We start from the raw sequence: 72,089 nt of genomic DNA on the forward strand, positions 1-72,089 counted from the left end.
ACAAACTTCATGAATTATGAAAAAAACACCAACCATCTCTCACCAGCATTTCTTCTCAAAGGAAACGGAAGACGTTGCTAGCAAGATTTAGCCTGGAGCCACTCAAAGCACAGCTTTGCTCCCAGCCCTCCTCTGCTACCAAGATAGGAAAGCAATTTGCTGCAGATGAATGTAACAGCCCTTCTGCTCTCTCCAAATACCCTGCCAGTGAAACTCCCTTCTCTCAGACCCAATCTCTGCAAGTAGGGGATAGTTACTCCTTCTCACAAGTTAAGGTCATAACCTCACGTGCTAATTTAAGAAGTAATAAGGGAATAAAAACTTTACCAGAGAGCAATTCAAAGCCTTAAAGAAACTCTGAAATACCACTCCTTCACTCAAATTCTCTTTGCATTCATGACAGAGGAAGGTGAAGGGAAGAAAGGACCTGCACCTGCTAGGTGTGAATGGTTCCTCTTACTACAACAGAGCTGAAACCCTGTGAAGGAAAGGAGTCATAGTCCCACAATGGTCTGCTGTAGATAACTAACTCAAGTCAGGGTCTTAACATTAAGGAGCAATTCTCCCTCCAATTTTGACTGTCTCAAAACTTTTGGGAAGAGCTACAAGCAAGAATTAAAAATAACCATGAAATATACCAGAGCAAAAGGTTCACGTCTTAGCTTAGGCAACGTTTAAAAGTTTTGGCTACGCGACTAAACCAGTAATACTGTCCTAGCAGAGATACAGTTTACACAGGCTTTTCTGAAGTTCAACATCAGACTTCGACTCCATGAGCACTTTGATGTTTAGTGCACGTGTACCAAGCCACTAGCCTTATTGAACTCATTGAGGCTACTTAACACATTTAAAATTCAGCACATGCATTGCTAGGATTACTGACTAATACTATGTTTAAGACAGAGCTTCCCTAGAGAGACACATGTGCTCTGAGGAAATCCAAGTGACACGTGAAGCTGAAAAGCACTTGCTTTCTTGATTTTACGCACTGTTTTTACTTTGCAATGTATTTTGAACATTTTCTGGTTTACATTAAAATAAGACCAAACTAAGGAGGGTTTACAAAACTGACAATAGGACAAGATTTGAAATAAAAAACCTGGAACCTACTGCCAGGATCCTGAGGGCACCACCAGCCCTGACCGCTCCTGCCCAGCACCCCGGAGGCTCCTCCACCCTGCCCATGGCGCAGGACCTCATGTCAGCCCACCAGGACCATCAGACCCTGCCCCAGAGATGCTGCAACAAGGCCAGCCTCCAGCTCCCCACAGCCCTGCCCTGCCTGGCCATGGGCTTCTCTGAGCCAGGCCCATCCACAGGCCCACATCCTGGCCCAGCCTCAGCCTGTCCCCATCCCAAGGGAAGTGCCCAAAGCTCAGGGATAGGCTGCCCCAGCTGCTCCCTGGCTGCCCTGCTCCTGGCTGCGGTGGTGTCAGGGTTTAACCCCAGGCAGCAGCTAGAACCACACAGCCACTCGCTCGCTCCTCCCACTTGGGATGGGGGAGAGAATTGGAAAAGTAAAAGTGAAAAAAAAACTTGTGGACTGAGACAAAGATGGTTTAATGCACAGAGCAAAAGCTACACACGCAAGCAAAGCAAAAACAAGGAATTCACTCACTGCTTCCCATCAGCAGGCAGGTGTCCAGGCCTCTCCAGGAAAGCAGGGCTCCATCATGTGTAGTGATTACTTGGGAAGACAAATCCTATAACTTTCTTCTTCTTCCCCCAGATTTAAATGCTGAGCATGTTGTCATGTGGTGTGGAATATCGCTTTGGTCAGTTGGGGTCAGCTGTCGCAGCTGTGTCCACTCCCAGCTTCTTTCACAGAATTTCATGGAATTTTTCAGAGTTGGAAGGGACCTCTAGAGATCATCTAGTCCAACTCCCCTGCTAAAGCAGGACTGCCTGGAGCACATTACTCAGGACTGCATCCAGGCAGGTCTTGAAAGTCTCCAGAGAAGGGCTCTGGAGAGAGCCAGGGAGAGAGCCAGGGAAGACCCCAGACAAGGACTCTGCCCACAACCTCCCTGGGCAGCCTGTTCCAGTGCTCTGTCACCCTCGCCGTAAAGAAGATTTTTCTCATATTTGTTCAGAACTTCCTATGTTCCAGCTTGTGCCCATTAACCCTCGTCCTGTTACTGGGAACCACTGAAAAGAGCCTGGCTCCGTCCTCCTTAAACCCACCCTTTAGATACTTGTAAACGTTAATAAGGTCTCCCCTCAGCCTTCTCTTCTCCAGGCTAAAGAGTCTCAGCTCTCTCAGCCTTTCCTCATAAGGGAGATGCTCCAGTCCCTCAATCATCTTTGTTGCCCTACGCTGGACTCTCTCCAGTAGTTCCCTGTCTCTCTTGAACTGGGGAGCCCAGAACTGGACACAGTATTCCAGTTGTGGCCTCACCAGTGCAGAGTAGAGGGGGAGAATGACCTCCCTTGACCTGCTGGCCACTTGTGCACCCCCAGCCTACTCACCGGTAGGGCGGTGTGAAGAACAGAAAAGGCCTTGAGTGCTTAGCAGCAATTGAAAATACCAGTGCTTTATCACACTATTCCCATCCCAAATCCAAAACACAGCATTACACCAGCTGCTAGCAAAAAAAGTTAACTCCATCCCAGCTGAAACCATGACAGGTGGTAGGATGGGACAGGCTACCAGCCCTTTCCCTGTCACTCCTACAGCTGGGCCCCAGTGCTCCAGACCCCCTGGCAGTCACAAGCCCACATGTTGCCCTGACACCACCATATCAATCAAAATGTTGGTAGTTTAATAATATCAAAATTAAAACCTTCCAAGAAGTCTTTGCAACCTCTACTTCTGCCTCCTCAGATCAGCTATGGTCAATGCATTTGCACATGGTTCAGGCACCTGGAAAAGTGGGGCAATCATCAAATAATGTATTTTATTTACAAAGGAGCCACTTCATGTATTAACTAAATTGGTAGTTACACAGACAAAACTACACATCTCTCCTGCTGGTTATGGAGCTATCTTCGGTTTCCGTAGGTGTTTGTGCTAAAATCAAGAAATTTCCAAGGAAGAAAGCCTTTGACTTATCACTAAAAGCAAACAAGGCACTTACACAGGAATTTTAGACAGTCCAGGACAGAGGCATTTAAAGCAGAAGATCACGTTTCAACATTGGCATCAAGTCTGTCTCTGGAAGGTTTAATTCTGCTTATTTAAATCGAGATGCAAGTACATGTATTAAAACCAAATAAGGAAATCCATCTGCTTTCCAACATACTACCAGGAGGCACCCTGGAGTGCCAAGACATTCCCAGAGCCCCGAGGCTCCAGCCTTCCCCTCTCCCACCCACCCTGCAGCTGCTCAAGTGAGCTATGGCCCTTATCTGAGGTTTGCAGATGGCCCCTTTAGGTGTCAGTCTGGCCCTGTGAAGAGTAATTGCAAGAGCTGGAGGAGTACAGCAGAATAATTACAGTAAGATATGAAGGAGCGAGATTTTAATAATTCATGAGATATACTTAAATTGCCAGATTTTAATTATATCTTTATCAGCTCTTTATTTAAACTTCCAGTGTAGCAGAGCAAGAGAGTAAGCTAGCATTTCCTGCTATGGTGTGCTATGGGCCAACTTTTGCAAAATGCAATTCCTGTGTTGACTGTCAAAATGACTTTAAATTTCTGATTAGGACTTTAGAAATATTATATAGGTGTGTATTTACTTAAAGAGTTCAAAAGCAAATCTCTGAGATTTTCAGAAAAAAAATATTATTGTTATAATGGTACTGATTACATTTTTATCTAACATTATACTGAATATAATTAAAAAAAGGAACAATGTATTTAAGGGTGAACTGCAAGCTTATACTTCTAAACAGATCAGTAGGCTTTGTATAAATTCCTGAACTGTTAATTCAACACTAATACTGTCTGCAAAATCAACCATTTCTTTATATTTTGAAGCAAGTTCCTTGTACATTAGTTTTTCAATTACTATTAGTAACTACAGTGACTAACTAGATCCTACAGTCAGGATTCACTTCCTGCACCAATCCAGACTTGACCTCACAGATGGTATGCAGAATTTCTCCCACACCCTCTATTTACATTTTCCAACCAACACAAACCATTGTAATGATGTATGACTTACGGAAATTAATGATGAATTATTATAAAACTTTTTAATGAGGAATTATAATTTAATTTATGCAAAGAATTGGTCCCATTGTTCAAAGGTCCAGTATCACATTCTTTTCCAAATCATCTGTATTAACATAGCTTCAAGTGTATTGCTATGATCATGCTATCTAAGTAACTCAAAGTCTTAATGTAAGGTGCTAAAGAAAGCAATATGTTATAGGTAGGACTAAAACCTTGTAACAAGAAGGATGGTGGAGTTTTGGGATAGATTTCCCGAGGAGGCACTGAGCTTCACCGGAGAGCTTTTTCAGGATGTTATCCAAACTTCTGTCAGGAATGACATATGTATTCTTGGTCCTGCCTTAAGGCAGGAGATTGAACCAGAAAATGTCCTGAAGTCCCTTCTAGCCATATTTTTTTCTATGATTCTATGTTATTATGCTTGTGACTGGTAATTTATTGTTTGAGATTCCTTTGTTCCAGTTTTGCCAGTTTAAACTTATTCAGATCTGAAACAAGGGGATGAAATTTTCTCCTCCAACCCAGTCCAACTTGCTCAAGGCTTGTTCAATAATTTGAGTTTTTATTCATTTCCCTGCCAACAGCCTCAGCAGAAACAGATTTTTTATAGGGGACACACAAATCTTTGGGAATTAAGAAATTTAGTAAGAAATTTTTGCATGCCTATTTAAATCAACCCTTTTTGGTCCTTTCGCCTGACTCTTATTTCCTCTTTCCCCTCTTCTCAGTTCTAGAAAACACATAACGAGCCACCTCCAGGGATTACACTTGTCTTTTGTATAGGTAAAACTTATTTCATTGCTTCTGAGACTAGCTTGCATTCTTAGTTCCTCTGTGCTTAGTGCTGCCAGCTCTAGATCCTTAGTGGGTTCTTTAAGGATATAGCATGACTTGAACAGTGAGGAATCACAATCCAAGAGGTGTTTTGGGTTAATTTCAAACACAGAATTCATAATTTCAACATGGAACAAAATAACCAATTGTACAGCACCAAACACTGAAAGCCGATAAATTGAGATAGACTATTGAAAAGGTCAAAACAGGTAGAGCTGGAATATAACATAAAAGCCAGAATTCCTTGATGGGAATCTGACAGGTTTCTCACTTGACAAGATGGATTCATCGGAGGGTTCAAGGCCTACCTGTTTGCTATCTGCCACAGCAATAGGAGCCGGCATTCAATCCCTCTAGTCAGGAGATAATGCAGACAGCATTAACCAAAGCAGCAAAATTTTCCTACCCACATGGCCCTGTTTTGTAACCCCAAATTCCCTAAATATTCCCTAATTACAGAGCTCCTGTCTAGTCTTTATTAAAGTGTTTTGATGGTATTATGCTTACTGTTGCATGCCTAGCTGATTTTTTTGACATTTATCCTCATGGTCTAGCTTCCAAACCCTGTCCAAACACCATTTCCAGTCTTCATTTCTAAAGGCACAGCAGGACTGTACATATGTCCAGATATATTTAGAGGAGCTTTCATGTGGTTAAAAGTGTGCTCCTGACTAAAGGTCTAAGTTTCTTTTACAGATCTACTTATTTGAATAAAACAGTCATTTCAGTACGTTTTTTTCTAAAAAACAGTGTTTTCTGAGCCAGTTGCAACTGGACAGCTAGATACACAAAGAAACTAAGAAGATGATGAGTAGCGACTTATGAAAAAGAATAATAACTTTCATACGCATGAAATTTTGAAAAGAGATATTCCAACAAAGTGTTTGATCACTTTTTATGGACCGTTTTTTAATTTTTAAACAGAGGTCATTCTGCTCTTGAATATAACTCACACTTTGAAAACAGAACAGTTAAGGTCTCCTGAATATTATTTGTGTCATGTGGCAGAGTCATAGATGTGCTGACTGCTCCTCACCCCCATGTGGCTAGAGGCTATGCCCACCCCGGCATTTAAGATGTGGACATGTAGCATTCTTCCCAGGCTGTATACTCGCTGACAGCCTAACTGGCTATTGTTCCTGACTCTTTAAAAAAGAAAATAAGAGAGGTTTTGGGTTGGTCCCCTGCCTTTTCGTCCTCTTGCAGTTGTCTGCTCCCTGTTTCTGTCAGCTAAGCAGTCCAGCTGTAAGCTTTTGCAATACTAATCACTACCCACACATTACCCAAAGAACAACATCCCTGTTCCCACCCCTTCCCTGAAATAACAGGCTAAGGAAAAACATTGCAGACAACCAGGCAATTTTTTTTTTCTGTTTTTGCAAGAATAGGCTTTCTTGTGAGGTTTCCATCATTATGTGGTTTTGGCTGGCTCAGAGAGACCATTCAAAGAGAAGTGCCTCTCTCGCAATTTTAGGTCCAATGCAAGAAACAGCTAAAATACGAGAAGAAAACAAAAAAAAAGTGTAACTGTTTTTTTCCAAGACTCAAATACAAGTTTAAAAGGTTGAACAGTACTTTAACTTTTAATTCATCGAATCATAAACTGCAGACAGGACAATTAAAAGAAGATGACAGGGGATTGCTAATACATACAATTAAAGGAAAGTGACAGAGAATCACTAATACATAGTTTGAAATAATTAACAATATTTGTGTCTGAACACTTTATTCCAATTGAACAGGGCATTTATTTTTATATACATATACACATATATTACATGTATTATTATAATTTATTATTATTATTTTTTGTTTACCATGAGAAACAGCAAGACTTGTTCAGTCAACCCAGTGTTAACCCTTCATCTCCATCCCTTGCAGATCTATGCCCCAGCATCCCTCCTAATGGGTGATATCTAGTAACCATGATCAAAGGACCTTTGTTCAAAATCTTCCCCACAGACAGTCCTAAATCCAGGCCCTCGCACATGATGAGAGTGGACCTATACCCACCATGTCTGCTCACGGGGAATACCAGAAGCTGACAGGTCCCTTTAACGATTTACAGGCAGATCATACCTTTTATGAAGGAAATTAGTTTTGACTACTTTGTTATCTAGATAACTTGCTGACATAACAAAATCTTCAGAAATTGTATGATTAAGGTCAATTGTTAGAGTTAGTTGCTGAGGTATGTAACACAGGAAACTTTTGTTTCATCTGTTATAATGAAGTTGCACAATAGTGATAAGCTCCAACTTTGAGTTCTCATTTATTATAATTGAAGAACATTATAATTGCTCTGACCTTGCACTGGGACCCAGCGTTCTCAGTATTTTTGGTAGCATTTAAGCAAGAGACAGGAAAAATTCTTCCCACTCAAACCTTACAAAAAATGGGTGTTTTATAACATTAAGAGGGCAGTAAACAACAAAACCCAGGAAAAGCATAGCCTCATGTTTCAAAGGCAACTATTTTACTTTTTGAATAATTACTTGGAAAACAAGTTCTTGCATACATGTTCCTGTGAAAATTTTCCACAAGTAGTAAGCAGGTAAATAAATATATAATGGCTTTGTTCTATACATTACTGTTTAAAGAATTAAAAAAAAATCTTTTCAAAGTGACTTCTAAACTCAGTGGTCAAGAAAACATTACTTTAGTTGTAATGATGAAAACCAGCTTCTAATTAATAATGTTCACCACTGTTTATTCAGTAATAAATTTTTAGAGACTTAATTAAAGACACTTTAATTAATAAAAAAAATTCATTTGTATATACACTGTATGGGGAATTGTTTGCATAGTATTTAAAGATTAGAACTTTAAAAAAAAAGTAAATTAATGTTCTGACTACAACACTTACAGTTACCATATCATAAAAATATGCTTGCTTCTAAATGAAATATTGCCCCCAGACTGTATGAAAAAATGGAGTTCAGATGAGGTCATGTACCACACTATTTCAATCAAAATAGAATGAAATTTTAGTTTATAACCTAAAGTTTTCTTTTCTTAACATTTGAAATAGTGCTGCCAATTTTTAAACTTTAATTTTAGTCTTTTAAGAGACATTAACTTTTTTAGGGCTCAGGCAACAAAACTTATTTCTAAATATTATTTTACATTTCTGGTTCTCACAGATATGGAGAAAAGCGTGAAAATGTAACACAGGTATGGTAAGGACTGAAGGCAGGAGGCAAAGAAAGACAATCTGAACAAATTTATTTTAAAAAAGATAAAAGCAGTAAAAAGTACATTTGTAATGTCCATGATGATGCCATATTTCTATAAAATGGCATCATTTCACTCTTTTCAAGATCATAGGAGTTTAACTTGGTGACTATGTTCAGGTGTTACTAAACAATTCAAACCCTTTCTGATAAAAGATCTTATTTAAAACATAGGTGAAAAGCTTTTGGCAATAAAATAATAATCTAGTAAATCTCTTCCTAATTTATAGTTCAGTTTTCTAATGTTTGTTTAATATTGATATATTCATACTTTCCACTTTAGTCTTCCTTTATAGAACTACATGTGCTATTTCCCATTAAAGTGGTTCAGTCTTGACCAAAACACTGCAGATGGCGCTGCAGAGCATTTTTTTTTTCCAAACCGGTCACTCCTTTATTCTCATTACTGCACAGTAGGTATAGGCATAAATTGAAAACCCTTCCTGAAATTTCAGGATCTTTTAAGAGATCATTTCAGAATGTGGCTTATTAGATTGAATCATGTAAAATATACTATGAAACACAACTTATTAAAAGATTTTTAAAATCAAAGATGCTCTTCTCTCTTTTATCTGAGCTGTTGGCCACTGTGCCTGTCCCAGCTATATGGCCCTACCTATTCAACCTTTTCACATTTCTTATAATTATTCATCATTAACAGTGCTTAAGATGATTGTTTTTTTTTTTTATAAAATGATACTAGCTTTTGGTCGTCAGACCAAAAGGGATTACTGTGAGTCTGTGAGCAGCTATGTCCAGATTAAAGGGAAAAAGGCAGTCATTTCACAATAACTGCCCAGGTCATTCCATTGTGAATTGGATACTTTCTAAACACTAGCTTCTGAATGAATAAAGTAGAGGAAAATGCAACTCCAGAATATTTATGGAAGCTTTTGCTCCTTTGAAATGTTAGACATGCATAGTATATCAGGTCTACTTGAAAAGTGGGCTCATGTCCAAAGAGAGGTACCAGACTCGTCTAGGCAATGAAAGTCAGGCCCAGGATTTTATCAGTGGTTGTTTAAACTAATACATTTTTACTTCACATTGAAGTGGTCAAGGACCACATGCATATACTCCTTGCATAAGTACAAGGCTGTAACTTGTCCCTTTTTTAAAATCTTCACTGTACTGTTGGACATCTTACCAATTGCAGCTGTGTAAGTGTTAGCTAGACTCGGGGGTACTTTCCTGGAATTATTTGCCTTTCTCTCTGTAAATTTCTAGTGCTAATAACATGGTCAAAGGAAATAAGAGTCTTGGGCCTGAGATGACATACTAACATATCCATTTTATAATGTGATATGCAAAAAAGATAGTGTCAGTATTTTAGACCTTTAGAAGACTACAGCAAAGTAATGAATAAGGTGTCACATCTTCTACGGGATACAGCACTGAGTCCAGTTTTGAAAAACACCGTCCAATTAATATTATGTTATAAGCATGGGCATCATTCAACACCCAGCGACACAGTGCTTCACAGTCCGGAGAGCCAGCTTTACATTAATGAAATAGGCTTAATTTATTTCATTTTTCAAAGAGAAATTACAAGGTAGAACTTGATCACATTTTGTAAATACAGAGGGAGATTTCTGATGGTAGGCTTTTCGATCTGGAAGACAAAAGGATAATGAACTACAACAGCAAATGAAGCAAGAACTAGGCAAATTAAAAACAGTTAGAAAATGGTAATTTTAAAAAGAAACCTGGCTAGGATGTAGCAGGTGTTTTGGAAATTTACCACTGAAACAGCCCACTAATGGGGCACTTGATAATCTAGAACCTTAGATCTTTAAGATTAGGTATTTTTTAAGAGATATGTTCTCAAACACAAAGTTCCAAATTCAATACACCAATTTTCAAATAAAATACCATACCTTGTCTTGCAAAGACAAGACAGATGATAGTAAATGTCCTCTATTGTCATAAAAAATATCTTTTCTAGTGCTGATAATAAACCTGTAAATATTGTTTTATTAAAAAAAGAACTTTGAGTTCAAGAGACTGTGAGAGTATAGATTCTATATGAAACTATGACAGAAGGCTAGCTGTAATTTATAGTTGAACAGTAATTTCTCTTTTACGCTTCCCACCGTCTCTTCAATGAAACATTTCACAGGTTTCACTGGAAAGAAGATTCCAGATGGAGTCAACAAGGAAAAAGAAAAACCCAAACAGCTTTGTGATAAAAAATCAGCTGGTTAAAGACATTTCTGCACAACTCTGTTATGCAGAGCCAAGAGGAAAAAATCCACCTCCAAAATATTAAGCTCCACCTGCTACTTATAATATCCTATTTGGTTAACTTTTTGCTGTTCGGCTGTATTTAGTGTATGGTACTAGTCCATCAGAGAACTAGTCAAGATTTTGGGCAGTTAAAGATTTCTAGTCAGTATTGTGCATCATGCCTTCTGCTATATCATCAAATAATTCTGACTGCTCAGCTGGCGTTTTGAGAAAGGCATACACAGATGACATGATCAGGGCATCCTCATTATACCAACCTTTCCTGCAACTACAGTACCCTGACCTCACCACTATGAACTAGAGAACCACTCTTATGTTTATGTCCCAGGATGAAAGCAGTGACAAAATTTTACATCATTTGCATATTCTCCCCCAAAGCATATGCAAAATCACAAGCTGTTTTGTCCCAGGAAGTTTTATTTTCATATGTCAGCTGCTTTCTGGTCTCATATACCCGCTTGACTTCACGTATTAAAAAAAAAAAAAAGTTACAAAATATTTTTTTAACAATTGGGAGAATATGAGAGAATTACTCTCCTCCAGCGCGGTCCAAAGCACAGTATTAAATGCTGTGCTGTATTTTACAGTGTTTTAGAATAATTCCTCATTTCATTCCTCTTAATCAAATTCTAAAGGTCTTTTCCAAAAAGATCAGGGTAAACAGATATCCATTTCCAAATCAGTAGAGAAATGCTCACAGGCAGTGATTCATCTTCAGTAAGCCTACATGTGAAAGTATTTATTAAAAAGGAAATGAGAATCAAGTGAAAGTATAGTATACACTTTACCGGGATACTTCTATGGAATTATCTTTCTCTGACAATTTAATGTCAAAAAGAACATCATCATGTAAAGCGTACTGTGATAGTGCGATACATGTGTTTCAACAGCATGATTAGAGGGAAAAAACAAAAGACCAATTTTTAACGAGTAATATTTTCTAAATTACTATGACAATCCATGAAAAATATAGTCTGAATGCAATTTTTTTTTTTCCCAGATTACACATGTTTATTACCTTTCCTTGGTCCAAAGTATTGATATGCTAGAGGGAAGGGATGCCATGCAGGTGGACCTTGGTAGGCTTGAGGAGTGGGCCCATATGAATCTCATGAAGTTCAACAAGGCCAAGTGCAAGGTCTTGCATGGGGGTTGGAGTTATCCCCAATATCAGTACACAGTGGGGGATGAATGGATTGAAATCAGCCCTGCAGAGAAAGCCTTGGGGATACTGGTGGATGAAAAATTGCGTATGAGCCAGCAATAGACACTTGTAGCCCAGAAAGCAAATCGTAACCTTGGCTGCATAAAAAGAAGCATAGCCAGCAGGTCAAGGGAGGTGATTTGCTTTGCTCCGCTTTTATGAGATTCCACCTGGAGTTCTGCATCCAGCTTTGGGGTCCCCAGTACAAGGAAGACACGGACTTGTTGGACCGAGTTCAGAAGGGGGCCACAAAAATGGTCAGAGGCATGGAACAGCTCTTGCATGAAGAAAAGCTGAGAGAGTTAGGGTTGTTCAGCCTGGAGAAGAGAAGGCTCTGGGGAGACCTCATTGTGGCCTTTCAATATATAAAGGGGGCTTATAAGAAAGGTGGAGAGAGACTTTTTACCAGGGCCCGTAGTGACAGGACAAGAGGCAACAGTTTTAAACTGAAAAAGGGAAGGTTTAGATTGGAGATAATGAAGAAAATTTTTTATGACGAGGGTAGTGAGACGCTGGAACAGGTTGGCCAGAGAAATTTAGGATGCCCCATCATTGGAAGTGCTCAAGGTCAAGTTGGATGGGGCTTTGAGCAACCTGATCTGGCGGAAGACATCCCTGCTCATTGCAGGGGAGTGGAACTAGATAATCTTTAAAGGATGTTTCCAACCCAAACTTATGATTCTATAGGTCTATCATTCTATTTTCGTAGTCTTAAAGCAAGTCAGTGAAGTTAATCTACTACCTTTTGCACCTTTTGCAATACATAAATGCTTAGATTTTGGGGAAAGTACTTTTTGGTTTTTTTCATACAAGCAGTTTGTTGATAATTTCTAAGCATAATGTTATGAAAGAAATTTTTTTTGTACAAACTCTACTTAGCATCAAGATCCTTCTAAGGTGGCAGGTCCAGTATTATCAGCTCTTCCAGGGCAAAGTCTTAGGATATGTGGATGCTGCATACAAGCATCTATCTAACAGCAGATCACTGAAAAAATACATTTCAAACCACTGCTATACAAGTGAGGCTATCCTCCCTCCTCTCTGTTCTGTATATCAGAATTTGCATTGATTGACCTTCATTTATTGTTATTGTAGTTCCTAGAGGCAAGATACCTATATCCTGCCGTGCTATTATACAGACAAAGCAAACCTTTTATTTTATTTTTTTACTTCAACTTCCATCTTCTATGTCAAAAAAAAAGAAGGAAGGGGAAAAGAAAAAGGCATGGGTTATAGGGATGAGGAAGAAGAAAGAAAAGCAGAACTTACTAAAGTAGTATTTAGTAAAATACTGAGAGGCCGTGCTGGTAAAGATAGTCATTTACTGCAGCAGAAGAAAGGAAGCTAACAGGTAAGAAGGGGGTGAAGAAAGAATCAAGATGATTCTAACAGAAACATTTTGAAAGGGAACCGTTTGTATGACGTTAAGAGCAGAAAAAGTAAGCTGCACTGTAAGAGGTATGAAATAAGAGAAGACCTGAAGATCGTTAGATTCTGGAAGAAGCTGCATGTTTGTGTGACTAGAAATGGTAAATGTAGACATAATCTGCATGTACAGATCATGAAGGAAAGTTGAAGCGAAAAACATCCAGATTCCATGTCTCTGATGGTGTAATCCAAGGTGACAGAGACAAGGGGAAAGACAGATTAGGAATTTAGCTTTAGCCCTGCTGATCTTAAACCAAACTGATAATTCCACCCATAACTTTTCAAAGTTACATACAAGCACTTTAGCAGAAATAAATAGTACTGGCTTAGAAAACCCAGGGTACATACCAACATACATTAGGTAGCTTAGAATGCCACAGAGAAGGCATTTTTGGCTCTTCACTAACCCTTTCAACCAGAAATGATATGTGTCGTGCTGATGTTTTAACCATCACAGCACTGGTTTGTCTAGAAATATGAGAACAACTTAGTTTTATTTTGTCTGGAGTACAAAATACTATTCTTAAATGCAAAAGCAACAGACAGCATGTGGTAGACATTATAGAAAACAATGGTGTAGCACATTTCCCAAAATAAAATCACATGTATTAGCCATGTGTGAGTTAAATCAGAATTACAGTTTTACATAAATGGAATTATTCTCCCCTCTTTTTTCCCATTGTTTTGTGTTATAATAATTTGCAAAACATTGCAATGAAATTTTACAGAGTAATTTTGGCATTACATTTACTCTAACCTTTATTAAACATTGCAAAATAAATGTCAAAAAAGATGTCATGATCAGTTCATATAAATATTGGTTTAGTAAGGAAATTGCACAGAATCAAAGGACAGGCAATGGGATACAGAAGCAAAGAGACAAAAGGCCCTGAAAGATTGACATGGGCATACATAAATTTAAAAAAAAAATCCCTGAAAAGACCTCCAACAGATTTATACATAATTCCACAAAATCAGTTATAAAATAAAGGTATTTCAATTCTTTTTGATCATTCATCTAGAAAATAGGTACTATGTCAAGGCAAAATAGCCCTTGCTGTTCTACTACCAGTTCAATACATCCATCTCCCAGTGGAAATGAGGGTCTTTTTACAAAACAGAGACTTTTTACAAAATGAGGGTCTTTTTACAAAAGAGAAATATTGCAAAGACGGATGGATTCCTCTATTTTATTTAGATAAAATAGGTGCTACGCGTTGTTCCAGGAAATTTTGAATAGTTGTATTTCTTCATACATGAAAAGACAACAGGTGTTTTATAGGTGACTTCTTTTAGAGTAAAAGGGGAGAAAACAGAAACTAAATCAGAAAACCTGTAATTCATTGAACCTCCTCTTTCTGTAGTTGCTTCCATCTTCAGTAACCTCACAGCAAGACCACTTGCCACTGCTAGACCGGAAGATTCCTTGCACTTAAAAGGGTGGTGGGTTTTTTTCCAAAGTCAAGAAATGCAGACAGGCACTGAACATCTCCACGTAGTTACATGCACCACATAAACACATATATTTAGTGGAAACAGAAAATTAAGTCATTTCCACTCTTGCTGCTTACATGGAAAATAGCACAGTGTTGGAAAAGTGTAAGCAATAGGGACAGATACAGACGAACAATAGGAGTAACAGAGTGGATTTCAGCCCAGAGCAGTTTAGTACGGTTACCAAAACCTCATCCAAAGAACACAATGGTTCATGTGGTGGGATCACTGCCTACAAACCACAAGTATTTTGGTTCAAACTTTAGTCGTGGTCATGCACAGAGTGCCCCAACAGAGTTCAAGGAAGCATTTATAAACTGAAAGTTAAGCATATGTTCATCTGCCTTCCTGGAGTCGACCAGTGTTTGGTGCCTTGCATGCTTGAGCCCAGGATGAAGCCAGGCACAGAACAGAAGCCTGCGTCGAGGGTGCCCTCACTCCAGGGACAGTTCTCCCTGTGTAAGGAATGAAATAAAGAATGGTCCTCAAAGTGAATGCCGCTAATATATAGCCAAAATGTCATGGCAAAGTCCTTATAGAACACATTTTCTAAAACACCAGCATTATGTCAAATGGTTACTTGCTAAATTTACACAAGTTTTTCAGTCATTAGTCTAAAAATGTTCAACTTAAAATCTGCTTACTCAGTTTCAGGAGCCCTGCTTAGAAGACCTCTGCACACCACACAATTAAGGCTGCAAAGGTAATCAAGAACATTTTGAAAAATGAGCACTATGAAAACCAGCTTACCGTTTAGACAGCAATTTTTTTGTCCACGTTTACCTCTTGCACTTTAACAGATAATTTTGCAGTATTTAAATTTTCATCCCTGAACTCATCATCTCCCTCTTTATAAAGTCTTATGCTGGTGACATAATCTCACGCATGTGAGAGTTCTTTTTAGGCTGATCATTCCTGTCTCATTACAAAACTTTCTCCATTCAAAACAAGTGATTAGCATTTTGTTACAAAAGTGTTTTAAGTGATTTAATATAGCTTTTTCAAAGCTAGGTAGCTGAAATATCAGGTAATGATTTGAAACCTACGTAATACTTCCACCGTGTGTCTTCAACCGACATTTTTAGCTTCACTGAAAGGAGACAACATAGCAATGTTATGCAAAGGCCTGACTCTTCAGCTAGTAAGGTAGCCCTTATTGAATTTTCAATATTTATGGAGGGGACAAAAATATAATGGAGGAAACATACTAGAGAGACAGTACGTCACTGTCAGTATTGGACTGATACTGGATACATACATATGATTTGGCTGTTATGGATTTTTTCTTCCCTGTTACACTCTCCTTATGCCCTATAACTTGGTCTATGGAAAGACAGACAAAATGTCTGTCCATAGCTTTGCTGTTAATTTGTGTGACTTCAGGCTGATTTCTTTCTATTCCTGTTTCTGTGTTAAGGCCCTCTTAATTTTGATCTTTCCTGACCATCTACATCTAAACAGGAGTTGCTACTCATAATGGATTTAGGCTTTCTCATCACAGTAGAACCATCTTCCCACAGCATTATTCTGGGGAAACTGGCTGTCCATGGCTTGGATGGGAGTACTCTTCGCTGGGTAAAAAAATGGCTGTAGGGCCAGGCCCAGAGAGTGGTGGTAAATGGAGTTAAATCCAGTTGGTGGCAGGTCACAAGTGCTGTTCCCCAGGGCTTGGTATTGAGGCCAGTTCTCTAATATCGTTATCAATGACCTGGACGAGGAGATTGAGCGCACCCTCAACAGGTTTGCAGACAACACCAAGTTGGGCGGGAGTGTTGATCCACTTGAGGGTAGAAAGGCTTTGCAGAGGGACCTGGACAGGCTGGATTGATGGGCTGAGGCCAATGGTATAAGGTATGAGATAAGGATGTTGTGGGGGACCACGTCAAAGGCCCTACAAGTCTTCTCTTGTCCACTGATGTAGTCACTCTATCATAGAAGGCCATGAGGTTGGTCAAGCAGGGCTTACCCTCGCTGAAGCCATGCTGGCTGTCTTGAATCATGTCCCGGTCCTGCATGGGCCTTAACATAGACTCTAGGAGGATCTGTTCTATGATCTTCCAGGGCACAGAGGTGAGGCTCACAGGTCAGTAGGTCCCAGGGTCCTCCTTTCTAACCTTTTTTAAAAATGGGAAAAATGGGAGGAATTCTTCCCTTTTTCCAGTTACCAGGGACTTCACTTGACTTTTCAAATATCATGGAGAGTGTCTTCGCAACTACATCAGCCAATTGCCTCAAGACTCAGGGATGCAGCTCATCAGGTCCCACAGACTTCAGTATGTTTCGGTTATTCAGGTGGTCACAAACCTGACCTTCTCTTACAATGGGAGGGACTTTACTCCTCCAGTCCCTGTCTTGCAGCTGATCCGCTCAAGAGGCGTGGGGAGAGAGGTTGCCAGTGAAGACCGAGGCAAGAATTTGTTGAGTACTTCAACCTTCTCCTCGTCTGTTGTTACCAGTTTGCCAGTCTTGCTCATCAGGGTGGGTATGCTTTCTTTGACCTTCCTTTTCTGGCATACATACCTGTAGAAGCCCTTCTTATTATTCTTTGTGTCCCTTGGCAAGTTCAGCTGCAACCGTGCCTTGGCCTTCCTCACCCCATCCCTGCACAACAGGGCAGCGTCCCTATACTCTTCCCAGGAGACCTGTCCCTACCTCCACTGCCTGTGCATTTCCTTCTTGCCCTTTAGTTTGACCAGGAGGTCTTGACTCCGCCATGCCAGTCTCTTGCCTTCTTTTCCTCATTTCTTACTCCTGGAGATCAACGGCTCTTGCGCTCTATAGAAAGTGTCCTTAAAGATCTGCCAGCTCTGCTCTGCTCCCTTGTCCCTGAGGACCGTTTCCCAGGGGGCCCTGTTGACTAACTCCTTGAAGAGCTGGCATTTTGCGTTCCTAAGATTCAGGGTCCTGACTTTACTCATTGCCTGACCCATATCCCTTAGGACAGCAAACTCCACCAGTGCACGATCACTGCAGCCCAGCCTGTCTCAAATCTTGACATCACCAATTTGCTCACTTGCATTGGTGACTAACAGGTCCAGTATCGTATCCCCTCTGGCAGGGCTGTATATTATGTGGCTTAAGAAGTAATTCTCAATGCATTCCAGGGGTCTACAGGATTGCCTACAGCTTGCTGCGCTACATTTCAAGCAGATGTCAGGGTGGTTGAAGTCTCCCAGCAAGACAAGAGTCCGTGTGCGCTATGCCTCCTGTAGCTGGAGTAAGAAGGCTTCGTCAATAGACTCCCCTTGATCGGATCCCTTAATATCTCTTAGAGTTTCTTGAAGAAAGAGAATATGCATATGATCATTGTCTAGCTCTTCAGCAGAATAGCTAAAGCTTTTAAGTTTATATCCAATAGTTGATTTTAAAAAACCCTGACCTACATGATCTCATAGTTTTCTTTTCTAAATCAACAAAATCAATATTACTATTGTAAACAAAAGGTTATTATTGTTGCAGTGAAAGTATTCTACAGTGCATGAAGATCGTTGGCCTACATAGAAAAAGATCTGGCAAAACTGTTGTACAGTATATGCTGTAATATTAAAAAAGATTTACTTTTTTTTAATTCAGATGATGAAGACATGAAACTAGGCTTCTTTTCTTTACACTGACTTTTCAAAGGAGATACTTTGCTTCTTTTAATCTAAGTGTACCAGGTTACCATGATTTTGCAAAGCCTATATAGCTCACAAAAGTCTGCTGCCTTCCTTAGTAAGTATAGAACAAAGACATGTTTTTAAATAATGTTGTGGTTTAACCCCAGCCAGCAGCTAAGACACACGGCTGCTCACAAATTTCTCCCCCTTTCCCCCAGAGGGGTAGGGAGAAGAGAGAGAAAACAAGGGGAATGGGTTGAGATAAAGACAGTGTAATGAACAATAACAAAAAAAGGGAATAATAATAATAATAATAATAATAATAATAATAATAATAATAATAATAATAATAATAATAGGTAAAAGAATATACAAGACAAAGTAATATAACACAAATCATCTCACCACCTGGTGAATTGGTTGCCCAGCCTGTCCTAAGCAGTGATCTCAGATTTTCCCCCCGGCAACCACCATTTATATACTAAGCATGTCATCTATGGTATGGAATATTCCACTGGCCTTTCCGCTGTTCTGTCTATGCTCCTTCTCAGCTTCTATGGGAAGCTGAAAAAAGTCCTTGAAAAGTATAAACATCGCCTAGCAAGAATTAAAACAATATGCATTATTGACATTCCTTTCATACCAAATCTGAAACACAGCAACCACTAGAAAGAAAATTTACTCTATTCCAGCTGAAACCAGGACAAAAAATAATTATTTGTTGGCAAGCAGCTAAATACTTGCAGTGTAGTATGTTATTGTTAAGGAGTTTTGCTGAATGTTTTTAGGTATATACAATATTTACTTAAAGGAAGTTTAAACAGTAAGTTTTGTGGGGAAAATTTTTGATGTATATTTCCTATCCAGTCCAAAATGTCACATCATCCAACTTTTAAACATTGCCTGGGAACACTTCTGAGGTGGAATTAACAGCCACAGTTAAGTCTCAGGCCATTGTTGTCATAGAGTTAGTACTCTCCTTTACAAAAAGGATATTCAAATCTAGGACCAAATTTCTGACCTAATATGAACCTCTTTCATTGATCCAAATTCTGTGGTCAAATATCAAGATCAATGCAGGGTGAAGAGGGCAGTCAATGAGAAATACAAAGACTGAAGGTTCTTCATCTGTTAAAAAAGGTCAGTGCAGCAGGCTTGCAGCTAATGAGCCACAAGCAATTCAGCTGTGATGCCAGTGACAGGCTGTGCAGCATGTCTGTCAGAGGGGATCTGCTGTTTTGGTACACGGTCCAAATCCTCAGCTACAGCAGAAATGAGGTATCAAAAGGTGCTGAGGATATTATGAGCAGATCTCTCTGGAGACCAGCTGCATACCCGCACCATTCCAGCACCCCTGAGAAACTTTTGTTATCGCTTGCAATTAGAAAAATTATTAAGGATCCCTGTTTTTCAACTCTCCAAGGTGTTTCATAGATGCTTTCTATGTGTTTCCATGTGTGGCTTGTATGGTCAGGAAAGTTGACTACTTCTGAGGTAAAAGAGTATATCTTTTGTACAGGAGAAATTCAGAATTGTCCCTAAGAATTGATACCAGAAGCAGTAAAGAACTGTCATTGCAACAGAAGAGGGTGTTGAAAAATATTTAAAAAACCCCAAAACTGATATGAGCAATTCCTAAGGTGCCAAGGAAGAAATACCTGAAACAGATCTATGAACAGATTAATTCCTTCAATGGGTGTGTAGGTAAGGGAGGTGTGTAGGTGTAGTCTCCCCTACTATTAGAAACTTTATAACTTACATTTTTCCTATGAGATATTTAGCAAAGAAAGGTTATAGGCAGCTTTATACTTTTTTAAAAAAAGTGTGTTTGTACACTAGAGAAGAATGATTTTGCAATAAATGTATTACTTTTTCTTCAGGCGGGCCACAGTCATTATATATTAAGACATGCCTATTAGACTTAAAAAGCATATTTAAATACTTGAATTCAATTCTGCTAGAAAAAGAATTCCCAAGGTAAATGCTTTTCTTCTGATAAAGGCTACACATTGTTGAGCTGATGTGTAAGTAAATCTAGAGCTGGCATACTTTAAAATGTTTAACTATAGTTCTGTTCAGAATATGTCACAGAGTTTTGGGCTGAACACCACTATGAAGACAGGCTGAGAGAGTTGGGGTTGTTCAGTCCGGAGAAGAGAAGGCTCCGGGAAGACCTTATAGCGGCCTTCCAGTACCTAAAGGGGGCCTACAGGAGAGATAGGAGGGGACTCTTTATCAGGGAGTGTAGTGATAGGACACAGGGTAATGGTTTTAAACTGAAAGAGGGGACATTTAGATTAGATATTAGGAAGAAATTCTTTACTGTGAGGGTGGTGAGGCACTGGAACAGGTTGCCCAGAGAAGTTGTGGATGCCCCATCCCTAGAAGTGTTCAAGGCCAGGCTGGATGGGGCTTTGAGCAGCCTGGTCTAGTGGGAGGTGTCCCTGCCCATGGCAGGGGGGTTGGAACTAGATGGTCTTTAAGGTCCCTTCCAACCCAAACCATTCTGTGATTCTGTGATTATTCTGGGTTTAATAAGTGTCCTGTTAATTTGATAAATTAAGTATCTCTGAAAACAAAAGTCTAGTGTCGTAAACCCAGATGACTCTAAATGATCCACTTGGCATTCAAGCTTCTGCCTAACAAGAAACATAAAAGTTTGAAATCAGCAAATGAACGAGTAGATTATAGGATGCAATGAATTATCAGAGAGGATTTTTTTACAATTGCTGTTATGTTGTATAACAGAGGGAACTATGTAAACCTGACCGACCACAAGCTGTCTTAATTTTTCTGTGAAAGTGCTGGCAACCCACAATGCACTGTTGATCAACCCCAAAGGCTTTGCACCAGATGGTTATGCAAAGGCTACTAGTTTTACTAATCTACATTGCAGTGTGCATTTTGTATGTACAGCTTGTCACTAGATGGCTGCAAGGATCTTGTGAAGGTTTCTAAGCATACATGTGCTTTAGGAAAACAGAAATGTGGCAGCTGAGTGCTAATACAAATGGTAGAAGTAGTGATTTCAGTATAAATGTAGACTTCATGCTACAGTGAAAATGTACTTTCCATTGCCAAATGTAGAATCAAAAACTGATTGTAAATACTTACAAAATTTTTGCAACATCTAAGCACGAATAAAGATGAGAACATTTCCATGCAAATGAGCCAGGGTATGCTTACAAAGCAGTCAATATAAAAATATAGTAAATCAGAATTAAAGTACAGTCACACCTGGATGCACTTGGGTTAGCAGAGGTATTGGGTTTGTGTGGCAAGGTTTTGGTAGTGGAGGGGGGTGCTACAAGGGTGGCTTCTGTGAGAATCTGCTAGAAGCTTCCCCAGTGTTCGATAGAGCCAATGCCAGCCATCTCCAAGACAGACTCACCACTGGCCAAGGCCGAGTCAATCAGCAATGGTGGTAGACCCTCTCTGATAACATATTTAAGAAGGGGAAAAAGTTGCTGCACAACAGAAAATGCAGCTGGAGAGAGCATTGAGAATATGCAAGAGAAACAACTCTGCAGACACCAAGGTCAGTGAAGAAGGAGGAGGAGGAGGTGCTCCAGGCACTGGAGCAGAAAGGTCCCTGCAGCCCATGGTGAAGACCGTGGCGAGACACGCTTTCCCCCTGCAGCCCATGGAGGTTAATGACGGAGCAGTTATTCACTCGCAGCCCACGGAGGATCCCACATCAGAGCAGGTGGATGCCCAAAAGATGCTGTGCTCCGGTGGGAAGCCTATGCTGGAGCAGGCTCCTGGCAGGACCTGTGGACCTGTAGAGAGAGGAGCCCACGCTGGAGCAGGTTTGCTGGCAGGGCTTGTGACCCCATGGGGGACCCATACTGGAGCAGTCTGCTCCTGAGAGACTACACCCTGCAGAAAGGACCCACACTGGAGCATTTTGTGAAAAACTGCAGCCTGTGGGAAGGACTCATGCTGAAGAAGTTCATGGAAAACTGTCTCCTATAGGAGGGACCCCACGCTGGATCAGGGGAAGAGTGCGAGTAGTCCTCTCCGTGAGGAGGAAGGAGCGGCAGAGACAACGTGTGATGAACTGACCACAACCCCCATTCCCTGTCTCCTGTACCACTCGGGGGGAAGAGGTAGAGAATTAGAGAGTAAAGTTCAGCCTGGGAAGCAGGAAGGGGTGGGGGTAAGATGCTTTAAGATTTAGGTTTTATTTTCTCATTATCCTACTCTGATTTTGATTGCTAATAAATTAAACTAATTTCCCCAGGTCTGTTTTGCCTGTGACAGTAAATGCTGAGTGATTTCCCTGTCTTTATCTCAACTCACAAGCCTTTTGTTATATTTTCTCTCCCCCATCCAGCTGAGGAGGGGAGTGATAGAGTGGCTTTCGTGGGCACTTTGCATCCAGCCAGGGTCAACCCACCACAGTAGAACAGAATTTTGACAAGCTCTGTTTTTGAAATTAGGGAAGTTTTTATTGTGTTGTGTTAATACTGACTCAGCGTTCCCCACCTGATGTAACTCTGTCTCGTGTGCAGCAAAACACCCAACACTTATCTCCGTTATAAAGTCAAAAAAAGAGTAAGCTTAAAGATTCAAATATAGGCAGACTAGGGAAAAAGAGGTGTTTGCATGGTCTGGTTTTGGGCCTCAGCGGATTCCTGTAAGAGTTTTGACTGTCTTCCTCTGTTCACCACTTTCCTATCCTCTGGTAGAGCTGCAACTTGCCCTCTCTCTTTCCATCCAGTGTAAAAAGTGCTGTGGTAGAAGAGCCACCCTTCCACCCTCTGACAATAACAACAGTGGACGTTATGCTTGTGCATTCCTTAAAATTCCTCTTTGCTAAAGCAATATATATATACATACATATATACAGATAATTTTGCAATCCTTTGACAATTATTGCTTTTCAAAATAATGTTTAATCGGAGAAGTCAAGGAAATTGACTCCTCAACATCCTCTTCTGCAGTAACCGTTTTTCTGTATTCAGCGCTTCAAGTCAGTGGGGACATCAGCTTCACCGTGAGAATATTATTAATGAGTTGTTTAACAATTGTAAAGGGAAGCAGTCGCCCTGCAGCCAGTCTAGTAGATGTTGGTATGAAAAGGACATTTTATATATATATATATATATATTTTCTATATTACTTCATATATATATATCATATATTTTCTATATTACTTTATATATATATATATTAAGTGTATACCAAATACTGGTAGAAATAGTGAGCAACTTTCGTCCAAAATTTAGTATATAATTCATGGTCATCCCATCTTCATTTGTCTACATTAAATGTCCCTTGTGTATAACAGAAGGACGGTAGGGACAGTTTAGAAAAATTAACTTTAGTTTAGTGGGGCCTTCCGCTATAATATGCGGAGAGGGAGAAAGGAGTCTTACTTGTTGGCTTTGAATGGAGGCATAGTAATCTCACAAGGCAAAAGATACCCTTTAGGGGTTACTTTTAAAACTTCTTCAGTGGGAAAAAACCCAATCAAACATTAAACAATAAAAAGGCAAAGGCCTTCAAATTGATACAGATTCCTCTCTTAGAAAGGTACTAATAGTCAGCTGCATGTTTAGGTGAGAAGTATTTATAGATGATGTATGTATTCTCACCAGAGTTTTCCAGATTTTTGGACTTGCTTGAAAAACCCAATAGTCTAAATGATGGTGAGTTGGAAAGTCTGTATTACTTTTTTGATGACACCAATTAATAATTCAACTGAATGAGTTTCTTCCTAAAAGGACAGCCGCCCTAAATTACAACTCATACTCACTGATGTCTCCTGGTGACACAACCTAGCATTTGCTGTCAAGTTAAAAAAATAAAAACTGCCAACAAACCAACCTCAAACTATCAGAGATACCGTGCCCACACCTGTGGAGCATGTTCTATCCAGGCTGGAGCTATTCCTATTTTCTAAGCAATTTATCAATCTCTTTCTCCCTGACAAAACATTTAACCTGTGGTTTTTCACAATAGGTTTTAAAATAGGCAATTAGACGACACAATGTTTTCCTCAGGTTGATGCGTTATGTACTAAGACACAATTGACCTTCAAGGCATGAGAAATACCAGAAAACAGCAACTGTTCTTAAGCTGTTAAAATGCTGGAATGAACTCAGGTGCCAGAAAGGATGCTTTCAACCTGCTATCTTGTCTCCATAAGTAGACGACTGTGTTCCTTCCCTCCTACACTCTGTGAACTGAAAGTAGATATTTTATATTATAACTGTAGCTAAACTGGGCTTCAGGGACAACATAAGATTTATTTTTGCTGCTGTCAGTCTTTGAGGTGAGAACTGGACTTCTGTCTTTGTATTGAAAGGGTGTTAGATTGTGTGCATAATGAAAGTTATGAGGCTGAGTGAATGGTTTGTTATTTCACCATTGCTGTTACCTATTTTTAACTGTTATGTGGACACTTGCAAGACAGAGATACCAGTCTCTGTATGGAATAACAACTGGAGGAAGGAGTCTGGTTAGACACGTGCATTACAGTAGTCCTGTTAATAGAATATGAGTTTGGGGGAATATAATTTAAGGTCATGTTCTAGGCAACATGTGTTATGTACCATTGAATGGTATACAAAGCTGCTGGCTTTAGTCTCTAGTCACTCCCTATCTCTTTCCTCCCCCTATGAGTGGAGTACAGACAGAAGCTTGTTTCACACCTCTGACCCTTTGCTTGAGGGGTGCAGGGGTAGAAGTAAAGTCACTTCAAGCGTGCATCTGTCTATGGGGTGTTTCTCAGCACATCTCTCCTTCTGACGATGATGTATTACATGTTGCAAAGAAATCATTAAAATCTGTGTTTGTCAAGTAATGGTGGGCTCTTTTTCCCCCCTTTCCCTTAGATTATTCAGTCTCTCTTTATACTTTAGTGTGTGAGGAGGGGAATGTAGGCTTGTCATGAACATAATGCCCGTATCAATGGATTGTTTTCCTCTTCAAATTGTTTTCTTTTCCTTGCATTTCATATAGACAAATTAATTGAACTCATTTGGAAAACAGCTTCCTTTTAGGTCCTTTAGAATACTATCTGGATTTCAATGTATTTGAGAACTTTGATTTTATAGTATTTATATAAATGTCCTCTTGTATCTTCATACCTCTGTGTATATGTAATTTACAGAAGTCTCTTGGAAGCCCTTTGTAGAAATTAGGTTTGAGGTCTAAGTATTGACATAATCATTATAAAATGGCAGTCCTACTGCATTTCATGGCTATGGACCTACCTTGAATGCTATATTGTGCTCATCCAAAGGAAATAAAATAAAATCTGTACCAGAGAATCTATTCGATGTAATTTCAGTCATTTATAATGAAGTTTAAACCAGGTTGTGTAGTATTGTATCGGGAAGGAATTAAGTTATCAAATCAAACAAACTTTCTGATCTGACATTATAAATTAGACTGTATTTCATTTGTGTGCATTGTCATATCCCTGAGAAAATACGTCTTATCCTCACAGAGGTTAAACGAAAAGCTGAAAACTTCTGTGATTCCAATTAATCGTTCTCAACATACCTCATATATCTATATATTGAACAAGCAGATATATTTTGAGAAACAGGGAATGACCTACAAAGAACAGCTAAGAACAAGCTTCTTCACAAGTCTGTTTCTATAGCCTGTTGTTCTGGTCAGATGACACTATTCAAAACTATACTGCAAGCCAAGAATCACACTGAGATCCTACACTTGTTTTCTGTGCTTGTTTTTATTATCTGACAAAGAAAGAAACATCCTGTTTCTTACTCATATACCCAGAGAATACAGCAAAGAAGTGACAGCATCAAAATGAAGTGCACAGACACTTAGTCAGACCAAGTAAACTGCTTTAAAGCAGATAAATTCCTGGATTTGGGTTTTGATGTCAGTATAAACAATTTTCAATCATAAAATTAAGGGGACAGTAAAGCTTATGACTTTAGAAAGCTGTATTTTGAATGGTTAATTTTCTTCAAAATCAGAGACGTGCCAGAGAAAAAAAGTGTGAATCTTTTTGTAGAGAAAACTATGTAATATCAGTGATTATATCAGTGAATATACATATGATTAGAATCTTCGTCAAATCCCTAAAAAATGACCTACCTTTTTATTTTGGAATAGAAAAACAAGGGAGTTTCCATCTGCATAGGTACTAGATGTTATTTATTATCATATCACTGTTTATTAACATAGAGATATTCTGAGATTCGATGACTTCTTTCACTGCACTGTGAGTCTAACACCATCAGTTCAGGTATTATATCCTGTTACATTTTGCAAGGAATAAGACTGTTAGAATGTATTAGATAACATTTTAGTTAATATTTTACTCTTTTGGGTGTAATGAAATATCTCTTATGGTTTTGTTCTATGTTCTTTTTTATCAGTTCTCTGTTTGAAGGCAAAGTAAGGAAAAGTGTTTCTATTTTCACACAAGGAGCTGCAGAGTGAAAACTTCAGCCCTTTGGGCGGGCCGGGGGCAAGGGAAGGGCAGGATGTGAACAAGATGTTATGAATTGGCGTTTGTCGTTGAAAAACAGAAAGGTTCAACAATGTGCAAACAACAATGTACAAAATGTGGCCACATTAATAAGTGGCCTGAAGAAAAGACTGGATGTGCACAGAACCATCTATTTTGGGACAAAAAGGAAAAATTTTGTACCAAATGGAGTCTGTATTTATGCAGAAGTTCCATCAGCTGCAAAGGAATAAATTTGGACATAAGGCCTGATTTTGAAGTAGTTATTTCCAGTTGTACCTATTGCTTTGCAGCTGCATTTCATTAGAAAATCAGTTTGGAGAATTCAGAAGTCTAACAGATCTCCAGAAGAAAACTGATAGACATCTGCACAATACAAAATGGAAGTGTAACTTGTGGGCTGGGCTTTGGATCGTAAGATAGGTGGAGGGGCTTTTCATAAGCACATGAAGTGAAAGCTTCTCCTAGGAACAAGTACCATATGCCCTAAGCCTTCACTGAAAATCTATGATGACCCCAAGTTGATGTCAAGATCATGCTGAATTCAATGTGAATTAGACAGAGCATTGTGCAAAATACAGAGAAAGGAACTGTATATCCAGGAGGATTTTGTTTGTTTTGGTTTGTGGGTTTGTTTTTTGTTGTTTTTTTTTTCTTCAATAAAAACTTGTTTTAAAGCTGGCTTAAGCACTTTTATTGTCATAACTCTCATGTTGAACAATTAATCTGTGGAAAACTTATTCAAATGCTAGTCTAATTTCTTTTGGGCCAACCGTTGTCAGAGCTGCAAAGGGCAGTGGTAGTACATTCGCTCAAGAACACACTGTTTCATTAAGCAGGCACCATTCTATTGTGATAATACTGCCTTCTGAAATGCCTCCTCACAGAAAATGTTGAATTCATGACACTGGGAGGAATCCTGGAGTTGGTCCAAATACAATTCCCTTCTCGACACTCCTCTCCTTTACTCCTCTTGAAGCTGTGGCACTACTCTATCATGTATGTGCTTACTACAAAGCTGGTTGATTTAGAGGCCAGCAGAGCAGGCACCATGCTAGTTAGTAACTCAGTAATTCCAACACACAGATCTGTTCCTGTGGCAGAAATGCCAATTTCAAACTGCTCATAGAGACAGCAGGACGTCATAGTCTAATCAAAGTCGATTCGCTGATAACAAGAATGATGCAACAACCAAGGAAATCTTGCTCATACTGTGAGACCTGTCACATTCCCAATCCTCTGAAAAGCAACCACAATCCTTTTTTTGGCTTAAGAGTCATAAGACCATTACACAAACCTGCATTCTTTGTGCAGTCATGAAACAATAACGTGGAACAACTTCTTTATGAGGTTTCTTATACTGTTGTAGAGGACAAAGTTAGGTCTCTTCCTTCTTCTCTACTGAGGTTTCCTGTAATTTCCCAACTCAGGGAGACTTTGAAAGGAAGGCATCATCTCCCTTTGGAAAAGCCAGAGGTAGGCAGGTTTTCTGTCCTCTGCACTATCAGACATACACATAGAATAATTCTGTACATTAAGGATGGTGGAGTATTGACCTTGCGCAGTAGCCAAGCATAGCCACTTGCTTACTCCCCCTACCTGGGGGAATAAGGGGAGAAAACAAGAAAAAAGCAAGAAAACTCATGGCTCAAGATAAAGACAGTTTAATAGGTGAAGGGAATAGGAAAAACCAGAGAAATGAAGGAAATCACTCAACATCTCCCACAGGCAGACAGATGCCTGGCCATTCTCTGAATACTGCCCACCATGGAAGCCAACCCACCACGGAAGCCAACCCACCACCCTACCTGCCTTCTTTCTCTATCTGTTTATTGCTATTCATGACATTATATGCCATAGAATATCCCATTGACCAGTTTAACTGTCCCAGATGCGTCCCCTCCCTGTGTCTTTCCCACCCCCAGTCTACTTACTGGGGATACAGAGCGGGAAAAAGAGAAAACCCTGATGCTGTGTGAACAAGGTTAAGCGATAGCCCAAACATTGGTGGTTTTAAGTGTGTTAAGAGTGTTTTAGCCACAAATGCAGACCACAGTACCATATGGGCTACTATGAAGAAAGTTAACATCATCCCAGCCGTACTCAAGACAAGGGTGCACAAGTTTCACATTATGTTCACATCATCTAATCTATCTCACTACTCCAAAGGACCATATTTTATGCTTCCCTCTTTTGCTTTCTCAGGCCAAATGACATTTATTTCTAACCTCTTCTTTGCATTGGATCTTCTGTCTGTATAAATCTGATCAGAGTGTGAGTGTGTGTGTGAGTAAATATATATTTGCCTTCTTTTCCTTTAGATTGATTAGATGACCTGCATGCGAGACACAGGAAAAAGTAAGATCACTCCTTTCATTAACAATTGACAGCTGTATTGGATAGAGTGTAATGTGAAACCACATCTTTTGTTGCCCTTTTTGAGTTGGCTGTCAGACTATATGGCTGAAAAGAGGTGGGGTCTGGTTAGGAGGGCTGTGGGGAGTAAGGGAATAAGCTGAGAAAAAAACATGAAATAGTCAGAACCAGAAGGCAATTAAAAACTAAAAGATAAAACTGAATGATCAAAACTATTTTATTCTTAAGAAATTGCTGACAAGGCAGTGATTGGCAGGTTTTAAAGAAACTGTCTTCAGTGGTGCGCAGAACTGTGCTTCAGCTGAAAGGGTACCAAACCTGTTTTCCTTACCATTGTATTTAATAAAAGAATGACTTGGCTAATTCAAGTGCTTTGTTAGGAATTCAGAAAATCATTATCCCTGCTGTTTTTAATAATGTATTAAAATTGTTCTCAGGGTAACTAATGTTCAGAAAAAATATACAGATTGACGTTTTCCTTTCTTCCACAGGGGGAAAAAAAAAGAAATCTAAATAGGTCATAGTGCAGGAAGTAGAAGGAGTAGGAAGAAAAAGAAGATTGCCAAGTAGAAATAATTAACAGCTGCGCATTGGTCTACAGAAAAAACAGAGTGGGTGAGATCGTTAATGTGGGAGGGTTGCTGAGAGAATAAAGAGAACAGCGCAATGAGATGACTGTTGGCTTTCACTGCAGTCCCAAACTCCTTATGGAACGATTTAACTTAAATAGCAGTGGTGTGATGTCTGTTCTGTTGACATTTGCCTTCTCGCACTGATTGAGTCCATTCATATCTCCATTTCACCAAACCAGAGGTAATTTCTATGTAAAACAATACCTCTTGCACTACCCTGTCCTTTAAGAAGTGTCAAAAAAAATGAGAAGATAATTATACAAAATTTAACGTTTAGCTTTGTCTAAACACAAAGCAAAATTTGTGCTGTGTTACGCTCTTTTTAATTTGATAAGCTCCAGTCAGCAGCATGGAAACTTAACTCTTCTTCCACTGCTAACACTGAAGTATACTGGGATTAAGTCTATTGCAAATGGCGATGATACTCTGGTTTATAACCGGCATACTCGGGTGGAAAAGCAGACCTCAGAATTAATGACTTCATTAAGGATGTATACTGTAAGGAGCTCCCAATTTTTAAAAAAATACTTGGAGCAACATTACTTTTATTCAGAAATTATTAATGTTTCACATCCTGTACGTTGAGAGACCCACTGGCTGACTGCTCTTCACAGAAAACTTCAACAAAATGGCTTGAATACATGACAGAAGATCTGGTGGGTTTCTTTTTACCTTTTTTTTTTTTCATAAATTAATGCCTGAGAAATCCAGTTCACCTTTTCTGACAGTCTCTGGCCTTAATCTGCTTTAATAATATGATTTAGTGACTTAAATGGTCTGATGAAACTGCTGTCATTTAGGTTAGAACTGAGGTTACGTGAAGGCCTTTTTCCCCAGTCCTCTTCAGTATCCTCAGTTTTACAGTAGAAAGAGTTGCTTTGGGCTGAGGACTGACTACATCTCAGCGTGCCCAGCTGAGAGCCTTCAGACTTTACCATTTTGTAGTGAATGTACCAGTAAGGACCAGGAGCTACCTCAGCTTTTGGTATATCACCGTGGAGCTTTTAAACAGATGATGATTCCCGAGTGCAGCAAACCCGCCACTGTTTCGGTTTCTGACCTTGCAAATTGGGAATACCTTTGTATTCATGCCAGTTTTTGTTTCACCACAAAACACACCATTTGACAGAAGCAATAATGAATTCTGTTAGGCAAGTTGAAATTAATTGTCTGTTGTAGCTACTTGCATATGACCAAACCAGTTAATTTTTTTTTTTTTTTTTGGTGTTAGGCACTGCAAGCTAATTCTTACCAGAACTGGAACTTTGATGTTTGGGTCTTGCAGCCTTTGTGTTTTTTTATTTTTTTTGGGACCACTTTTTTTCTAACCTATTTATTTTCCTATCCACCTATTTTCATCTCTAGGGCATGCTGTCTCACTTTGTTCTTTTTTATTATTAAATGAATTTTCCTTCTACAATGCCTTTGATCCTCCCATTATGCACCAAGAAGTCTTTGTAGGATTGATTGATAACGTGAAGGTAAGAGCTAATACGAGTTTGTTTTGAGGTAGTGCTTTTCTTGTTCCTGTGTCTGTTATTTGTTTGGCTCCTCTTTAAGAGAATTAATAAATGACAAATCTAAGAATAGTCCTTTCAATACCAGCAGGACGTTTGGTAAAATCTAACACTCTTCATCACATTGGGGGCATCTGGTCACTTTTAAACTGTGAATTGACAACACTTGCCATCAGATTAAACACAGTGTGTGGTGAGTTTTCACTGGAATTTTGCATTATATATGATACAGTTACAGCTTTTATAAATAAAACAGAATTTTGAGGATAATTCCAGGGAAAGGCAAAAACATTCTAGTGATGGAAACACTAATGAGATTTGAGTTTTACATTCAAGGGGGGGATGACAGTAGGATACTACTGACATTATGTCTGTAAGACTATAATGTGGCAACTACACTTTATAGGATAATAGAAGTATCTATGCAAATTTCAGTGACTGAGCTAATTACTGCATAAACAAAATGACGCTTTCTTTATTTCTATTATAAAGGCTGCCTAAGCCACATCCACATATTGATTTTTAACTACCTGAATGTTAATAATCTTGGTGTAGACCACTATGGATTGTCCTGATTGCTGGGCTTGTTCATTGCTATAATTAAATTTATCACTGGTAAACAAACTGAAAACTTATTAGGATTTTTTTTCCTTCAGAAACAAAGGATATACAGATAATCCTTAGCCTCAGACAAAAATTTACTTGATATAACTGAAGACCTATATTTACAAAACTTCATAATATTTCTTTTAAAGATATTTCAGAACAATGGTAAGATGCTATAAAACAATGTCCTAAAAATAAAACATTTTACAGTATCTTGATACTCTGCCATTCCCTTTGCCTTTCTCCTTGTAAAATTAATGGTTGACCTCTTCCTGAATATATACAGAATAATTCTGATTACTCAACCTTTTCTTTCATTATTTAGTCTTTTATGGTCTAATTTCAGTTACTACATTATTTCATAATCTCTACAAGACTGCCTGATTTAATTTATGTACTCCTACACAAAATATATCACCACAAACCATGGGTAATAAAATTTTATCAGATAATGAAACTGTGTTAAATAACTATTCTCTACAAATAATTCAATTGATTACCTGGAAAGGCCACAATCAAAATCAGAAATATTTTCCTCCAAGAGCTTGAGACTTCATTTTTCTGTTTTGTTCTGTGTCTTTTTTAACTGCTAGTAACGGTAAAGAATCACTTTAAAATGCTTCAGCCGTATTTCTAAAAAGAGTGCAGACAGAATTTAAAAGTCCCAGTATACATATTAAATGAGCCCATTAATTTAGTATTATCCCAAACATTCATCTTGCTAACTCTCTTCTTATCTTGGTGTTCTGTAATTGTTTCAGGCTTTTGTTCAATTTCACTATATAAAGGATGAAATTTATGTCCAAAAGTACATATAAGAAAAAAAATTGAAATAATCAATCAGATATCATTGTAAGAGTATCAAAAAAACCTGTTCCATTTGGAACTGGGATTACTGCAGTACCTAAAATTTCAGTCCAAGCAACCCTTGTTTCCTACATGTGCAGGACAAGGACAGCCAGGTTGGTAATGTGGGAAACCTGATCCCCATAAAGTTCACATCAAGTGACAGTAATTTCATTGGATCTGATAGCTGCTATTGTTTTCAGGCAGCCCTGTGGGATTGGGCAGGGGAAGGGAGAGGCAAGGCCTCTCTGGAGCTCAAAAACTGTCTTTTTTATCATACTGATAACCACAGTGGGCAGTAGTTAGAGCTAAGAGATAAGGAAATATGTGGGTGGGAAGCAGAAGAATAAGGAGAGTGGTTTCAACACAGGTGAAGTCTGACAAGAGTCCTAGGAATTACCTTTTCATCTCCACTGCAGGGAAAATCAGAGCGTATGTTCAAAAATTTTGTTTTGTGAACTTATCAAAGGCAACGGGGAAGTCAGAGAAAAATAGGAATCAAGAATGTGGAAGCCGTAGGCTTTGGGTCCAACCTACTGTCCCCATTCTCTTACTCTAAATGTCAGCTTCTTGCAGCGTATGACTATGCATGGAAGTAATTTCTACTGGCAATTCTGCTGAGATTTTACCCTTGAGAGGAACGACTGAACAGTTCAGAAAAGACAACAGAACCTTGGCACACAGCTTGGTAATTGTGTCCTGTCTGAGTCACCGAAGGTTTGATAAGAGCACACTGAACACACAGGGTGGCTTTGTGCCAGGCTATAAATATACTTTAGAATCACTTAAAACCATTCAGAACCCGTCACTAAGTTTTACAAGGATGGATAGCAGAACAGCCCTTGTTATAATATTATTTTCTCCTTGTCATAAAGTGCATAAAACAGAATATTCATATTCTTGCCTCTCAAAAGCATTAAAATGGTATACTCCAGGAGTCGGTAAAATTACTTTTCCCGCATATGTTGCTACCTAAACTAAAAAGCCTACGATTATTCACTACTACCTTTCTTCTGGCATTAATTAAAAAAATGATGAGAGGAAAGTGCAGAGAAAGGAATATTAATTTAAAGTAAAAAAATATTAATTTCAGGTAGAGATGCTGTTAGGGAGAAAAGTGGAAGAATTCTTGGATCCATTAAGTATCTGACATGTTAATGACTGAAATTCTAAAGGTAATTGCCAGATAAAATTAAAGTGCTACCAGCAGTCACTTTTGAACAATTTCTACACACACCAAAAAAAAAAAAAGGTGAAATGTCAGCAGCTAGGAAGAATACAAGTCTATCACCAGAAAGGATGAAAAAGATGAGGAATGTAATATAGATGGATTATATCCAAGATAGAATACTGAAATAAGTAAAGGCATTGATGTATAGTTGTTAAATTAAAAATAAAAAGAAATTTCCATATGCAAACGGGATAAAAGTACTAAGAATACCCTCAAAAGTGCTCCAGAAAAGATCAAATTTTTTTGAAAATGGTGACAGAAAGATCTAATGTATTCTTGCTTTTGTGACATAATGTTGACACTAACCACTAAAAAAAAAAACATTAAGACTTTTTTTAACTTATGTTGATCTCACACACCAGCTTCTTTTTGTTTCTTCGTTTATTTTTTTTAAATTGCTGCATCCCATTCCTATATTCACTGCCTGAACCTTTTTATTCCTTATCTCCTTAGCCTGTTCCCACCATATTGTAACTCCCTGTCGCTTCCAAAACCTCCTTGTCAACATTCGAAGCCCTTTCTTCTTGAGATGTCTTTGCCAGAGGACACTCTTGGTTGTCATAATACTTATTAATAAGCCACTGCTATGTCTTTCTTTCCTCTAAAAGACATGGAATGTGACAAGCTCTTCCAAGAAGGTTCTAGGTGTCACCATGACATGCCCAAGTGAAATGGGAAAAGTTGCCTGTAACTTTAATCTCCAGCGAGACCTATTTATTTTTTCTTAAAGAATAAGCATATTTTTTCAATCGTTTAGCCAAATGAAAGGAAGAAACCTACTTGTAGAGATTCAAAGCTATAAAACAAAGATAAATGGTTTGGAATTTAAAATTTAAATGAGACATCAGGAAGAGTTTTTTAACAGTGAATACCACTGAATAATAGAATATATTACCTAGAGAGGTGCTGCAGTCTAATGACTTCTCTGAGCAGGTGAGATTAAGCATGCTTGTGGGAATAGAGAACAGGAAAACTCTGTAAATGATTTACTGGATGAAATGTCCAGATTGTTTTCAGCCCAAAAGTTTAAGGCTGTGATTTAGTCAAGCTCACTGAAGATAACACAAGTTTTTCAGAAAATTTAAAAAGTAGTGAGACGAAGCTCATATTTTCTTCATGGATTTTTCATCTTCCTCTTATGTTTCTTGCATCTCTCACTAGCAGAATGAAATAATTAATGTTTTGTTGGAATGCCATGTATGAAAGAAAAACATAATGACATTAACTTAACAGAAAGGACAGAAAGAAGATTTCCGTAATCTAAATGTCATAAAACACTATTTCTCTAACTACCGTGGAAGATATTTTGCCAAGTCTATCCATGGCTCAGGGTTTACTACTAAGTTAAAACAAGAAGATCCAGAATTTTAGATTTTAAACTCTCTATATCAGAAAATCACTTCATTTTCTTGCTTTTTAAAATTTATTCTAACAGCAGTCACAAGGTAGTACATGGAATACCAACCAACCATATGAGAGTATTCTTGTAACATATCTATTCATAGGCACTCAAATGATTTAGTGTACAGGAAAAGTTATTCACTTGTTCACAATCTTCAACTAAAATGACTGTTCATATTTCAGTAGTCATTGACAGTTAATGGTACTTCTATTATTTGTTTTTTTTTTTTAATGGCTAACTAAACAAATCTGAATTCTATTGATTTCCCCCACACCTTATCATTGCACTCCATTTTTCTATGTATTATCCCTTTACTTAAATTAGATTAAAAGCTAATAGCTGACAGTAAATTTATGCCTTTCTGCATACTTATACAGCACACAATACAATCTTGCTGTAATCCTGATGTACTTTTACTTGCTACTGCATTAACATCAGGAGGGTGTTCAGAAAGTTTATTATGTAATTCTCAGGTTGGAAGATCATTTTCTGTCCGTTACTCTAACCGAAAACTGCAACTTTGCTTCTGAGGTCAGAATCAGGCAGGTTCTTTTTAGATATATCCAGGCTTTAAAACTAAGATGATCTACATTTTCCTAGAAAACTTCTCAGCCCAACACATGTTTCCAGGAAATTCTCTTATTTCCCTTAGCCTAATTGCGTCAGTTTGGAGCCCAAAATAAACATAACCCAGTCATAAACCATCCTACGACGTCCACTCACACAGCACTCCTGATAATCAACTTGCAAATCTCTAGAGTAAAATGCAGAAAAAATTTCAAATCATTTTACAGATCCATAGCCAGAGAGATCCCTGTTGGCTCCACATCTGAAAGAAATCAAACAGGCATGTTGTTTCTTCCAAAGTCAATGTTAACATATGCATGCAGAAGAGGAGCCAAGTTTGGGTTGTTTTTTTTTAAATGAGAGCAGTATACAAAGAATTCACTGTTTCTGGTGAATCCGTTCACCTCTGTAAAGAGATGCACAGTCATAACTGCAGAATACAAATCAATAAATCCTTGGATTCCATAGGAAGAATGAATTTCAAGACACATGAAAAATATGGGGAGGCTACTGCCAGCATTTTTACCCGTTTGCATGAAATTTGGAAATACTGTGTTGATCTCTGGGTAATTTAGTTATACAAATGTTAATAGTTGACATTTTTCTTCTCCACTTACGTGATACCAGGGAAAGGGTATCTCTGCTCTCAACAGTGTTGATAAAATATTCCTTCTGAAGAAATATATATATAGGTAAGTATCATTAGCAGCTAAATTTGGTATTCCAGTGCAAATATAATAGTCATTGCACTCCAGAGGGGACAAATGTGAAAGGTTATCCTTGTTTTCTTCTCTTATCTGAACATACCGCACATTTTCAGAGTGTTATCTACTGTCATCAGGGTAGGGCAACATCAGCTGAACCTTTTCCTCTTTCCACATGGAGCCTAATCAGTCCAGCCCACATGATACTATAGAAGACTGAAAGATAACGGCAGCAATACTGAAATATGATAGTCTAGACAAATGGTCTGTGCAGTGGGTGGGGATCTGGCTGACAGGCCACATCCAGACTGTGTTGGTAAACAGCTCCTTTTCAAACTGGCAACCTGTCACAAGGACCGGGAAGCCTTCCATATGAGGAAAGTCTGAGAGGACTGTGTTTATTCAGTCTTGAGAAAAGAAGTCTTAGGGGAGACCTTATCTCCATGTTCCAGTATTTAAAGTGTGGCTCCAAAGATGGAGACTCCCTTTTTACACGGAGTCACATGGAAAAGACGAGGGGTGATGGGTACAAGTTAATCCGGGGGAGATTCTGATTGGACACAGGAGGACAATTTTTCTGAATAAGAACAGCATTGGGAATAATCTCCCCAGGGAAGTGGTGGATTCCTAAACATTGGACACTTTTGAGATTCAGCTGGACAGGGTGCTGGGCCATCTTGACTAGATGGTGCTTTTACCAGGACAAGTCGGACCAGCTGATCCTTCAGGTCCCTTCCCACTTGGTATTCTATGATTCTATGGTGTTATGATTTTGCTTTCTCTAGTTTACTCTCAGTGGAACTAACTTCTCCACATTTAGTAGTTTGCCCTTGAGGAACACTTCAGTATTGTTAGCAGAAAACAACAATGCTCTATTAAGCCTTTATAGTGTTTACAAGCGGAAAAATAAAAAGTCTAAAAATGAATCGTGTAAAAGAGCAATATCTGGTATCCTGGTAAATGCAACACAAACATAATAAAGAAATTACAAGCCTATGGCACGTAAAAGTATTTTCAGTGTATGAAGATGGTCCTCTCTTCTCATAGTACCTTGGGAAAGAACAGTTATCCAAGGGACACTTTACTATGATGAAGAAACTTTCTTTTCTGTACTTAGCTAAGACCAATATTTTTCTTTTCTTCCCTCCTTCTTTCTGTTGGTTCTTAAACTGTATCTTCAAAGGCCATTCTTTTCTACCTTATTTTAGCAGGAATTGACTGGAATGGTGAGCACTTAGCATTATATCAGATTATGGTGTACTTTTTTTTTTTCCTGCTGATGTTCAGCTGTGTCCTGCATTTTCTCTTGTACCTTTCAAGAGAATACAAATGTTAGATCCGCATACCCTTCCTGTATTTTCTCTATGTAACTGAAACAACATGACAGTTTACTCAGAGGATCTGTAAGAAACTGTCTCACAAATGATTTCCAGGGTTTTTCTTCTAGACCAGCAGTTTGCAAACAATCTTTCAAATTCTATTAAAATGTTTTATTTCCCCAGGGGCCTGTGGATAATAAAAGGAAGAACATCTGTACTTAATATTCTTTTCCTTTCAGAAAATCCTTCAGAGTACATGTGAAAAAACAAGAACCTCTGCTAGTGACCAGGTACTCCAAATTCACCTTACTACTGAGTGTTTTGAATAGGAATCTCATTATTATATTGAAAATAACCTGAGAAGTTAGAGTTATTTGGGACATTTATAGGGTACTAAGTAAACATGAAAGTAGAGTGGATTATCCTGTTGTTGTTTTAAGTTGTTCTCCTAAAACACTACAGTTTTATGCTCTGAAGAATCAAAACTAAATTAGACATATAATTTTCAATTTTGATGAGCACATATTGCATGGGATAAAGCTGTACTGAATATACGGATCTTTTTCTCAATACAAAGTAAATAGCGTTTCAGAATACTTGATCTTTGGGTGAAATCTTCATATTCAACAGAGATCTTTAAGTCTCAATCTATCCCAGCTAAATCAATGATCAGGTTCTTGAACTATCTGAATAAATCTGAGCTTAAATTACTTAAATAAAGAATCGGGGAATTAGCCTATATATGACAACAGTTAGAGCAGACTTTCACCAACCCAACCGTGGTCACTTCAGAAGATTTCCTTTCTATTAACACATGAAATTAGAAAACAAATCGATCCTCCCACTACAGTGCAACCTTGAAGCAGCAAGTGACATTTCTGAGAACCATGGCAAGGCCGTCCCCCCATAAGGTGTCAGAAGCATCAATGCTAGACTGATTCTGTAGATGTTGGAAGCAAAGCTGGGGGCTGCCTGACTTCTATAACAGCTCCTACAACATGAGTGGCAGATACTTCAAAGTCTATTGAGATCACCACACTGGGGTAAAATACAGTATTGAGATATAAGTTCCAAAACCTCTGCTAAAGACCTAAATTGATGTTTTCTGAGAACAAGCATCCAGACACAGAAACTGTAGTCAAAGCCCACAAAAAATAGGAATCTAAATCTATATGAAGTTAGTATTTAAATGCATTAGTTTAATTTTCTTTGAGATTTGTGGTATCATTCTGTGTATTTCAACAACTGTCTGCATTGAACATCACTCTCTCAAGCATGGATATAGAAGCATAAAAACAAAGTATAGAAGCATGAATATAGAAAATATGCCTGAATAGAAAAGATACCTCTGCCTTACATATCCCATGATTGAGTAATTTGGGGGATTATAGCAATCTTTGTTTATTTTTCTCTGCAAACCAAAACCATAAGAAACATCTTTCTTCATTTCCAAAACAAGGAAAGCTGTGGTCAAGGAAAAAACATGGGTTTAAATGTGCGTTGTTTGGGTATTTTTTAAGGTACTTTAAAGCAGTAATGTAAGGTAGCTTCACTATGGGGCTCAACACAGTCAAGAGAAGATGTTGGGAAAACTCGCATGTTCTAAAAAAATTCCATGGTGCAATTCACAATCCATGGACTTTAGAAAAAGACTCAGCATATCCCCCAAATATAATGATACTGAAGATGAATAATTCCTTAGGGAATGTTATGGAAACTGAGGCACGAAAATATAGCTAAGCTTTGTTTTTATCTCTATCTATATTTTCAGATACGCAGATAAAAAAGGAGTTACCAAAACCTCTACAAAGTCTGGGTATTAAACAAGTATAAAATATATTGGATGTGCTTGAAATAAATTAAGTGATAAACCAGAAGAAGGAGATCCTTGAGGACATGAGAGAGCTGAAGTATGTGTAGGTGCTGAAGTAAAAGAAGTTCTAGTTCAGAACGCATTAGTTTTATGGTCAGACAATTGTATTGGTAGCCCCACAGATAAGAAAAGTCTAAGACACAAGGTCTTTACTTCTAGCGTGCTCTTACAGGTCCAGAGCTAGAAACAGTGCCCAGTTTTTCAGCTTAGAAATCCAAGGGCACGCAAGGGTTGAACAGCTGGATCTCATCACAGCAATCTGATTAGCATCTAACAGGGAACTCACCCACGTCTCCCATGTGGAGAAACATTCCCTCTCACCTAACTTGATATTTCAATGCAGATGATCATAATGGAAAAAAAAAATAATCCTATTATCCTACTGTAAATGTTTACAAGAAATACAATGATTTACATATTCTAATAAGAGAACAGGAAAAAAAGAACTGCTCCAAAACTGAGGTGGAACTTCTGTGATTTAGATCCTTAAAAATATATTATCAAAAGTTTTCTGTGTAATCAAGCAGTTGAGCACAAGAACTGCTTTTCATCTTCAGTGTAGAATTATAAGCTCTTCACTGGCAAACCTGGAAGTAAGTGAGTTTGATCAAAACAGACTTAAGGGAAATTGTTTCCTTGGTGTAGTGTACTGGGGCTTTGCTCCGTGGGTACAAATAACGACATGGCAAAACAGTTTATATTAACAAGCTGAGGTGAACTACAGTGACCTACATTCAAGACAATATTTCTGATTTCTGCAGAATACATGAATTCAAATGTTACCTGTTCCGTCATAATAGGCCTACCTGAATGAGACCTGCACTACTGAATACAGTAAGAACAGGACTGGACATACATTGTGGGATTTCCTAATAGTTTACTGTGTAGTCGTAGATCTAAACTAAAATAAATTGGAACATAGTCTTCCCTCTCCCCTTGATATCTTATGGTCAGTTCTGAAATATATGGATTTTAACAGCGGTAAAAAACTCCTGCCTTTGCTGACATTCTTGTCTTGTAATTGCACCGCTAATGAATTAAGCATTTGAGCACGCTCTCTACTCCCCAGAGCAATTATTTTAGCCTTTCACATACCCAGACTCAGTACAGTACACAGCAAGCACAGCTTTCTGTCAGGTTACTTCTGATATGGGATGCGATCGTTTATGGATGCATAACACGCTTGTGTTCTTGACAAACTGAGCCTGAATAATTAAACTGTATGTATCACTTTACCCTCACATAGTGTAGCGACATATTGGTTAGCAGATATCTGAGCACACTGGTAATGTAATACCATATGTACTTTGACCAAAAGTGGGTTTTTTTGAATAGCTGAAATCACAGTGGAATAGGTAGTTATTAAGGAGGAGATGTAACTAATAATGTCTTTAAATGGCATTAACAAAGTATAGTTTCTGTACACCCATGATATTGTTGAAAGTGTAGTTTTTAAGCCTAGCAAACCATGTCTGGAAAATTCATCATGTTCACCAGGTTATCACAGAAAAATGGTAGGAGCAGTAAGTGATATTGCACCAGCAATTTAACATCCAAGCCAGTAACCTGAAGATACACAGATACTGAAGGCTGATTCCTGCAATAAGCTGCGTGGGTCTTCCCACCTATGCTAATACTCAGCCTTGTGCAGAGGTAGACTTTGGCATTGGAGATGTTTTCAGGAATGAACTGATGGACAGTCACCTATCCAAGAGGTAAATAAGAAGATAGTGAAAAAAATATATCGGTAGCTAAGTACAAAACCTGTCTTGGCATCTGGCCAGTCATTTTACAGATTCAGATGCCTCCAGTTACAATCCCCAGGTGCTTGTCATTACTCGCTTCGTACAGTTCTGTGGGTTTTCAGATTTGTTCTTGTGGTCAAGTAATAAAGTAGGCTGAGCTCTCTACAGCTAGTTACTGACAAAATCAGCTTTATTAGCCTAATATTAGTTCTTTGTGAACACAGGTAATTTTGATTAGCTAGACTCAAAGATAGAAACACACAGCTGAGAAGATCCATGTGTCCAATCTAGCCAACCAGTTCTGTGAAGCTAGGAAAAGCAAGCAGGTAATGATCTATTTTTTGAGAGCAGTTTTTTTGCAGATGGTGCACTTAAGAATATATAGCTGTGCTTCAACAACAGCAGTATTGCTGAATTTGAGCTGATGTTACAGCAGCTAATGTCCCTCCTAACATGGATATTGTATTCAAATGACCAGGAAAAGATGCCTACGTCCAAGCTTGTTGTTCAAAATCCTTGTGTTAGTGGAGAAAAAGAGGTACTTCTGCAACACAGTTGTCCCTTGTCTTACTATAGATATCTAACATGGGTCTGATTAATCTAATTCTAAGTTTCTTTCCATTCTTGCAGAGAACACCTGGAGTCATCAGAACAGATGCAGGTATCTGCACTGGAGATATGTAAAGACAGGGAGAGTGATTCTAACCTGTGTGTAATTATGTAGAAGTCCCATGAAAAGCTGGACTTACAGTACTTTTTTTAAGACTGATCATATCTAACCAATTAATTCAGCCCCCTTGGATTTTTCTTTTCTTTTTTAGTCCAGTTCTTGTATAATGTAAAAGTCATAAGGAGGTCTGGAAATAGAGATCTGGACCTCAAAGGTACATCTATATTAATAATAAATCTAGCTGAGACCACACTCAGGCACCATTCAATTTACTTGTATATATGTAGTCTAGGATTCTTCTTCTTGCTAGCTGAACATGCTAAACCCCTAGATATGGTTTTAGGATTTCTCACTTGCCTCTGAATGAAACCTTGTATTCCTGTATGCCATGCAAACTGTATTCAGGAAGAGAGAAAGTAAACACTCTGATAAAGAATACCTTTTTTCTTGATGACTAGGGTATTTGCCCAGGAACTGAGCTACTACGCAGTTACCGTTATGTTGTACAAAGAAACATGAATACAGTTTCTCTGAAGCACTGAATCTCATTTTAACAGTGGCACCTAACTGAAATACTCCACAGGTCCAGAATAAAGCTAGAATTCAACTTTTTTCTTTCCCAGTTTTATCAGTTGATTTATGTTTCCCATTGCCCAGCATGCTAACACTCATTAATTCCCTCCACATGAGATTAAGGCACCAAGCTCCCTGTAGTGAAGCCTACTCAGAATAATTTGAGGACTTTGCAGTCTTGAACATCACAATAACCACGTTTCTTTTTGAACCTGATTTCAAGGCCTAAAATGAGGTTTATAGATTCCTCTCTGATGGATAAGAGACCAAGAAGCAAGACAAATGCCACAAGCTGTGTCAAAGTGTATTTTTATTGATTTCTCATGGAGAGCGAGGATGAATCTACCATTTCAATCCTAGGTTCACTGATTTTTCACAGGCAGGCTTTAAAAGGCCCCATTTCGGGCATTTTAGATGCTTAAAATATTATCAGGCACCTAACTATTTTCAAAACCAGCTGCCAAATTCTAAAAGAGAAAGGACATAAAAAGATGCTTCTGAATATCCTGCTAAATCTGGATTGAGGTGCCTTCATTTATCTACAGATCAGTTATTACTTCCTCTAAATCACTCTTGAAAGTTGGATTCACATGTTTTCACAATTTTATCCACAACATACCTATACCCTGTGTTACATGGTTTGATCATTATACAATTTTAAAAAGGCATAAGTACTACAACACTAGGATTTGAAAATTCCGTAGATCAGTCATATATCAGAATAGGTCAGAATCATAGAATCACAGATCAGAATTTTTCCAGTTCCATAGTGATCATATTCTGACACTACCAGTCACTTGAAAATATCTTAAATTTCAAATAGCCACATTGAGCTGTGCTATTCCAAGAGTTCATTCCTATTCAGTATAACAGTGATGACATTTAGATTTCTAAACACAATTTAGATTCCTAAACATAAAAACAGAGATGAAGAATCTATGCCTCATTTATTCCTGCAAAGCAGTACTTTAGCCTTACTTCAAAAATAGTTGTAATGATATCAATGAGGCCACTAATACAGGAATTTCTCCCAAAATAAAATGCTGTGCAAGTCCACCAATCTGAACAAAACACAGATGCTCATTTGTTGCCGTGATATTTTGAACATAAAGGGCACTGTGGATGGTTGCTATCGTGATACAAACCTGTACTCTAAATTTTAAATAGATTTTTAATTGATACTTAGTATTAAAACCATGCAAAATCATGAAAATAAAAATGACTGGAAAGCAAGTTCAAAAATCAGTCTTTGCTTTGGGTTTGTGACTGCCAACTGCAGTATGAATGACTTGGCTAGTTTTTCAATTTCTTCCCAGCTGTGCAACACTCTTAGACTTCTAAATTAGACCCTTTTTGGCAAATCAATAACCATTTACATTTGGAAAACAGTAGTCCTCATCAAAAGAGGCCAGGTTGTGGGAAAGTAATTACTCTTAATGTGGAAGAGAACAAGAAACCAAATCATTGAGAGAAAGACGCATTAATGAATCCATTTTCCACAGCTTTGCAGATGAGGGGAAAAATAACTTGGCTCAATATAACATTATAATAACCATTTGTATCATGAAACAGACAGGAACTTAGTTCTTATAACTTGAACCTAGCACAAGCTTTGACATTATTCTTTAAAAATAAGGATAAACAGTTCAGGCCTCTAGTCCCTGGAAACACTGAAAGCATTTGGCTTCATTACTCTCTCTAGAGTCTGGAAAGGTCCCTTTTGAATCACTGTCAAATGGGAACAGTAAATGTTTACTGATTTCCAGCTATGGTATAATATTTTGCTTCCAAGTTTTTTCCGCCCAAAACGCTGAATTCTCTAGCACTAACACAGTCTTTCAAAAAACGTATTTTTTTTGACTAACATTTCAAGACTATAAAATATGGCATCAACACCTAGGAAAGTCACCAAAATAACACTTAACCATTACAGAGGGTTCTTTTTACTTTAATAAGTGTACATGGCTATTCAGATTTCTATGTCAAACAATAAATCAATTGAAGCATATTCTAACAGGCTCCTTTTTTTTTGATTACCTACAGAAAGGAAGTTTTGAATCGTTAGCAGAAGTGATTTTAATCTCTAAAGTCTAATTCTAGATATAGTGACAGCTGTATATTTATATCTTGAAACTTCAGGTGAGTTTTGATGGATAAAATGGTCACAGTCACACTGATGAGTGGTAGTTACAGGGGTTTTCTATCCCTTTTTCCTAGCATGAAAATGAATGGAAAATTAAAATGGCTTTTTTGGGGGTGGAGTTTCATTTTCTTAGCTTCCTACTTTCTGCAGACATCATCTGGCAGACAACAAACAGTAATATTTGGTATGTTTCAGAATAACTAGTGCACAACAATGAAAAGAAAACCAGGTTGACCTAACTTAATTATTCTCATAAAATGTCCTCCAGCCATATTTTGAGTATGAAAAATCTTATTAAAAACTGTACAATAAGTATCTTCAAAAGAGAGACTGATTGGGAAATGAATTGAATAAAGCTTCCCAACGGTTTAGATTTATGTTTCTTCTCTTGGATGATTCACAAAACAAAATCCCTAAGGAAACAGCATTTACGTAAAGAAATTACTGAAGAATGTATGGGACTTTCGTGTTCCTTTCTACATGAGATCTGCATGGTAAACTTCCATATGCCATTTTACTAATACCTGGTAGGAAACAAAAACATCTAATAAAGTAGTCAAATTCCATGTCCATGACATTTTCATTTATCCATGTTTAATGATAATAACATACAAAGTAGTATGATTTTATTAATTCATTATTTAAAATAAAACTCCTTAGCTTTATAACAATTTTTGGAGTGAAGAAGCAGATCCAAAAATACAAGCCCTATGATTTCATAAGACATTCAGGGGAATTATAAAGAGCACAGAAGATGCTCTTTTCACATCCCTATGAGCCAACATATGTTGTCATTTCCAGCTGTAATTGTTTAATATGAAAAACAATAGCTTTCAGTTAACACAAACTTATACAGGATGGTAAAATTATTTCCACTCATCAACTCCATAATACATATGTAGGTGTGGGAATGGTTATGAGCAGCTTATCTTCTCTTTTTTAATTTACTTAATATACAAAGTAACTACTGATTGAGTTTTCAGTTCATAGAGGAACCGGATGCTCTCTGAATAAAAAACCCAAAACAACAGAGTATCCAAATCCTGGTATCCCATCCCACTACTCTGGACTGTGCAAACAAAACAAAAAAGTCAATCTGAGTTACAAAAAATTTTGTAAATCAAGCTTTTCAATGAGAAAAATGCAAGACACATGTAAAGTTCTTAACAAAAGCCTTACAAAGTTCTTTCCCTTTAAAATACCCAGAAGAATCCTCTCAAAAGTGCTTCTCTGGTAGACTGAAATATAATTCTCTAAAATTGAATTTATCTCTTACAATAGCTTCCTGTTATCCTGCTGATACACATATAGATATTGCATTGCCATGACTTACACAGTTTCTACATTGACATATTTAAATCAATAGTGACATTTACAACCACTACACTGGTCTGAGACTAGCAAATATAATGTCATTTTCTTTTTTATACAGTTAAACTATACCTACTTAATTTATCATTATCCCTGAGCTACTGAAGTTGCACCAGATTGCAGACTGTCTTGCCAGGCATTTCTATGCAGCATATTTCAGCCATAGCTTTTCCTGTCTGCTTTTCCTATCCACTTTTCTTATCCACTTTTCCCATATATAATTATTGTAGCGAGCAGGAACGGGCACTAGTGAAGAACCACCGTGCATAGACCACCATTTAAGACCTCGCTCACACCTTGCTTCATTGGCTTCATGACTTATTTTTACCTCCAGTGCAGTGTAGTAAAAAAGCAAAGTTTGGTTTTCCCCTAAATATACAGGTTAATCTTCACCAGAACTGCCGGCGTATCTCTGCTCTTCTGGGTTTTTTAACAGCATCATATAAGTGGAGTACAAAACCAGTACTGGTCAAGTGAATTCTCACAACTGTAGATTTTAATCTCTAAGGATGTCAATCAAGAATCTTTTATGAGCTCTGAATTCTCATGCATACAAAATTTTCTGCTGACAAAAAGTCTATGTCAACAATCTTTAGCAACTGCATAGCTATAGCTGTTAGTAACTTTCCTGTGTTGTACTACTTTTAGTGTTAAACAATTTCCATTTCAAAAGGGAACTGAATCTCTATACTCTGCTATTCCTTGTAGCAGGTATAGTATTTTACAAGTAGCACTGCACATCACAAAAAAACTTGAGATATATTATTTATACCTTAAAACAATGCAGCTGCCAAATGGTGCTTTCTAACACAGAGAGGATTTTCAGATGTCAAAGTGGTATAGTTAATATCTGTTTGTCCTCAGTAAACACTATTACTCCTAAAAGCTGTTGCTAGTATTAATATGCACCACTGACAAACTTATGTGGTTGCCAATACTTTTAACTTTATCACCCTTCGCTGGTTTGGTATTTCAGAGAAGTGAGTTCCTATTAACAACTGTTGAATGGAAAAGTGCTGAAATCTCTTATCGTAAAACGTGTTATTTGAAGGATTGTAATAGTCAACTATTTTGTACTATGCTCTGTATAAACGCTAGCATATGCTACAAAAAGTACCCTGATTTGGGGCCCATTCTTGGACCACACTTTTTGTCTCGGTTGAGACAAATATTTCTAAAAATACCTTTTAAACAACCGACTATCGTCTAAAAGATTGGTGAAATCTGCTTAATTGGAGCACATTTCCTAAAACTTCTCAAGTGACCAAAACAATGAAAACATTTCTCTCTTAACTTCTTAACACTAACTTGACCTTTTTGCCGACATTTGTTATTTGCACATTAGTGTAATTTCAAATTCAACAATCTTCTTTGGACATAAAGAGCAGCAAATTTATGCATAGAAAATAAAAGAATTAAAAGCTTAATGGGATGGAACAAGAAAAAACATAGTTGATTTCAGTTTTTCAGGACTCTGCTTTAATGGGTACCTCAGACCGCCCCACCAAAAGCTGTCTCATTAACTAGAATCACATCACTCATGACACTCAGTAAAACACTGTAAAAACAGTTCCCAAAAATGTTAAGAGAGTTGCAGATCAGTCAGGACTCAGCATATGTAAGTACGCTGTCACCTCAGCCATAACAAATTAACTAAATTTATCTAACCAAAACAATTCACAAGACACAGAATCTTAACTCAAAATCAGGCATAATTGTGAAACATCCCAGTTAACTGGATATTCAAATTAAGTCACTCTCACGCTATTTGAATCCATTGTATTTCTGATAGTTCCTGTTTTGTTTTATCAGCGTGCTTTGTGCTGAAAATGTATTGGATGTTTAAACTGCATCGTGATGGCATAAATATAGCCCCAACATTCATTTTGTTGATGAATCTAGTTAATTCCTAGCACAGGAGCAGTTCTAAAAAACAGCTATGTAACATTTTTTCCTGGGTAAAAAAAAATTGGGACCACCCTTTGCTTTGGCACACCATGTTCAAGCTATATGTATCCAAACATATTTTCCAATATTTCTTTTTCTCTGCATAACTCGTAATAAATATCATGACTAAATATGAAAGCTAATATTACAAAGCTGCAAAGAAAAGTAAAACAAAAAAGGAAATACGTTATCCATAACTGTAGTCTATAAGATTATAAGAATTAATTATATGATTATTAGACTGATTTGATTATAAGAATTAATTTGATATGCATTTCTCTTTCATCACCTTGGAAAATGAGGGGGCTTTGGGGTGACATGTAGTGTTTTGGTAGAAGCTGCTTTGATGGTGCTCTTATTTCTTCCAGATATATCAAATGGGAGAATTTGCTTATATAAACCCTCATGACCTGGTGCACCACCTTCAAAATTCTTTAACTCATAAGCAGGGTTATGATATCAATCTTTACCTTAAGAATTACACTTTTACAAAGTTTTCTTTTTTCTAAGTGTTTTTAAAACATACTTTATAGTTCATCACAATTAAGGGGAGTAAATATCAACCTCTTTTTATAGATAGGAAAAGTGAGGCAGCAGAGCACTGACCTTTATTAAAAAAGGATGGTGACCTTTGTACTGATTTTGGCTGAGATGATAGGTTAATTTTCTGCACAGCAGCTTGTATGGGGCTATGCTTTGTATTTGTGAGCAAAGCAGTGTTGCTAACACAGGGGTGTTTTAGCTATGGCAGAGCAGTGCTCACACAGCGTCAGGGCCTTTTCTGCTCCTCACACCACCCCTCCAGCGAGCAGGCTGGGGATGCACAAGAAGCTGGGAAAGGACACAGCCAGGACAGCTGACCTCAGCTGACCAAAGGGATATCCCAGGCCATCATCCATGGTCAGAAATAAAGGCTGGGGGAAAGAAGGAGGAAGAGGGGAAATTCAGGGTTATGGCATTTGTCTTCCCAAGTAACTGCTATGCATGATGGAGTCCTGCTTTCCTGGAAACCACTGAACCTGCCTGCCAATGGGAAGTGGTGAATGAATTCCTGAATTTGTTTTGCTTGAGCACACAGCGGGAGTGAGCGAGCAGCTGTGTGGGGCTTTACTACCTACTGGCGTTAAACCACAAACCCTTGTCACTTCACTTCTGGTGACTAAATCTGCTGGACAACATATTCATTGTCTTTCAAAGTGCCCTTATTACTTTTCTAATTTCAATGTATTTTGTAAAGTAATCTGCAAAAATTAGTTCTTTAAATTTTCAGACCAGGGAAGAACTAAAATATGTGTCTTAAGAACAGCTACAACAGTCCAGCTTTGGCAGGGTAGTGTTGTCATCAAAATATTATCAGATAAATTGCTGTAATTATTCCAAGGTCTTTAATGGAAAACAAAGATGTGTTATTCTTTTCCCAAAGTGATTTTGCATCATTGATAATCACAGAATCACACATAATAATATGAAACATCAGGGTAGGTTTTATCCAAATGTCAGAATCACCACACAGAATATGTATTCTTAGTATTGTGATAGTCTGCATTCAACATAAATATTCTAGTGTTGCGGACAGAAGTTACACAGAAAGACACACTATGTGAAGGGAAAAATCCTACATATGCAGATGAATTGCAGTAACTGCCTTTTATCAAGGAGTTCTTGATATTGGTCCCCTGAGCACTCATCAGTCCAGCTGCATGTGTCATCTGAGTGACATTTCTTCTTCATTGGCCTCCTCAATACCTTTGGCCTTGCCTTGGGGAATGAAAGAATGGAAAATACTCCCTTTTTTGGAGAGCTGACTTCCTTACAGCTTACAGATGTCCATGATCCACGACTCATATTCACCATTGTACCACGCTGGTACTGTATTGTATGACTCACCTCAGTGAAGTCAGCAAATGCCTCCCTGTCTCAGAATGATTCCAGAAGTTGTCCTAGCTTGAATACTGGGAAAGGATTGAATCCTAGGTAGTAAAACCTTTCTTTTTGTTACTGGCAATTTATTCAAACTTAGATGCTGCAAAAGATAGGCCTTTCCTTGCATAGCTAACTTTTTTATAACAACTTGAATGTTTTTTTCAGCAGATTCTTCTAATCTGAAGTTCTTAACTGAAATATCTAATAGCAAAGCCTCCTTGCTTTTGTTTGCCTCCGTACCAACTACATGCAGCACTGATCTGCAGAGAGGAAACACTTAATGACTACTCAAATCTTAACAGGCTGAACTGACCTCTAAAAGTACAGCTACATGTCCATTGTCTCTACAGGGAGGGTAGGGCAACCTGGCTGCCAAAACCACTGTTTGCATTGTGTATAGTACACTGGTCATGACACTGCGAACTGGGAAAACTGCACACGTTTGATGCATTATCAGCAGTAGCTAAGGAGTGGTGAAGATTGGGAAGACTGCTCAAAAATATTTTTGTCAGCTGAGGTCTTCAACTCTTGTGGATTTTGGAAACCGACAGGTGTGCCAATCCCTAAAGTGCTGCTTATTGTACTTATGGAAAATAGGAATATCACAGTGATGGAGGGAAGGGGGGGTAGTGTTTCAAAGATTTAAGTTTATTTTTTTATGATTCCTGATCCAGTAAGATAGGTAAACATTTGTTATAGTTTTAGACTTACACAAGTTTTTAATGCTAACACATGCTTCAATTGTTTCTGAAATCCCAACCCTACAACAGAACTGTCGTCATATCTCATTTGGTAATGAGACAAACCAGCAACTGTTTTGAAGAGCAAATTTCTGTACCTCAGTTACTTAGATACCACTTACATTTGTCTATTGGTCTCTGGTATTCCTTTTGTTAACTTTCTTCACTCCAACCATCACTCAGTTTCTTCCAGCATCGTCCAACAAATACTTCTGTCTTTCCACTTATGCTTTAACTGATTTATAAACCACCACTGCTGATTTTCTGTGTGTACTCTTTCTTATCCTTTCCCTCTCTTCTGTTTTCCACCATTGTGATCAATGAATCTATCCGTATTTCACACTCCTTCATATTCAGTTTCTCTCAGAAGATAATTCTTCTATTCCATGATCTTGGTAATATTTAAATATATACTACTTCTGCCTCTACTTTTGGATAACATCCCGTGACAGTATACCTCCTTTCCTCTGTCATTTCTTCCCTGGTCTGAGCTAGCACCTCACATATTCACAACTCCAAGCACCTTTCATATGCCAGACTAGCTTTCAAGGGTCCTTTTTCCTGCCTCTGTTTCTGTCCCTGCACAAAAACTTACTGGTTATTTTCAAGAGAGATTTAAAAAATGTCGTCTGACTTTCCTGCTTCTCTCTTCTGTACATTTCTCTACAATCTCTCCCTGATCTCTTTTTTTTTTTTTCCCTGTCAGAGTTACAGAAGTTTCTTCTCTGCTCTTCTGTAATACCTGTAATTGTTTCATTTATGTCATCACTTTTCACAAAACTTCCCTTGCACTTACACTTAGCCTCTTCCTTGTTAGGCTTTCTAAAACTTTTTTTTGTCTTCTGGCTCATTTCAATTAAAATAAAAGCATCTCATGATCTCTTAATTTTTAAGAAACTTTATCTTAACTCTGTCTGCATATCCATGTATTGATGTCCTCTTTCATTACATTCACTATTTTTAGTCACTACCTAGAGGGCTAGAATTTCATCTTTAAACTACAGTTAGCTTGTTATTTGAAAAAAAAGAAAGAAAAAACACAACCACCAAACAAACAAACAAACAAACAAAAAACCAAACAGATTCCTAAACAGAAATCAGAATTAACTTTTCTTGATTTCTCCACTGCTTTTGACACACACTATTAGGCCTTTCTTCAAGTTTATCTTCAGGTGTATCCTTGTATATCTTCTGAAATTCAGTCCTTTTCCATATCTTCTTACTCTCTAATCGTTCTTCATTTATAGGATTTCTTTGTCCATCCTCATCCACGTGTTTGGTTTTCAGTAGCCCTCTTTTTTTCCTCCCTACAAACCTGTCACATGGGCGGCTTTACTGGCAAATTTAAATTCAGATACCTTTTTATATGCTGAAAATCTAAGAATCTACCTGCCTACTTCAAATATATCTCTTCTGTCCAAACTAAATAAATCTTAAGCTGTGTTTTCAACACTTCTTCAGTTATTTTTGGCAATTAGTAAAAGTGCCAACATGAAGAAAACTAGCTTGACATTTTCCTATAAGCCATTTGCACTGCCTCTTACCTTGATCTCTGTGAGGACCTCCTCTCCCACCTCACCTCTCTCCAGCTTTCTTCTCATTTAGGACTCACCTTCTGGAGTTGTCTCTCTATGCTCAAACTTATGTTATTACTAAATAGTGTACACTGTTTTCCTCTCTGTAACAACTCTAAGATTTTATTTTCTTAGCCTTTCCTTCGACTAAAATTTTTGTCCACATCATTGTTGGCTTTTGATTTGCTAACCAAAATAACTTGATTTTCTGATCTGATCTCAACACATACAAGCATATCTGTTCTCATACATTAGCAGAATATTCTCCATTATTTCCTAGCCATTACTTAAGTCATATAACTTCAATCACATTGTATCAAGTAGAAACAATTTGTTTTCGAGGGTTAACCACCACTTATTCACATTGTTATATTTACTCATATACAATCATAGAATAGAATCATAGAATCATCTAAATTGGAAGAGAATCAAGATCACCAAATACAACCATTAACCTAGCACTGCCAAGTCTACTACTAAACCATGTCCCTAAGCACCACATCTACACGTCCTTTAACTACCTCCACGGATGGCAACTCAACCACTTCCCTGGGCAGCCTGTTCCAGTGCTTGACAACACTGAACAAATTTTTCCTAATATCCAACCTAAACCTCCCCTGGCGCAACTTGAGGCCATTTCCTCTCATCCTATCACTTGTTACTTGGGAGAAGAGACCAACGCCCACCTCTCTACAACCTTCTTTCAGGTAGTTGTAGAGAGCGATAAGGTCTCCCCTCAGCCTACTTTTCTCCAGGCTGAACAACCCCAGTTCCCTCAGCCGCTCCTCATAAGTATACTTTCGCTGCTCAAAAAGTACACCTGTTTGAGTCATGAGCAGCCGGGTTCTCCAGGAGAATTCTGTGGGAAACTGCATCAAAGGCTTTACTAAAGTCCAGATAAGCAATATCCACAGCCTTCCATATATTGGAAAGTGATCCTCAGAAGTATTTGGGCAGACAGTGTACCCTCTCCCATTAAAGCCACCTTAAAATTCTTCTTTTCTGTGATGCCTACAAGAAACTTAATTTAGAAGAAAACTTCACAGAAGTGACTACCAATCCCACTGACCAACACAGTCCTATGTTTCCCATCTTCTCTCCCATCTAAAGTTCTCTGCTGTTTGTTTGTTCTGTATTTATTTTGTAGGCTTCTTGGGTGAGTGACCATATTTTAGCACTATCTTTCTGTAATACCTAGTGTAATAGAGTCCTGGAAAGTTCAAAGAAAATATAAAGAAATATTGTGTCTTGATCTCCACGGTCAGTACCTTTGATACAGTGATGTCTGAGAGCTATGAGCTAGAATTGGGTCCATTAGATTCAATTTACCGATAAACTTAAAGAGAGTATTAGGGAAATTGGCCATACTCACATACAGTGATTCAAAGGAATATGCTTTTTAGGAATTTAGTGTAGCTTTTCAAGCAAGCCTCTTCTAATAATATTTACATACTATAAAAAAATGAAATTGAGTATTTTTGTTGTGACTAGTTGTGACATTTATAAATTCTTGTTCTGTCACAAAGCATTGCTGCAAGCAATCCCCACATACATACATTAGTAGGTGGATGAATTGACACAATAGCTCTCGCTCACTTTCTGCTTCACTTTGCATTATTTTTTCCCAGACAAATGTAAAAATATTGATTGAAACAGTAATTTTTAGAGTACTATACTACTTTGAATTCTTAGTTAACGTGTTAGTATGCAATGAGAATATGCAGGAAAATAAATACTCTCATCAAAACCTTGTTCAAGTCTAATTTCCTCTTGAACAGTTTGAGGAAAATCCTTAGCTGGTGTAATTGCACTGAGCTCAGCATATGTCCTTTCATTTATAAACATAATGAATCTCCAGATTCACTTACCTGTGTGATTTTACTGAGTATTGTCTTAACTGTTTGAAGAAGTATTTGAGTCACCTGATCCAAACCTAAGAAGAAAATAAAAAAAATAAAAAAAGATTAAAAATAAGCACAGTCTAAAAGTTTCCAAGACTGGTGTTTCTTAATTCCTATTTTAACCATTCTGAAGTCCAAGTGCTGAAATTTACTGTGTCTCATTGAAATGCTTTCCTGTAAACAATGGTTTTGATTTGCTTCATTTTTGCACAAACTTTTACTTTTAAAATATTTTTAAGTATAATAAGGGCTAAACTGCGCTCGTGAGACACAGTTTATTGTAATAATGGCATAATAAGGTTATATCTTAAGGTGCAGCCTAAAGAATCTTCCCTAGTTTGGGAACCAGCAGTTGTTTGCTGTTAGCCTATTACAGCAACAAATTATGGTCTTACACTGTTAACTTGCCAACACAAACTCTTTGACACACCCCACCTATTCCCCTCAGGGGCCAAGGAACACAGCACTGGAATGTGTGCAGAGCCAACTTCATCTGCTTCTCCAAAGCTGAAGGGGTATTTGGTTCTCCCTTGTACAGTGGATATATCTACCCCTAAATCTGTTTGGAAATTACATAAACCCCACTTATTTTTCAACACTTTGAAATACTTCCCATAAAACTCTTAACATAACTTTGGACATACATACATAGGCAGGTCACTACAGGGTAAAAAGGTAGATGAAGTTAAAAAGCTGAGAAAAGCCTCTGTTACAGTAGAGTTTCTACCATTTTAAAGGAGTGTAACTGAAAATGGAATCTTGCCCAAGATCTGTTCCTTACAACACTTCATGCTAAATCAAACTTATAGCTCTAGGTGCATTAAGTAGACAGCTAACAGTAAAGCAACTGTAGAAAACTGTCAAGTTGCTCCGGGCCTGATCCTGCAAACATGAAGAGGCGCACAGAGCTTTATGAGAGCTAGTTTTCCCATGGAGGTAAATGAAATGACATGTGGAAAATGAATTTACTCCTGTGCATGTCTGCAAGACTGGATTTTTCATTTTATAATTTCTGATGTCATGAAGCAATAAAATCAAAACAACTGAAATAGACTGATTTGCCCTGCAATGCAGAAAACAGTAGCTAAGAATAGAGATTGCCACAGAGTATGTAAAATATAGGATAAGGGTCTGTTGAGCAGAGCATTCTGTTTCTGGCTTTCAGTCGTACTGGCAGAGGTCATCTCCTTGGTGACAGAGAGATTAGTTGCTCCTGGCAAGGGGATTTACAAATGTTTATGTACAGGATGTTCTATGACTCTATTGCATAACTGTAGGTTACCAGTAGTCATGCTTTTCAGCAAAGCTATGTGGGTTATTGGATAATCATTACTTTAGCGACAGGAATGCACTGTCCAGTTTGAACTGCTGACAGGTATGCATGAGATGGATGAAGCAGAGGTCAAGCAGGGTATGCAATATGAATGGTGAGATAAAGCCAGCATCTTCTCAATCTCGTTCTTTATGACAGTGACCCAGAGACCTCAGTGTGGGTGGACTGTCATCCAGGACGTACATCATGAACCACTTCATTTCTCACAGGGAAAGACTTCAAGAACATGTTTATCTCAAGGCAGATCAGGCCAAAGGGTTTTCACCCTATCTTTTGCAAGTACCAGCTTTTCTCTGTAACTCACTGCCTCATCCTACATGTGCCAGCCCAAGATCAAAAGGGCTGACTCTCTCTTCTGAGGCTGTAATGCTGCTCTAACCCCGTCATTAAGAAATGCTTGAGAGTGCACAGCACTGGCAATTTTATGACAAATTCCGTACCTGGAGAAGTGGACTGAATGCTGAGCTCTGGTTAACCTCACAGTCTTCCTTTTTGCACCTAGTGTATCATTTTCTTATGTTTGTAATGATGCCTGAGTGTACCCTTTGACTATAACTTTTGATGAGGTGGATTGTTTTCCTCAAGAAATGATGTCTGGCAAACAAGAACTCCACTTTCCATTTACCATCACTTTTACAGTGAACAGCATTGTAATGAATCAAAATTCTACTCCACTGGCTAAAATAACATGCCGCTAAAAATTTTTTTAAAGGCTTTCCTAAACTGTGACAAATAAAGCTTATTTCAAGTAACAATAACAGCTGTAGTAAGCTTTACTAATTTCAGAAGTAAAGCTATCTTGTACAATGACAAATACTTAGCATGAAGAAAAACCCTCAGCAAAATCTAGAAACTACTTGACTTCAACAACTTTTCTTCAGTCAGGAAAATAAACTCCATTTAACTAGCTCTCAGAAATTACACAGCACAACAGAAACAAGAAAACTTAATTCAGAACATATAAGTATAGTTTCCCTTCTACAAAATGGCAGAAAAGAGAATGGTCCCAAAGCATTCAACACAAAATCATTAAGTTCATAGATTAATAATTAAGACTAGAAAAGAACCTAAACAAGGAAGAATGGTACCTGGCATGTTTATAAAATACCCACCATCAGTCCACTGAAAAATACTAAATGATTTTTAGGAATCCATCCAGATGTGAAAGTAAAAAAAAAAAAAGTCCTTAAAAAAGCAGTCTCCCCATTTTTAAATGGCAAAAGAATTGCTAACTACAATTACTATGAACACTTAAAAAACAAAACAAACCCTGATGTCATTGAAAAGACCTTTTTCACTGAGTAAATATTTAGTTGTTAAAAGACAAAAGCACTCTACCAGATACTACTTATCAGTGCTAATTTTAATGAAAATGCTTCTACTCTTTCGAAGTCAACAAACTCCAACTGTTTAAATTGTGCAAGACCAAGAGATTCAGATAATCAAGTAGAGTGAACCACAAAAATATCATAGCCAAAGAAAGGAAAGAATATGAATTGAAAATTAAAGATTATTCTGTGAAGGTAATGCCAGCTGCTTTTATTTAACCTGAAATTGTGTTGGAAATCATCTCAATACAAAAAAATACAGCATCAGTAGTTTTCAGGACTTGGCATATAATCAATTTAGTTACAAGGGGAAAAAGAGAATAATCCAGTCCACCAAAAGTTTGCAAAATAAATATCCTATGTTGCAGCATCTTATATGGGAGGAAATAAAAAATAGTAGCAATAATGGAGCAATTTAGTATAGATAAGCAAAGGCAAAAAAAGAAAATCCATTATGGTTTTGTAATCTCCCATATTGTATTGAATAGTTCTTAAATGAAACGTATTTTTGCATATAAAAATATTTGGTTTCAAAAGTACATATACTGTTACAGTGAGATTTTGAAAGTATGCCCTTACATGCTTGTTCTTATCTTATCTGCAAGTTCCTTGATAGTCTTACCCTACAATCTTACTCAGTGGCTTTAATACTGCCTTTCAGAATGTCATTCAACAGTACTTTCTCTGCATGTATCACCACTGCATGTGCAGGATGGACATGCAGTGATAAAATACTGTGAGCAAAAGGAATTCATCCTGCCCTCTTAGACTCTTCTTGCTCACTAATGTGTCATGAGGAATTTATTAAAATAATCCTTACTCTGATTACTTCAATCACCCTTAAAAAAAAAAAGCAAAACAAAAAACAAAAAAAAAAAAACCAAAACAAAACAACTGTCAACAAGGTCATTTTCTCCACTGAAGCACGTAATTTCTTCTTCTTCAGAAAGCATCTACTAATGTCCACTGATGGAAGGATATCATCCTGAGTTAAGAACAGCCACTCTATCCAATTCAAAAACAGTTGCACTGCAGCCCTGAAAAGCCATGGAGGGAGCATTATATTATTAGAAAACCTAGCTGCTTGCATTTGTCAGCAGTCTTACACCTTATGATCCACAGGTCTAGCAAATGAAAGCTGTTACAAGTAATTGAACTGAAACGAAAGAATTCTCTTTGCAGAAGGATTACCTACAAAACACTTCATAAGATTAGGGTTTGACACCTACTTTGGAGATATTTTCAGTAGAAAATGTGCAAAAAAAGAAACATTGACCTGATATATATTATACCCACTGACAAACTGGTCATCCTCATATAAAAAAGTCACAAGATGAAACATTGTCTTCCGAAATCAATGACAGTACTCTTAACGAGTTCATAAGACCCAGGACTTCATCGCCTCATAGGCGTGTGTAAGTACTGGGGCTAAATGGTGGCTGTGACTTCTACATCTGAATTTCCCCCCTTTTGGAAACTGCATCCATTGTATACTAATCTTTGCCCTATGAACATATCACAGCTAATACACTTGTAAAAAAAATCCTATCTTTTTGGGCACTAAAATTATTTTTTGGGATCGGTTACTGGTTGTTTCTTTTCAATGGTGTATGTATAATTCCAGTTCTTTTAAGCAATATGAATATTTCAATGTAAAGAAGAAGAAAGCTTTTTATCCTTTGTAGCAGACATTCCAGCTTGTCATCCAAGATCTCTTGAAATTCTGTTGTCATAGGTTGCAAATTTGAAAAAGATTCACTGAATACAAGCATTCAGATGCCATTCTACTGGATTTTTATTTAATAGATGTCATGTATTATAGTATATTGCACACAGCTAAAAATATTTTACAAAATGTTTTTGAAATGTGTGGAAGTTACAAATCCATAAGATTTCTTGATTTCTAACCCAGCACTCATCTCGGCATTGCTTTTTATACTTCAAGACCAGTAACTGGGCAGTATGTGGAAACACAGGGCAACATATGCAATGAAATGAGAAGAATGATTGAATTTTCATATAAAGTTACGCATTATCAAATATCTTCAGCCAACATACTGATAACCTTGTCTCTAGATGCTTTTAGGCTACTTCCTATTAACTCTTGGTAAGCATTTATCAGACACAGTCCATTGCAGCTAATTCCTGTTATTGATCTCCCCTGCTGTGTTTTTAATCTTTTGCAATGCATTAAATTCCTTTTATCTGTACATGTACAAGACCCCTTTCAATTAGTTTAGTTGCTACCGTTGCAATAGCATGTCTGACATCGATGTAAAATGGGCAGTAGTCAAAGAAAGCATTGTCAATATACAGGATACTTTAGTATGACTGAGCCTACTCCCATTTCCAATGATTTCAATATGAGAATGCTTGCTGGTTTTTTTCTCACTATTGTCTGTATAACATTTTGATGTTTGAAATTAAAATAAATTATCAAAGTGTATACCCTGTTATCTGCTGCCTACAGAGTCTGGACTTTTCCTTCTTTATTTTCTGTTTTCTTGAAGAAAATATTGATTTTGCAATACCAACTTAGAAATATAAAGGGCTCGCTACAAAAAACAATGCAGTTCTCAAGTTAAAGCACTCCATTTAGCACTTTTCAGCTTTAAGGATGACATAGGTAATAGTTGCAAAATCAACCGGTCTCTTTGCATTCACCTATTATCACGAGATCAAAACAATACTATTTAAAATGAGACTGCAAAAAAATACCTTCTCTTTGCTGTCCTAGCTTCTAACAAATCCCAAGAGAAATAAGGTCCTTCATGTTAGCAAGAAGAAAAAAGTGCCTTCCATTCACGAAGGATCCTGAATAGCCAGGAGTGTGACCAGTGGGAAATGACAGGCTTCAGTACAACACACACGCTTATCAGAATCTTGCAAAATAAGCTTTCTGAATTTAGTTCAGTATTTTAAGTATCCTGATAAAGCACTAGTGCACTTTGGTATGCAATGCAGTGCAACTTCATTGCTTATAGAAGTATGTCATCATTCAAAGCAAAAGAATTTTTTATATTTATAGGAGAAAATATACCTAGGAGTATTTTCTATGTACTATATTTTCATACAGAATGTCTTTTTCATTCTTACAGAAGACAATGAAGTTTAGTTTTGATAAGCAGGTAACTAAAAAAAATTTTTCAGTTTTTCAGTGGTTTCTTTTATTGTGCCTTAATAATTTCTTTGGAATTATATGTGTCCATTCAAAATTGGCCTTGCCTAGCTATGCCTGTTTTTAAAGGATATCTCACACGGTCAGAAACCGCTATTCCAACATCCGCTTATCAAGATCTAAATTTATTTAATTTTTATCAGGAAAGGTCAGCCCTATTTCCTACCTAGGATAAGCTAAAGATTTAATCTCAATCTGTTTGAAATTTTCTAGCATATTCTATGGAACCAGAAAATTCATACTGCATCCAGTACTTACCTTGGAATTTCCTTTTTTTTTTTTAAATAAAATTAATGTACCAGAATGCAGTAGCTCCCGAAATACATGACTGTTTTCTTTACACTACAATAGCTGACCTACTTAGTTTGCCCCAGTGTTATGTCATGTTCTACAGTAAACTTTCAGATGGTCTATTATTCTGATCACCTCTAGTGCTTAAGGAAAGAAACAAACAAAGGAAGATATTTGCCGGATCACCAGGAAGGTCTGGCTGTACTTTTCAGTTTGCTAACACAAGCACTCTCAGCCAAATCCTGCCAAGGACTATCAGCCAAGGAATGGTTTTAGGATATGATGTGCATGACTGCAAGAAAGGAGGAAAGATAATCTCATAAGGAGATCATGTCTTAGGAGAATGTGGCTCGCTGTGCTGGTGGGTGTAGTGGGCCACTGCAGAAGACATTTTAAGAAGACAGTGACTTTGAGAAGAATCTGGGCAGACTATAACTGCAGACTTTGGTTGTAGAGACCTGTATGTTAGCATGAAGAACCGCTATATAATATGCACTGGGATGGTCTTTGACTCATTCCTACAGCATTGTGTAGGAGCATACCTTTCTCGGTGAACCTCGGTGACCACTGGATGAACTTGGCTGATTAACTGTAACAGAGAAGCCTGTACATGGTTCCAACCTGGTACATGTGAATGACACCATCTACAAACCTTGTCTTATCCTGAGATTAGGCAGCATATCTGCACATAACAGTCCTTTACCTGACAGCAGAAACGATTAATAGATTTGTTTACCTCTAAGAAATTCCTGTAATGTAATCTCACAATGCTGGTGCGTCTTGCCATCAATGGCATCTGTGCAGTGTGTTGTGATCAACATGAAGGGGCTCATTGCAGCGTTCCCAACATCAGGAGGGACATCAGATTGCTATTAACCTTTTCTATTGCTTCTATTAACATCAGAATGGACATAAGGTTATTATCACCTTTTTTTACCACTTTATTGCTATCACATTTTCTACTATTTCTATGCTTTGCTCAATAAACCAGTCAATTAGCCTTGGGTGGGTGTCCATTCCTTTCTTCTTGAGATCCACTAAGAACCAGTACCTCCTCAGTGCAAAACAGGGGGGCCTACAAAAAGACCATATAAATGAACCCCCACATTGCTAGGACCTCCCTGTCCAAAAGGTCAGTATTAAATCACCCATTTTTCCTGTGTGAAACTAAAATTTTCTCACCTTTAGATCTGATGCTAATTATTCTTCTTTTCTGTGTAAAGAAACTGTCATGGACTAATTCTGTGTGTTTGCTACACGGCAAAAATGGGCATTACTAAGTAACAGTGAATAAAAAAAACACACTATGGGAAAAACTCTGTATTTTCAGGCACCCCTAATAAGACTTTTGACTACGTTCTCTGTGATGCTGGCAGAACAGATCAGATTGATCATTAGCCAATTGCCAAGAAGGCCTCAGGCAAGAACAGTATTAAAAAGACACTTTAACCATGATAAGCCTCTATATGTAAATTAATGGAAGATAGGAATACACATGAACAAGCTATAGATTATCCGTGGATTTTTACCTTTTTTTCCCCTACAGCTTTAGACAGTTCGGTGGAAAAGTTTCAAGATTTTACTCATGGTGGGGTCTTTGTAGTTTGTTTTTTATTACACAGGAATTGATTACAATGCTAGCATATAGAGAGTTTAATGAACATTTTCACCACAGCAGAAATTTTGATACCAGGGTACTTGATATAAAATTTTGATTTCTGTTCAAACTGCAATATTTCAGGGTTTGGAAACTTGTGGTAACTAAGATGTAGGTTTGCTTCATAAATCACTCTGCCCATTTCAGGAACCATTATAAATTATCTCAAGTAAAATGGAGAGAGAATGTGAAGATTTGGATCACTGATCTAGAAAACACTTCAGCTTCTCTCTTTTTCTTGGATCAATGTTATTAAAGTGCTGTGGTTGCACACAGGGAATGGCATGGAAAATGAGAATAAAATCCAAAGCGTTACCTAAATAAAATCAAACAGGATCATTTAAAGTTTTCTTTTTCTTTGGGGACTTAGATGTATGGGTAAGTTAGGAAGTACCATCTGATTTGCAATGCAGCTGCTGGCCATGGGTCTAAACAGATCAGACATGTAATAACTGAAGTTATAACTTCAGTTATCACTGGAGGATAATCTAGTTTGTGTAACTTTGTTTTTCTGTGTCCAGAGTATGTACAAACATAGTTACCACAGAGCAGGAGTCATAGAGAGTAAGCTGGCCTGGGAACACAGGTTCATCCACTGGAACCCTAAGAAGTGCTCACAAAAAATGAGCAGATCTGTTATTATGTACAGAAAGCAAAACCTACCAACAATAGGAGTTAGCACTTTGTTCTCCAGCTAGACCTACAGAACCATGTATCTTGGAAGGAATGAGCTAGATTTCGGTGTTTAATAAATTTGAATCCATTACCACCAGCTCAGTCCATTACCTTTAAGTGTCATGTTAAGGCCTCTCTATGTGAGAGGTTATTCTGTGTCGCAGTTTGGGCTGGGTCAGCCAATGACAAGATAACAGATGCCCTCCCCCACCTATCACTCCGAGGAGAGAAAGGAGAAAGATAAAGAGATTTATGAGTTTAGAAAAGACTAGACTTCTTTAATGAAATGTTAATAATAAAATAAAAAGAAAATAGATACAATGTATATAAATATATACAAAACCATATCAAGCTACAAGGGAGATGTCACTAGCAGGCACGGGGGAAGTTCCAGACTCGACTTAGCAAAGGATGGGAACTGGATTCTGCATCTAGCTTCAGGAATACACATAGCAGGATCAAAGGCAGGCAAACTGACAGGGTCTTCCTCAGACATCAGTCACTGAAGAAGCCACACCATTGAATAACAGCCTGACTTTTTGCTCCCTCAGCTTTTATACTAAGTGATGATTTTATACTCCAGTGATGGTAAAAAGTCAAGTGCTTATGGGTAAGGTTGAAGGGGAAGGGAAATAAGGGAGATGTTGTGCTGGGAGTATGCTATAGACCACCCAACCAGGATGAGGAGACAGATGAAGAATTCTATAAGCGGCTGGCTGAAGTCTCACAATCACCAGACCTTGTTCTGGTTGGGGACTTCAACCTGCTGGGTGTCTGTAGGAAATATAACACAGCAGAGAGCAGGCAGGCTAGGAGGTTCCTCAAGCGCATGGAAGATAACTTCCTGACACAACTGGTACATGAGCCTACCAGGGGTGGGGCCTTGCTAGACCTACTGTTGACAAACAGAGAAGGACTAGTGGGAGATGTGGTGGTCGGAGGTGGTCTTGGGTTTAATGAACATGAAATGGTCAAGTTTTCAATTCGTAGTGATGTAAGGAGGGGGGTTAGCAAAACCTCCACCTTGAACTTCTGGAGGGCGGACTTTGGCCTGTTCAGGACACTGGTTGAGAGAGTCCCTTGGGAGACAGTCCTGAAAGACAAAGGGGTCCAGGAAGGCTGGACGCTCTTCAAGAAGGAAATCTTAAAGGCCCAGGAGCAGGCTGTCCCCAAGCGTCGCAAGTCTAAAGGGTGGGGAAAATGGCCAGTCTGGATGAATAAGGAACTTCTGATGGGATTTAGGAATAAAAGGAGGGTTTACCACCTTTGGAAGAAGGGACAGGCAACTCAGGAGGAGTACAGAGATCTCGTTAGGTTATACAGAGAGAAAATTAGGAAGGCAAAAGCCCAGCTAGAGCTCAACTTGGCCACTAACATTAAGGACAACAAAAAAAGCTTTTATAAATACATCAACAAAAAGAAAGCCAGGGAGAATCTCCACCCCTTACTGGATGCAGGAGGGAAAGTTGCAACCAAGGACGAGGAGAAGGCTGAGATACTTAATGCCTTCTTTGCCTCTGCCTCCAATAGTCAGACCAGCTATCCCTAGGGTGTTCAGCCTCCTGAGCTGGAAGATAAGGACGGAGAGCAGAACAACCCACCCATAATCCAGGAGCAAGTAGTCAATGATCTGCTTCTGCACCCAGACGTACATGAGTCTATGGGGCTGGATGGGATTCACCCAAGAGTACGCCGGGAGCTGGCAGGAGAGCTCACCAAGCCTCTCTCCATCATTTATCAACAATCGTGGTCAACAGGGGAGGTACCAGGTGACTGGAGGGTGGCTAATGTGACGCCCATCTACAAGAAGGGTCAGAAGGAGGATCTGGGGAACTACAGGCCTGTCAGCCTGACCTCAGTACCAGGAAAGATCATGGAGAGGATCATCTTGAGCGAGCTCTCACGGCACGTGCAGGACAGCCAAGGGATGAGGGCCAGCCAGCATGGCTTTAGGAAAAGGAGGTCCTGCTTAACCAACCTGATCTCTTTCTGTGACCATGTGACCCACCTTCTGGATGTGGGGAAGGCTGTGGATGTTGTCTATCTGGACTTTGGTAAGGACTTTGACACCATCCCCCACAGCATTCTCCTCCAGAAGCTGGCAAATCGTGGCGTAGACAAGTGTACTCTTCACTGGGTTAAAAATTGGCTGGATGACCGTGCCCAGAGAGTTGTGATTAATGGGGTGAAATCCTCTTGGTGGCCGGTCACCAGTGGTGTCCCTCAGGGCTCAGTTTTGGGGCCAGTTTGGTTTAATATCTTTATCAATGATCTGGATGAGGGGACTGAGTGCACCCTCAATAAGTTTGCAGAGACACCAAACTAGGTGGGAGTGTTGATCTGCTTGAGGGTAGGAAGGCTCTACAGAGGGACCTGGACAGGCTGGATTGATGGGCCAAGGCCAATTGTATGAGGTTTAATAAGGCCAAGTGCCAGGTCCTGCATTTCGGTCACAACAACCCCAAGCAATGCTACAGGCTTGGGGAAGAGTGCCTGGAGAGCTGCCCAGCAGAAAAGGACCTGGGGGTGCTGGTGGACGGCCAGCTTAACATGAGCCAGCAGTGTGCCCAGGTGGCCAAGAAGACCAACAGCATTCTGGCTTGTATCAGGAATAGCATGGCCAGCAGGAGTAGGGAAGTGATTGTGCCTCTCTACTCGGCGCTGGTGAGGCCTCACCTCGAGTACTGTGTTCAGTTCTGGGTCCCTCTGTACAAGAGGGACATTGAAGTGCTGGAGCATGTCCAGAGGAGAGCTACCAGGCTGGTGAGGGGTCTGGAGACCAGGTCATATGAGGAGAGGCTGAGGGAGCTGGGCATGTTTAGCTTGGAGAAGAGGAGGCTGAGGGGAGACCTCGTTGCCCTCTACAACTACCTGAAAGGAGGTTGGAGAGAGGTGGGTGTTGGCCTCTTCTCCCAGGTGAATAATGACAGGACCAGAGGAAATGGAGTTGAAGTTGCGGCAGGGGAGGTTTAGATTAGATATTAGGAAGAATTACTTTACTGAAAGAGTGGTCAGGCCCTGGAACAGCCTGCCCAGGGAGGTGGTTGAGTCACCATCCCTAGAGGTGTTTAAGAAACATCTAGATGTGGCACTTCAGGGCATGCTCCAGTGGCAGAGATTGTAGGTTGTTTGGTTGGACTCGATGATCTCAAAGGTCCTTTCCAACCATGAAGATTCTATGATTCTATGATTCTAAGCAAGGCACATGGGATGGAACACCCTATTGGTCAGTTTGGGTCACCTGACTTGTCCCCTCCTCCCCACAGGTGTGACCCCTCCATGGGGTAAACAACCCACTTAGCTGGCCCTGGTTGCCGCAGAACACATGCGAGCAAGAGCTTTTCACTGAACAGGAAGCTGGCTCTGCTCCACCCCAAATGAGGACACTCTGAACAAGCATTCTTAAGCACCTTTTCCTGATTAACTCTGTGTATGAAACCCTTGGTTTCTGGTATAAGAGAAATAATTGGAATAATAAGACATTTTCTGGAATCAGAGAAATTGCAGACAGACTTAATCAAGATGTGTTAAGACAGTTTAAATTCACACCTTACCTTACTCCAAATAAATTTTCCATGCATAGGAATTATAGAATCATAGAATCATAGAATTGTTAGGGTTGGAAGGGACCTTAAAGATCATCTAGTTCCAACCCCCCTGCCATGGGCAGGGAAACCTCCCACTAGATCAGGTTGCTCAGAGCCCCATCCAGACTGGCTGTAAAAACTTCCAGGGATGGGGCTTCCACCACCTCTCTGGGCAACCTGTTCCAGTGTCTCACCACCCTCATGGTGAAGTACTTCTTCCTAATGTCCAGTCTGAATCGACCCATCTCTAGTTTTAATCCATTCCCTCTAGTCCTACCATTACCTGATATCCTAAAAAGTCCCTCACCAGCTTTCTTGAAGGCCCCCTTAAGATACTGGTAGGCCACTATAAGGTCTCCTCGGAGCCTTCTTTTCTCCAGACTGAACAACCCCAACTCTCTCAGTCTGTCCTCATAGGAGAGGTGCTCGAGCCTTCTGATCATCCCCGTGGCCCTTCTCTGGACATGTTCCAGCACGTCCATATCTTTCTTGTAGTAGGAACTCCAGAACTGGATGCAGTACTCCAGGTGGGGTCTCACGAGAGTGGAGTAGAGGGGGAGAATCACCTCCCTCGACCTGCTGGCCACGCTTCTCCTGATTCTTCTGATTGGCTTTCTGGGCTGCTAGTGCACACTGACGGCTCATGTGGAGCCTCTCGTCCACCAGCACCCCCAAGTCCTTTTCTTCAGGGCTGCTCTCACGCCAGTCGCTGCCCAGCCTATATCGGTGCTTGGGATTGCCCCAACCCAGATCGAGGACCTTGCACTTGGTCTTGTTGAATGTTGTGAGGTTGGCATGGGCCCACCTCTCCAGCCTGTCAAGGTCCCTCGGGATGGCATCCCTTCCCTCCAGTGTGTCAGCCACCTCACATAGCTTGGTGTCATTGGCAAACTTGCTGAGGATGCACTCTGTGCCACTGTCCATGTCACTGACAAAGATGTTAAACAAGACTGGTCCCAGTACAGGTCCTTGAGGGACTCCACTTGTCACTGGCCTCCACTTGGACATGGACCCATTGACTGCCACTCTTTGGATGTGGCTGTCAAGCCAGTTCTTTATCCACTGAATTGTCAGTCCATCAAACCCATATTTTATCAGCTTGGAGACCAGGATGTCATGCGGGACAGTGTCAAAGGCTTTGCTCAGGTCCAGGTAAATGACGTCAGTTGCTCTCCCCTTGTCTATTGATGTTGTGACCTTCTCATAGAAGGCCACCAGGTTTGTCAGGCACAATTTGCCCTTGGTGAAGCTGTGTTGATTGTACCCAATCACTTCTTCGTTATTCTTCTGCCTCAGCAGTGCCTCCAGGAGGATCTGCTCCGTAATCTTACCAGGCACAGAGGTGAGACTGACGGCCTATAGTTCCCTGCTTCCTCCTTCTTTCTATTTTTGAAAATGGGGATTATGTTTCCCCTTTTCCAGTCAGTGGGGACTTCACCAGACTGCCATGACTTTTGGAATATAATAGAGAGAGATTTAGCAACCTCATCCACCAGTTCCTTCAGTACCCGTGGGTGTATCCCATTGGGTCCCATGGACTTGATCACTTTCAGGTTCATCAGATGGTCACGAACCTGATCTTTACTTACGATAGGCAGTTCTGTCCAACCCCTGCCATTATCTTCTGTGACTCCGGAAGTGTGGCTGGAGTCTTTGCCAGTGAAGACTGAGGAAAAGAAGTCATTGAGAACCTCGGCCTTCTCCATATCACTTGTCACCAGCTCCCCCGTTTCCTTTCTGAGGGGGCCCACACCCGCCCTAGTCTTGTTCTTACCATTAATGTACCTACAGAAATTTTTGCTGTTTCCCTTGATCTCCTTGGCTAAATTTAATTCTAACTGAGCTTTAGCTTTTCTCACTAGGTCTCTTGCTGTTCAGACAGCTTCCTTATGTACCCCCCAATTCCCACTGTCCTTTTTCCACTCCTTATAAAGTTCCTTTTTGTGTAACAGTGTGTCCAGGAGCTCCCCGTTCATCCAGGCAGGTCTCCTAGCATTCTTTCTTGCCTTCCTCTTTGTTGGTATTGTTTGCTCCCGGACACGGAGAAGGTGATCCTTGAATACTGACCAGCTGTCCTGGGCCCCCCTTCCCTCTAGAGCTTCGTCCCACGGCACTTTGGCCAGCAGATCTCTGAAGCGATCAAAGTCTGCGTGCCTCAAGTCCAGGGTCCTAAGCTTGGAATACATCCTAGTTGCCCTGAGGATTTTAAATTCTATCACTTCGCAGTCACTGCAGCCAAGGTTATCCCTGAGCCTCGCGTTGGTCACCAGCCCTTCCCTGGTGACCAACGAGGTCCAGCACAGCACCTTTTCTGGTTGCTTCCTCTACCATTTGGAGGAGGAAGTTGTCATCAATGCATTCCGGGAACATTCTGGATTGCTGGTGCCTTGCTGTGTTGTCCCTCCAGCAGATGTCAGGGTGGTTGAAATCCTCCATGAGGACAAGGGCCTGTGAACGCGAAGCCACTTCTATCTGCCTATGGAAGGTCTCATCTGCTTGGCTCTGCTGGTCAAGTGGCCTGTAGCAGACCCCTAGTGTAACATCGCCTTCCCCTATCTTCCCCTTAATCTTAACCCATACATGAACCTTAAGTTGCAGTTTGAAGACACTGAATGGAGTTACATTTCCTAAGAATGGTCAAGATTCATGAAAATCTTCTGGCATCAAATTTATTATAAACATTTTTAATCTCATAGTTCATGGAGAATCATTTGGGTCAGGCCATTTTGAGCACTGTATTCTACAGTGTTTTATAGGTTTGTTTATATTTCAAAAACTTTTCTTTGTTCTGTTTATTAATATTTTTCTCTATTGCAATTATTCCCTTTTCCCATAAAAAGAAGAATAAAAGAAAACCCAAAAATTTTCAACTAGAAAATATCAAAACAAAACTCTGACAGAGGAATCTTGTGCTAAATGGCCATGGCCTCTAAAAGAAATTAATTTTCAATTAATTGTCTCTACAAAAAATTCCCATCTGTTCCAAAGGTTAATTGTAATACCACAGAAGTTCATCATCTGAGAAGAAAGAAACCTGTGGTCATGCTTATCTCCGACATTCAGCATTCGGAGCTAATGGCTAGAAAAGATGATTTGGGTTTTTACATACATAACCAAATTACAGATGTTAAATGAGTTCCAAAATCTTTATTCCAGAATAGACCACTTATGCCAGCTTCACCTGATATATCTAAAGAATTCTTTATTCTGCATTAGACCACTTATTCCAGCTTTTCTTACCTGGATGATATTTTTGGGGATATTAAACTTGTCAATCATTGAACATGATGTAGAAATAGAACATGATGTAGAAATAGAACATGAACAAGAAATAGTACTTGTCCATTCAAAACACTGACTATGTTTTCCATCATTATTTAATTCATAACCTTGTACAATCTCCTCAAATAGAGGTGTGTTTCCCTCTTGGTATTGCTGACTAAGGGGACTGTTTAGATTATTACTTTCCTGTAAAAATTTTATTTTATCAAAATTCACTCTTGTGGCTACAGAAAAATTGTCTGGTTTAAAAAAAGAGAGGCTTGAAAGTGAGCCAAATAGGTTAAAAATAGAGACTGAGACATAAAACTACAATAAACTGGACAGAATATGAAATGGGGATTCAAGCTCACTCCTAGAGTGTCTTCTATTGATGTCCATGACTTTTGGGTCAAGGTGCCTTTATAGATGTCTTTATATATAAGGCAGAATTCTTGTGGATCTACCTTTGCAGATTTGCAAAGCTGTAGTTCCCTCCCTCCTACCCCCAATTCTTCTTGAAAAAGATGAAGGTTAAAACTCAGGATGTTTCCGATTTTTCTTATATGTGAAAACAATGGTCAAAATGTGTGTCTCTGCTATTCCAGACCTTATTCACTTAAACCTCATATATTTTTTTATATTTTTTAAAAACAGTGTAGATTGCTGTTAGGGAAGGAGAGGAGGAATTGCTCCCTTAAAGGGCTGCTGTCTTTGGTTGAAGCTTGACATATCCGTTCAGTAGTTTGTGGGGACTCGATTACCTTTTGCGTGGTAGTGGGAGCTGGGTGTCTAAGTGAAGTTTCTTGCTATGAATTTGTACCACAGCCATTCACAAGGCAAAATCTTTTATGCAGGCTTTTTTCTTTCATTTCAAGCATTGCGTATAATGGAATAATTCACATCGAACAAAGTAATTGCTTATGTAGCTAGCGATTCATAGGTGAAGGTAGGATTATTTGAGACAAGAGCAAAGGAGAGAGAAAAAAAGAAAGGAAGAAGGAAAGACAGAGGGCAAGAGAGAAAGAAAGGAGGAAAAGGGAAGAGGAAGGTTAAGAGGAAGAAGAGAGAAAAAAGGAAAGGCAAAGGAGAAAAGACAACCAGTCAACAAGTGTCTTAAGAGAAGCAGCCACAAAACATAACAGTAGTTTTGACAAATTATGGAAAAGCCAAGTTAGAATGAGAAAATGAAGGAATATAATGTCCATAGCCTTATCTATCCTTGATCTATTTTTACAGTCAATTTAGCTGAGCTAGTGCTGACCACAGTTTAACTGTAAGAACTGGCAATAACAAACCAAGGTCATGAGGTATTCGTTTGTCTGAGGTTAATTCCAGACCAGTTCACCTAAACCGATATCTTAGGTCTCTTTGCTGAAATAATGCCATTTCAGGTGTGCGTATAGAGTTTGTCTGATGTTTAACAACAGATTTTCATAGGAGTTCAACTATGATATGGGATCCTCAAAGGAATTTTGAAGAAATGCTGAATGCTATGAAGCTTTGAAATCTAAATAGTATGCAGCAAAGCAGACTTCTTTAAAAAAAATTGTATTCTTACATTGAAGAAAAAGGAATTGTGACATTGCCATTAATTCATTATGTATTTGAACCCATCTTTGGAATAGGTAGCTAGAAGGATGCAAGAGAAAAGTCATTTATTTCTTTTCTGTCTCTTAATTTACACAGTCATTTACTCTGTTCAAAGTATGACAAAACCCTGCTGGATCAGAGTGCTAGCATTCTTAATGCCTATAGTGAATTGGAAATATATATGCTAAGTGCAAACCACTAGGGGATTGGGACCCAAATCTCTCATATTGATAAAACAGAGGAACTACAGGAAAACACCAGTAAAAGTCATTGAACAGTTCTAAGGAGGAGCCTGACAAATACAGTGTAACAAGCATGATGAAAATAGAAATTTCTAGCAATTATATAGTAAATGTAACTTCACCCTCCTGAAATAATGAGTGAAAACTCTAGACACCTGCAAATGGTTAGAAGCTGAAACACAACTTAAAAGAGTACAACACTGATTTCCTTTTTCTTATACAAAACAAGGGCCATTTGTACAATTGTCAATTTTATACTGAATAAAATTTTAGAATACATTTTCAGGCATTACTTGCATGCTCAATTTCATGTACAAGTGTAGGACAAATTCTGACTTTTGACCACACAGAGAGTTAAGAAAACTCTACTAAAGGCAATTGCAAAATACCTTCTTCAAAAACATATCATCTTGTGTCTGTCTGCTCCTGGAAATTCTGAGGGACCTGTGGGATTTGCTGTGGCAAAAGGTTATCCGGAAAACTTAGGAAAAATACAAACATTTCTTCATTTTCCAGGCACTGCCTACAGGCACATAATTTTCTTTCACAAGTAAAGCTCCTCTATTTGTCATTGGATAAGGCGGCTATATTAAATCAGAATCTGTTTTCCAAAAGAGCTCCCAAGAATCTGAAAAAAGAAAGCCTCTTCTTCATGGAAATGTACACAAT

The 72,089-nt window shown here is 38.6% G+C and overlaps 1 long non-coding RNA gene across 1 annotated transcript; it reads right to left on the reverse strand.

The window, feature by feature from the left end:
* Window positions 1-13,448: 13,448 nt before the first annotated feature.
* Window positions 13,449-59,774, reverse strand: LOC128906158 (uncharacterized). The gene is made up of 3 exons (XR_008465079.1): window positions 59,658-59,774; window positions 54,246-54,310; window positions 13,449-15,016 (listed from the first exon to the last, which is right to left on the reverse strand). It is a non-coding gene; the product is annotated as an uncharacterized LOC128906158 (long non-coding RNA).
* Between the last annotated feature and the right edge of the window lie 12,315 nt (window positions 59,775-72,089).

Source organism: Rissa tridactyla, chromosome 2 (genome assembly GCF_028500815.1).
Source record: "Rissa tridactyla isolate bRisTri1 chromosome 2, bRisTri1.patW.cur.20221130, whole genome shotgun sequence".
NCBI lineage: Eukaryota > Metazoa > Chordata > Aves > Charadriiformes > Laridae > Rissa > Rissa tridactyla.